Source organism: Malus sylvestris, chromosome 6 (assembly GCF_916048215.2).
Source record: "Malus sylvestris chromosome 6, drMalSylv7.2, whole genome shotgun sequence".
Taxonomy (NCBI): Eukaryota; Viridiplantae; Streptophyta; class Magnoliopsida; order Rosales; family Rosaceae; genus Malus; species Malus sylvestris.
The window spans coordinates 27335118-27402112 of NC_062265.1; the positions used below are offsets into that span (position 1 = coordinate 27335118).

The 66995-nt window shown below is 38.7% G+C and overlaps 7 protein-coding genes, 1 long non-coding RNA gene and 2 other non-coding genes across 17 annotated transcripts; 5 read left to right on the forward strand and 5 right to left on the reverse strand.

The window, feature by feature from the left end:
• The first annotated feature begins 797 nt into the window (after window positions 1-797).
• On the forward strand, window positions 798-17569 carry LOC126625866 (F-box/LRR-repeat protein At5g63520-like). Of its 3 annotated transcripts, XM_050294977.1 has the most exons (11): window positions 799-1160; window positions 1258-1318; window positions 13570-13616; window positions 13732-13824; window positions 13923-14066; window positions 14263-14364; window positions 14481-14520; window positions 14701-14856; window positions 15551-15732; window positions 15933-16051; window positions 16870-17569. In XM_050294977.1, exons 1-11 carry the CDS (start codon window positions 921-923, stop codon window positions 17303-17305), a joined length of 1620 nt encoding a protein of 539 aa, XP_050150934.1. In that variant the 5' UTR covers window positions 799-920; the 3' UTR covers window positions 17306-17569. The 3 variants fall into 3 exon arrangements, with proteins under 3 accessions (XP_050150936.1, XP_050150934.1, XP_050150935.1); XM_050294979.1 differs by lacking the exon at window positions 15933-16051 and having other exon boundaries at window positions 798-1160; window positions 16870-17012; XM_050294978.1 differs by lacking the exon at window positions 13570-13616 and having other exon boundaries at window positions 1258-1284.
• LOC126625871 (uncharacterized) lies at window positions 5158-6402 on the forward strand. Of its 2 annotated transcripts, XR_007624491.1 has the most exons (3): window positions 5158-5642; window positions 5726-5823; window positions 5907-5940. It is a non-coding gene; the product is annotated as an uncharacterized LOC126625871 (long non-coding RNA). The 2 variants fall into 2 exon arrangements; XR_007624490.1 differs by lacking the exon at window positions 5907-5940 and adding an exon at window positions 5999-6402 and having other exon boundaries at window positions 5158-5823.
• A 3299-nt stretch (window positions 17570-20868) lies between the features above and the next one.
• Window positions 20869-24283, reverse strand: LOC126625868 (gamma carbonic anhydrase-like 2, mitochondrial). The gene is made up of 2 exons (XM_050294980.1): window positions 23823-24283; window positions 20869-21529 (listed from the first exon to the last, which is right to left on the reverse strand). The coding sequence occupies exons 1-2, from the start codon at window positions 24193-24195 to the stop codon at window positions 21153-21155; spliced, it is 750 nt and encodes a 249-aa protein (XP_050150937.1). The 5' UTR covers window positions 24196-24283; the 3' UTR covers window positions 20869-21152.
• Window positions 24284-25089: 806 nt separating this feature from the next.
• Window positions 25090-27495, reverse strand: LOC126625869 (MADS-box transcription factor 23-like). 4 transcript variants are annotated; one of them, XM_050294982.1, is made up of 8 exons: window positions 27269-27495; window positions 27090-27177; window positions 26247-26308; window positions 26024-26123; window positions 25848-25889; window positions 25686-25727; window positions 25456-25547; window positions 25090-25329 (listed from the first exon to the last, which is right to left on the reverse strand). In XM_050294982.1, exons 1-8 carry the CDS (start codon window positions 27478-27480, stop codon window positions 25278-25280), a joined length of 690 nt encoding a protein of 229 aa, XP_050150939.1. In that variant the 5' UTR covers window positions 27481-27495; the 3' UTR covers window positions 25090-25277. The 4 variants fall into 4 exon arrangements, with proteins under 4 accessions (XP_050150939.1, XP_050150940.1, XP_050150942.1 ...); XM_050294983.1 differs by having other exon boundaries at window positions 25456-25541; window positions 27269-27491; XM_050294985.1 differs by having other exon boundaries at window positions 25090-25345; window positions 25456-25541; window positions 27269-27491.
• Window positions 27496-37309: 9814 nt separating this feature from the next.
• Window positions 37310-38030, reverse strand: LOC126625870 (uncharacterized). Its single transcript, XM_050294986.1, has one exon. It carries the CDS (start codon window positions 37879-37881, stop codon window positions 37672-37674), a length of 210 nt encoding a protein of 69 aa, XP_050150943.1. The 5' UTR covers window positions 37882-38030; the 3' UTR covers window positions 37310-37671.
• A 2290-nt stretch (window positions 38031-40320) lies between these two features.
• LOC126627549 (U6 spliceosomal RNA) lies at window positions 40321-40422 on the reverse strand. The gene has a single exon (XR_007625045.1). It is a non-coding gene; the product is annotated as a U6 spliceosomal RNA (small nuclear RNA).
• A 5847-nt stretch (window positions 40423-46269) lies between these two features.
• LOC126627009 (CBS domain-containing protein CBSCBSPB1-like) lies at window positions 46270-51214 on the forward strand. 2 transcript variants are annotated; one of them, XM_050296424.1, is made up of 15 exons: window positions 46270-46642; window positions 46871-47053; window positions 47417-47585; window positions 47730-47862; window positions 47952-48122; window positions 48285-48369; window positions 48457-48570; window positions 48874-48940; window positions 49140-49245; window positions 49338-49396; window positions 49553-49662; window positions 49761-49894; window positions 50213-50298; window positions 50405-50494; window positions 50686-51214. In XM_050296424.1, the coding sequence occupies exons 2-15, from the start codon at window positions 46917-46919 to the stop codon at window positions 50869-50871; spliced, it is 1647 nt and encodes a 548-aa protein (XP_050152381.1). In that variant the 5' UTR covers window positions 46270-46642; window positions 46871-46916; the 3' UTR covers window positions 50872-51214. The 2 variants fall into 2 exon arrangements, with proteins under 2 accessions (XP_050152381.1, XP_050152383.1); XM_050296426.1 differs by having other exon boundaries at window positions 48291-48369.
• Window positions 51215-55519: 4305 nt separating this feature from the next.
• LOC126626450 (non-specific phospholipase C6) lies at window positions 55520-58327 on the forward strand. The gene is made up of 3 exons (XM_050295776.1): window positions 55520-56896; window positions 57445-57621; window positions 57842-58327. Exons 1-3 carry the CDS (start codon window positions 55786-55788, stop codon window positions 58141-58143), a joined length of 1590 nt encoding a protein of 529 aa, XP_050151733.1. The 5' UTR covers window positions 55520-55785; the 3' UTR covers window positions 58144-58327.
• Window positions 58328-58619: 292 nt separating this feature from the next.
• TRNAS-UGA (transfer RNA serine (anticodon UGA)) lies at window positions 58620-58701 on the reverse strand. Its single transcript has one exon. It is a non-coding gene; the product is annotated as a tRNA-Ser (tRNA).
• A 1410-nt stretch (window positions 58702-60111) lies between these two features.
• On the forward strand, window positions 60112-61818 carry LOC126625213 (thylakoid lumenal 17.9 kDa protein, chloroplastic). Its single transcript, XM_050294300.1, has 4 exons — window positions 60112-60449; window positions 60899-61013; window positions 61293-61362; window positions 61446-61818. Exons 1-4 carry the CDS (start codon window positions 60157-60159, stop codon window positions 61664-61666), a joined length of 699 nt encoding a protein of 232 aa, XP_050150257.1. The 5' UTR covers window positions 60112-60156; the 3' UTR covers window positions 61667-61818.
• Window positions 61819-66995: the final 5177 nt, after the last annotated feature.

Here is a 66995-nt window from a genome sequence, read left to right on the forward strand (position 1 = left end):
GTCTAGGGCAAGCATTTCACTATGGCTTCTGTATTCAAATAAGAAGTGCTTCTTGTGTTGATAATTAGTAGTGTTATGTTTATGATGTTCGTTACAAATTTAAGAAAAAGTGGTACAATTACTTGATGTGTATTTTTTGCTTAATTTTATGGCTAACAGTTTGTAACACATAGGCTTTTATAATTCGTCTTGTGTAAATTAGCTTTGAAATATCCGACAATTTCTGTAGGAAAAAATTATCAGCTTTATTTGGCTTGTGATATTAGTTATATATAGGGAGGGATGTGTTATTCATACATCCTATTTTATTTTTCACACACCTTTTTAATTTTCGGCCGTCGGATCGGATGAATTGAAGAAGATCAACAGACATAAATTGTCAAGAGATATATAAGAAGTAAAATAAGGTATGTGAATAACACATTCCTGTATATAAAGTTGATTTTGACCAACCCGTCTGAGAGTCAGATTCTCTCTCTTACATTAATGTAAAAGAATATGAATTCTTTTCGGATCCTCTTTTGTGAGAATTTTGAAGATTTTTAAATTATGTCTGTTTATCATATATCGTGCGTCATAAATTATTTTAAATACTTTTATTTAAAATTAAGCATGAATTTTATCTGACGAAAACTGACTGCACGGTATACGATGAACATACACGATTTGAGAATCTTCGAATCCTTAGGAAGAAGATCGTCAATCAATGTAAAATATCAACGGTGTTAAAATAATAAAATAAATAAAGTGAGAAAATTGCCGCTATGTTCGATTTTTCCAACCAAACAAAGGATGTGTTCGATTTTTCCAACCAAACAAAATGGAAGAAAACATGCAGACACCAAAGCTTCAGACTTTTACAATTACTTGAGACTTGAGACTCTGAAAGTCGGCATCTTTACGAAACAAGCAGCTGTCCGATGGACGGGGCATCGTCGTCGGCGGCGGCGATAAAAACCGACACAAAACGGCCCCAAACGGCGGCGGCAGGGTTGTTTTCGCCGATAAACGACGACCTTCTCCACAACATCCTCTCGCACCTACCCGCCTTATCCTTCGCATCAGCGGCGTGCGTTAGCAAATCCTGGAACCAAATCTGCAGCCGAATCCTCACTCGCCCGAAGCTCGCCTCCGCCCTCTCTCTCCACCCCTCGCCTAAGGTTTGGTTTAGAGTCTAGACCCCTGTTTGGTCTCCGAGAAAATAACAAGCTCAAATTTTGTCGCACATTTTCTCAATTTTTGTGTTGCAATTGATAGGTTGCAGTGAAGGAGGTTATCGAGAAGGTTCTAGCTGAGCCCATACGGCCTCATTTTGTTGTAGCTTGTTGATGCACAAAATCAGCGAAGACTTTGGTACAACAGAAAGTGTCAGGTTTTGTGACCTTCGCTTGGTTGCTTGGTTGCTTCAGTCACTAGTGAGGATAAGTACGTAAATGAATAGAGACAGAGAAGCAAACACAGGATGTACGTGGTTCACCCAGATTGGCTACGTCCACGGAGTAGAGGAGTTCTTATTAGTAGTGAAGGGCTTACACAAGTACAAAGGATCAAGCTCTCAATTTAGTGAGTTCTTGTGAATGATTTAACACAAAATGGCATTAGGCAATATTGTGGGGGAATGACCCCTATTTATAGAAAAACTTGTAGCTTTGTCACATTGACATGTGTCATGTTATGATTGGTTCTTGATGTCGACACGTGCTGCGCTCTGATTGGCTTCTAATCTTGACACGTGTCGAGTAGTGATTGGCCTCCTGGTTTGAGGGGAACTCTTCTGGGTCCTTGACAGTATAGCGTTGGCCGGTGCTCGGTAGTTTCGGGATTGGTCAAGTATGATACAAACAGTGCTCCCCTAAGTTCCCGAGTGAGGGAAACTCCTCGGTTGGGGACTTGCAAGATCCAATCCCTTGAGTAATCACGAAACTTCTAAGTACCGAAGTGTGGTCTGATCTTCATCTGCCCTTCTCTAGAAGTACCTTTCCTCCATCCGGGAATGGTGTATTTAGCTGATGTTGACGCACAAGGTAATGTATCAATTTCACTTGAAGCTTCGTTGTAGTTTCGGGCTTAGTCAAGTGTGATACAAACCCTATAGTAGGAGTCCCCCAAGTCGCCGAGCTAGGAGATCTGCCGAAAGAGGTGACAGACAAGGTAAGCAGTCAAACTTCCAAGTAAGCAACCCAGGATCAGAGGTTTGACTTCGGCTTCCGGTGGATTGTTCTCCTTCTCCTTGTCTCTCATTCAACTGCCAGGATAAGGAGAAGCAAATGGATAAGAGATGATATGAGATACTTTTGCTTTTGAAGAAGTAACTTTCCACAGGCTTATTCTTGAACTGTGCTGGAGGGTTTTCTGGTGCCCTTCAGAGTATAAGGCCGATTCAAAAATTTGAGGGTCAAAACAAGTCCATCAAATCTAGAGTACGTTCGACCTTGATGATATGGGATACTTTTGCTGTTGACGGAATAATGAATGTGGTATGGAAAGGTGTCGTGCTGTAGTGATCTGTTTTAGCTCACCGTTGAACCTTCTGCTTCAATCTTTTGCATGGCAGAAGTGGTGTGCAACCTTTGCATTTAAATGGTCCTTCAGAACATTCCTTCATAGTGACTCATCCACGCTTGGCAGCTTCAGTGTAAAGAGCCAATATTTTGATCAACTGTCATGAGGTATTTGCCGGTGGAATTCGTGACCTTGACAGCAGTTGAGGATGAGTACTCGAGAGCAATGCTAAGTAAGCAACCAGGCAAAGGCTCCAGGCAGTCAGTTCCAAATTGGAGGTTTGATTTCAGGTTCCGACTGACTGCTCTCTTTCTCCTTGTCCTGCAGGTGTGGACAAGGACAAAGACAAAGACAGGGAGAAAGCATGATATGGGATACTCTTGCTTTCGATCCTGATGATATGAGATACTCTTGTTCTTGGTGTGGCTTATTTGCTGAGGTATTATCGGGGGGAAATAAAGCTGAGTATTTCGAGAGGTTATGTTGAGGGTGCCTTTTCGAATGCGAGAAAGGGTTGAGCATTTTTGCAGGTTTGCCTGTCCGTTGAGGAGGGAGGTCAATGTATATAGGGATTTCCCAATAACAAGTAGTAATGCTATTCCTTTACCCTTCTTGGTCACAGCAATGTAGTGGAAGCTGCCAGCTTCACGTGTTTTAATTTTGTCAGAGCACTTTGAAAAAGTGGTATGTGGTATCTGGAAAGCTGATGTTACGTGTGAAGATTACAGACAAGCTTTATCTAAGGAAATCTGGCTCTCGAAGTTCTGAGAGTTGTGCCTCTTCGGTTTTCGAACAAGCAATCCCGTCGAGGATCTGACTCTCGAGATTCGGAAAGCGGTGCTACTCCGGTTTTTTAGAAAGTAATTATGTTGGGAGTCTTTTCTCGAATGTGAGTAAAGGTTGGACGTTCTTGCCAACCTGTCTTGCCGCAAAACCCGGAGGTCGACACACATAGGGACTTTCCAGTTGTCAAGCAGTGGTGCTGTTCCTTTACCCTTATGGGTAATAGTAGGGTAGCTGGAACTTCGAAATTCTCGTGCCTAAACTTTGTCAGAGATCTTTGACAAAGTTATATGTGGTACCCGAGGAGTTGATGGTGCATATGGAGAGCGGTGATTGAACAGTAAGATTCACGTGCTTTCTACTTCACCAGAAATCTTCGACAGATTGCCCGTAATTTCCGCAAAGCTGAGTGTGCATGTGACAGGTGCTGACGAGGCTGAAAAAGCAGGTGCTTCTTCGATTTCTGAGATCGGCCCTCGTGGTCTCTGAGCAGCCCAGCTTTTGAGAAAGCAAACGCCTCTTCGATTTCTGAGATCGGCCCTCGTGGTCTCTGAGCAGCCCAGCTTTTGAGAAAGCAAACGCCTCTTCGATTTCTGAGATCGGCCCTCGTGGTCTCTGAGCAGCCCAGCTTTTGAGAAAGCAAACGCCTCTTCGATTTCTGAAGCTCCGTCGAGTGCAGATTTTTATAGAGGCTGGCATTAAGTTCCACAGCACACTTGAATCTCTACCAGTAGAAGCTCATTTCTTGCACTTCTAAGATCTTGATTTGTCTGACCTCTTCCTTCTTCAACACATTTGAAAATGTCTGGACCCTCCGACCGTCGTTTTGACTTGAACCTTGGAGAAGAGACAGCCACGCCTTCTCCAGACAACATATGGCGCCCATCCTTCATATCCACTACTGGTCCTCTTACCGTTGGGGATTCTGTGATGAAGAATGATATGACCGCTGCAGTGGTGGCCAGGAACCTTCTCACTCCCAAAGATAATAGACTACTTTCCAAACGGTCTGATGAGTTGGCTGTTAAGGACTCTCTGGCTCTTAGTGTTCAGTGTGCAGGTTCTGTGTCTAATATGGCCCAACGCCTATTTGCTAGAACCCGCCAAGTTGAATCATTGGCTGCTGAAGTGATGAGTCTCAAACAGGAGATTAGAGGGCTCAAGCATGAGAATAAGCAGTTGCACCGGCTCGCCCATGACTATGCTACAAACATGAAGAGGAAGCTTGACCAGATGAAGGAATCTGATGGTAAGGTTTTACTTGATCATCAGCGGTTTGTGGGTTTGTTCCAAAGGCATTTATTGCCTTCGTCCTCTAGGGTTGTACCTGGTAATGAAGCTTCAAATGATGAACCTCCAATGCCTCATCCTTCCTGGGTTTTGTCAAGTACTGAGGCTCCGGATAACCACCATCCGGTGCTTTCTCTTTCTGGGGCTCTACTGACTGCTGAGACTTCCCCTAAGCAACCTTTGTGAAGGCTCCCTTTTGTTTGTTTATTTTGACTCATGTATATGTACATATTTGTGGCTTATCGAAAATATTAATAAATAAGCTTTGCTTCATTTCAACATATTGTGTTAAATACACCAAAGCCTTCTTCATAAAGTTCTTTGAATTTTTGCTTTTGTTGAAACCTGTATTGTTGAAGCTTTGTGAGTGAAGCATGTAGTTTGAGGTAGTGTTCCCTTAATTTCCCGAGTGAGGAAAACTTCTCGGTTGGAGACTTGAAAAATCCAAGTCACTGAGTGGTTGTGAGACTGCCGAGTATCAAGGTGCAGTAGCATATGGTGGGAGTCCCCCAAGTCTTCAGGCGAAGAGAGTTGCCGAATGAGGTGTCTCGCGTGTTACTAATTTGTCAAAGTAACGAATTCTTGTTTCGATGTCACACATTCCTATATGCTTTATCTAAAAATATTTCCAACTTTTGTGTGTTTGATGCTGCATGCTATTGACTAGACAAGATCAAGTGCAATTAGTAGCTTTTCTCTCCTTTTCATCTTTTCTTTGGTGGAATTGCTTTTCGTTTCCACTAATCAGCCTGAGTGGATGCAAGATAACACCTTTCTCTATAGCTCAGATTGCAAAGTCGTCTTCATGAAAGTTTTTCCTTATCTTGTGAACTACAACATATCCAAATTTGAGATCCATCGGAGTAGTACAACTTCAGAAATTCAAGTATGATGAGTAACTGTTCATCAATGTTCTGTTAATCCGTCAGACTTGTTGTGAGCTTCGAAACTCCATTTTCTCTTGTTCAGATCAACATACTTTCTTCATAGAAGTTGTTCCCTAACTTGTGAACTACAACATATCCAAATTTGAGGTCCCTCGGAGCAGTATAACTCCAGAAATCCAGGTATGATGAGTGACTGTTTATCATTTGTCTGTCAACCCGTCAGATTTGTTGTGAGCTTTGAAACTCTATTTTCTCTTGCTCAGATCAGCATGCTTTCTTCATTGAAGTTGTTCCTCAGCTTGTGAACTACAACATATCCAAATTTGAGATCCCTCGGAGCAGTATGACTCCAGAAATCCAGGTATGATGAATGACTGGTTATTATTTTTCTGTCAACCCGTCAGATTTGTTGTGAGCTTCGAAACTCCATTTTCTCTTGTTCAGATCGGTATGCTTTCTTCATTGAAGTTGTTCCTCATCGACTCTGTCATAACATATCAAAAATTCAGGATGAACTAACGGTTAAATATTTCCAGATCTTCGAAACATCACAACAGCTTCGAAATCTGCAAGAAGCCGACTATCATGTTTGGAGCTTCAACACTTTAATTTCCGTCGCTCAAACAGAAATGGTTCCTTCTTGAAAGTTGTTCATATGCTCAAGAACTATAGGGTGTCCAAAATTCAGCTCCATTGGAGAAGAGCAGAGGTTGCAGAAATTTGATAGATGAAAGGAGGCGGAAGAGGGAGAGAGAGAAAAAGTCTCTTGGGTTGGATTTCTATTTTGGGGCAGATTCCAATTTTTGTAGCACCTTCATTATTGATGAATTGCTTGTACGTTTGTCCATTATGAAACTTGGGACTTTGGCTTGTTGTTGGATCTATTATAATATGTTTGGGAACATATATAAGTGAATAAATAAGAAGGAAAATTTTGGGCCCTTGTGGGTGTAAAACAAAAAATGTTTATGTTTACCCAAGTGTTTTTGTACAAGTTCAAGGGCATCTTGGGTTTTGTGAACAAAATTTGTTTATTTGGAGCAAGGTTTTGTGTTGAAGCTTTCTAGGTGAAGCTTTGTAGATGAAGCTTTGTAGATGAAGCTTTCTAGGTGAAGCTTTGATGGTGAAGCTTTGTAGATGAAGCTTTCTAGGTGAAGCTTTTTTAAGTGAAGCTTTTCGGGTGAAGTTTTTTTTTTTGGGTGAAGCTTTTTAGGTGAAGCTTTTTGGATGAAGCTTTTTTTTTTTTTTTTTTTTTTTTGGCGCTTGACACGGTCTTCATTTGCTTGTTTTGTAGTGACTGTGGAAGACGGATTGCTTTCTGATTGAGAAGGGTTCTGGCATCGCTTGCTATGAATGTAAAAGAGTGAGGGCTGAGTTGGCTAAATTACCTCTGTATTGAATTCATTGCCAAATGGCCTTCATTACATAGGATGCCGAACGGCTATAGCTCAACACTTGTACATCGTGAGTCTATTTGTAGTAGTACTTCAAGTGATCAGCGTTCCATGGATGGCCAAGGGTCTTGCCATCAGAGCTTCTAAGTGTGTAAGAGCCAGGGCGACTGATGCCAATGACTTCATACGGTCCATCCCAGTTTGGACTAAGTGTGCCTTCACTCGGGACTCTGTCGCAGAGTAATCTTTTCTTTAAGACCCAGTCTCCTATTTTGAAAGAACGAGGCTTGACCCTAGAGTCATAATAGTTGGAGATGCGCTGCTTGTAGGCGACATTCCTCAAGTGAGCTTGGTTTCTGTGTTCCTCGACTAAATCCAAGTTGAGGGTGAGTTGTTTGTCATTTTCACTTTGAATGTAGTTCTGGACTCGGAATGTTGCTTGCTCGAGCTCAACAGGGACAACCGCCTCTGTGCCAAAGGCAAGTGAGAATGGAGTTTCTCCTGTTGAAGTCCGATATGAAGTGCGATATGACCAAAGAACTTGGGGTACAAATTCTGGCCAACAGCCTTTAGCTTTGTCCAAGCTGGTTTTCAAAGTGCGCTTGATTATTTTGTTGATGGCCTCAACTTGTCCATTAGACTGGGGATGAGCTGGAGAGGCAAAGCATAAGTTGATGTTGAACTTAGAGCAGAACAACCTGAACTTCTTGTTGTCGAACTGTCGCCCATTGTCAGTGACTATCGCATTGGGAATGCCGAATCTACAAAGGATGTTCTTCCACACGAAGTCTTCTATCTTTGCCTCAGTAATGGTTGCCAAGGGTTCTACTTCGGCCCACTTTGTGAAGTAGTCCACTGCAACGACTGCGTAACAGACTTTGCCCTTCCCTGCCGGCATTGGGCCGATCAAATCAAGTCCCCACTGGGCGAAGGGCCAAGGGTTGATCATAGGAGTAAGAGGCTCTGGAGGGGAATGAGGAATAGTCGCATATCGTTGACATTTGTCACATGAGCGGGATACTTTGATGGCATCCTGGTGGAGTGTTGGCCAGTAATATCCTTGGCGAAAAGTCTTGTGTGCTAGGGACCGAGATCCAGCATGATCTCCACAGACTCCCTCATGTATTTCCCGAAGGACGATTTCCGCCTCGGCAGGCGTAAGACACCTTAAGTATGGCAGGCTAAAACCTCGCTTATAGAGTTGATCATTGAGGATCAGGTAGCGGGTAGACTTGTATCGAATTTGCTTAGCCTGGACTTTATCATTTGGGAGGGTGCCATGAGCAAGGAAATTATAGATCGGGGTGATCCAACTATCCCCCTGTTGTAAGTTGCATACTTCTGCGGCCATGGTGCTTGGTGTTGCCAACAGTTCGACATGAATTTTTCTTCCAATCTTGTCTTCCACAGCTGAGGCGAGGCGAGCCAGGGCGTCTGCATGACTGTTTGCCGCTCGAGGAACTTGGGTGATCTGGTAGTGGAAGTGCTTGAGCAAAAGTTGTGTTTGCGCAAGATATGCTGCCATGGAGCTGTCCTTAGCATCAAAGTTGTTGGTAACCTGGTTGACCACTAATTGGGAGTCACTGAAAATATCAATTTGTTTAACCCCGAGGTGTTTGGCCAAACGTAATCCTGCTAGAAGGGCTTCATACTCGGCCTCATTGTTTGATGCCTTGAATTTGAAACGAAGAGCATACTCCATTGCTACTTTGTCGGGCGTAGTCAAGACTAGTCCCGCTCCACAGCCCTGTTGGTTGGATGAGCCATCAACATACAGACTCCATGCTGGGGTTGTTGGTTCTATCTTCTGAGCTTCCGGGGGTAATGAAGCCACTGCTTCAGGTGTAGAAGCAATGTCAACCGGATATGTGAAGTCGGCAATGAAGTCTGCCACTGCTTGGCCCTTCTCAGCTGGCTTTGGTTGGTAGGAGATGTCAAACTCACCCAACGCTATTGCCCATTTGATCATTCGCCCTGAAGTGTCAGGACTTTGGAGTATCTGTCGAAGAGGATAATTGGTAAGCACGATGATAGAGTGCGCTTGAAAGTAAGGACGGAGTTTTCGAGCAGACATGACCAATGCTAGAGCTAATTTCTCAATGTTGGAGTATCGTGTCTCCGCATCTTGTAGGGCCTTGCTAGCGTAGTAGACGGGCCGTTCGACACCACTGTCCATTCGAATAAGAACAGAACTGACTGCTGAAGCCGAAACCGATAGATAGATGATGAAAGTGTCACCAACTTCTGGTTTGGAGAGCAGAGGGGCTTTACTCATGTACTCTTTGAGGTTCCTGAATGCCTTGGCACATTCCTCCGTCCATGTAATGTACTTCTTATTTCCCTTGAGTGCTTTGAAGAAAGGAGCACATCTGTCTGTGGCCTTAGAGATGAACCTGGTTAAGGCTGCCACCTTGCCAGTAAGGCTCTGGATGTCCTTTGAAGTTACCGGTTCCTTCATGTCGAGGATTGCTTTGATCTTCTCGGGATTAGCTTTAATGCCTCGTTGGCTAATCATGAAACCTAAGAATTTGCCAGAGCCTACGCCGAAGGCACATTTGTTGGGGTTTAACCTCATTCGATACCTCTTCAAAATAGTGAAAGTTTCAAATAGGTTGGTGATGTGTTGGTCAGCATGTTTGCTCTTGACTAACATATCATCAACGTAAACTTCCATGCTCTTCCCAATCTGCTCGGCGAACATTGAGTTGACTAGTCTCTGATAAGTCGCTCCTGCATTCTTTAGGCCGAAAGGCATGACTTTATAGCAGTATAGTCCTCTGTCGGTAGTGAAGGTTGTGTGTTCTTGATCCGAAGGGTTCATGAGGATTTGGTTGTATCCTGAGTAAGCATCCATGAAGCTCAGGAGTTCACACTCGGCCGTAGAGTCTATAAGCCTGTCAATAAGAGGAAGAGGGAAACTATCTTTCGGACACCCTTTGTTTAGGTCGGTGTAGTCAACACACATCCTCCACAAGACCTTTTGAAGCGAAAGACTTTCTTTGGTCGGATTTTTCCTAACAAGGACCACATTTGCTACCCATGTCGGGTAATTGACTTCGCGGACAAAGCCTATGCCTTTGAGTTTTTCAACTTCTGCTTTCATTGCCTCGTATCGTTCAGCGTCATAAGATCTTCGCTTCTGTCTCACCGGCTTGATCTTGGGGTCAATACTCAAACGATGACAGATGACATTGGGAGAGATGCCTGTCATGTCCTCGTATGACCAGGCGAAGACTTCAGTGTTCTCTTTCAAAAAAGATATTAATGCTAACCGAAGGGGTGGTGACAATGTGGTGCCAATATTCACCATGCGGTCTGGATGATCTCTTGAGATAGGTACCTTCTCCAACTCTTCAGCAGGTTGGGCTTGCTGGGTGAAAGAGTCATCTCGAGGATCATCGGGTTGATTGTTGCTATCAGGAAGATCCAAGCTCGCTTCATCTAGGCTGGTCTTTGTGACTTGGTCATGTACAGACAGGGTTTCCTTGGGTCCGGGCAAGTGTTGTTGCTTAACTGAAGTGTTGTAACATGATCGTGCACTAAGCTGATCTCCTCTGATGTAGCTGTTGCCATGAGGGGTTGGAAATTTCATCAACAGCATATGCGTGGATACCATAGCCTTGAGATCATTGATGCCTGTGCGCCCAAAGATGACATTGTATGCCGTTGGGCAGTCAACCACTAGGAAGTTAGTGGTAATGGTAGCCGTGTAAGGGCCTGTACCAATAGTAAAGGGTAAATGTATGCTCCCTAAGGGTTGCACGATATCACCGGAGAAGCTTATCAGAGGAGAAATCGAGCGATCGAGCAAGTGTTCAGCTACACTGAGTGCCCTGAAAGCTTCGGCAAACATGATATTGACCGAAGCCCCTGTGTCTACGAGGATTCGTCGAACATCAAAGTTGGCTATGTGAGCCTCCACGATCAATGGGTCGTTATGAGGGTAGATGATGCCTCTTTCTTCCTCAGGGTAGAAACATATCGGATCCCAGTTAGGCTTTTGATACTTCCCTCCCCTGATGTCTTCCACGTGAAACACTTGGTGACCAGGCCTCAGAATTCGTTCACTGTTTTTCATGGCCCTATTGGAAGATTCAGATATGGGTGTGTCGCCGCTTATGGAATATATGACATTCACCTGGCGTTGGTTACGGTTATCCCTTTGAGGGTGAAGGAGGAATTGATCAATTTTTCCTTCTCGTGCCAAAGCTTCAATACGATCACGGAGGATGATACATTTCTCGCTATCATGGCCGTTATGCTCATGGTAACAACAAAACATGCCCGCGTTATTCGGGGGCGTGTAATCTGGGTGCCTCGGCTTTGGCTTTGGTATCAGGTGAGCTATGCTGGGGTAAATGGCCGCGCATGTGGCATTCAAGGGCGTGTATGTCTCATACCTTGGGGTAGGGGGTATCTTGACGCGGGTTTGACCCACTGCATTGACTGCCTGGGGGCGAGCGTTATTGTGGCGATACCCTTGGTTATCGGGATAGTGTCCCTTACTCTTTTTACTGAAAGGAGAGTGGTGAGGATGGAAATCCTTCCTCTTGCCTTGAAATTGATATGTCTGTTGATTCGGTGAAGCATTATGCAAGGCATGGGGAGGTGCCACTGCTGTTTGGAAAGTCGAGGTCTTCTCATTTATGTGAGTCTGGCTTCCACCTCCCACTTGTTGATAAAGGATGGTTGTAGGGGGTTTCTCCTGATATGTCTTTACCTCGGCGGAGGCATGGTTATAAGCCTGCGCCATCACCTCAGAGTAAGTCTTCCAAGTATTGGCATTGATCATGTATTTAAAGAAACAATCACGTAGGCCTGCCGTGAAGGCTTTGAGGGCAGTCTTGTCGTCTGCCTCGGCACACCGGGAGTATTCATGGCTGAAGCGGCCAGCATACATACGTAATGACTCGTCTGGCTTCTGGCGGATAGTGTACAAGTCATCTGCAGAGTGCAAGCGATCGGTTTGGAAAATGTGTTGGGAAACAAATAGTTTCCTCAATTCCTCAAATGAGTCTATCGTCTCAGGTGTAAGACGACAATACCAATTTAGAGCTCCACTAGAGAGGGTGGAGGGGAAGAGAAGACATCGCTCTTCGTCGGTGTGCATCCAGTATGCCATGGTGGACTCAAAGAGGTTAAGGTGCTCAATCGGGTCCTCTTTTCCAGTATAAAGTTGCAAGCCAAGCTTTTGCTTTGTCTTTGCTTGAAGGGGGGTGTTGAGGATCCTCCTTGTAAGAGGGCCAGGCCTGGGTTGGTTCCAGTCAGGTATTTCAGCCTGACGTTCAGCCTTCAACTTGTTTACTTCCTCAAGAAGTTGTAGGACAAGGGGGTCCTGAGCGGAGTTATGTGTCACTGGAGCTTTCTTTCGTAAATCTCCATCTCCTATTGGAATTAGGAAGGTTTGATCAAGGGCATGTGATTTTTCCCTGGACTCGCTGTACTGGCTTCCAGGGTATGTCTGTCGGAACACCTCTGAGTCCCCTGTACCCTCATGTCTCTCTAGGACTTGTTGCCCCTTCCCCAAATTGGTGGCCGGCTTGGGCCGTGGCAGGGGACCGAGTCTCTCAGAAATCCTTGGGTCATTAATCTTTGAGCTTATATGGATGGAATTCTCTCGACGCTGCTTCAGGAAATCCCGACAATCGCGAAAGACGGCTTTCGATCCTTCTGCCCCTTCAGCAAAGAGGTGTCTCCCTCCACTTCTCATGGTTCGGGTCGAAGCAACTGGGTTAAGAGAAGCCTCATGTTGATTATCAAGTCGAGGGGTAATCTGTTCCCTATCAGGGATATCTATGTCGAATGCATGTGACCCTCCATGTTGGAGGGCACCCAGTTGATGGTTGACTTCCACGGGGGCAACAAGCTCGCGTGTCTGAGCTTGCCTAGCTTCGTGGAGTGTCTCGAAGAGCTTCTCATATTGCTCCTGGAGGACCTCATTCCTCATTGCTATCTTGTTGTTCTGAGCTTCCAACTCATCGACTTTAGCTTGAAGAAGAACTCGTTTTCCTTCCTTCTTTCGTTGTTTCGCACTATGTGCAAGGGGGGTGTCATTCTGTGTGCTGTGGCTTCCTTCGCTTCCCATGTTGGAGAGGGATGCCTGGTCAAAAGAAAGTGTACGAATGATAGAAACCAGCTTGACACAGCTGAAGAGAGTAGGAATAAGTGTCGTTTCCCACAGACGGCGCCAAATGTTGATGCACAAAATCAGCGAAGACTTTGGTACAACAGAAAGTGTCAGGTTTTGTGACCTTCGCTTGGTTGCTTGGTTGCTTCAGTCACTAGTGAGGATAAGTACGTAAATGAATAGAGACAGAGAAGCAAACACAGGATGTACGTGGTTCACCCAGATTGGCTACGTCCACGGAGTAGAGGAGTTCTTATTAGTAGTGAAGGGCTTACACAAGTACAAAGGATCAAGCTCTCAATTTAGTGAGTTCTTGTGAATGATTTAACACAAAATGGCATTAGGCAATATTGTGGGGGAATGACCCCTATTTATAGAAAAACTTGTAGCTTTGTCACATTGACATGTGTCATGTTATGATTGGTTCTTGATGTCGACACGTGCTGCGCTCTGATTGGCTTCTAATCTTGACACGTGTCGAGTAGTGATTGGCCTCCTGGTTTGAGGGGAACTCTTCTGGGTCCTTGACAGTATAGCGTTGGCCGGTGCTCGGTAGTTTCGGGATTGGTCAAGTATGGTACAAACATAGCTAATATTGGAAGTGGGTTTGGATTGTATGACATTTCCAAGCTTGTATGTGTTCCTGCTCTTATAAACCCCTTAATCCTAATTAGTATATGATTGGATACATTTGAATTAAGAGAAGCAAATTATGGATTTTTATTTTGTTCTATGTTTGAAATTGCAGATATCGAAAAAATTGGGGTCCAGTATTCCATTCATCATTTCTACTTCAAGTGGAATATTTGGAAGAGATGCTCTTACCCATGAATTCAAAGAGGTTTCGTGGTTGCGTTTTTCGGGTTTGCCGGGTTTTTGTTCGTTAGTTTGCAGCAAGATTAAGTCTTTACTGATTTCAGATGAAATGTGATTGTTTAGGTTAAGTGGGGAGAGGTTTGTGGTGATGGACGTGATGAAGATTGCTCTATACCAGCAAAGGATGCGAACTACGGCATCCTTTTGACTGTTGGCTTTGTGCCAGGATTGAAAGTTGATGCCATCCCGCTGTTACGAACAATAAAGGTGCCAAATTTTACAGTATAACTACAAATCTGATTTCTTTAAGAATTCCACAGCGGTGAATTTCAAATGAGGGAAACTTAGGGCACAGTGTTTGGTTTTTATTGTCGTTTTTGGGAATTTGTAGAATCTTTCAAGCTCTTTCTGCAGTTTGAATAATGGATTTTCTTGACACATAAATAGTTTCTAATGATATCAGGATCCTCGAGAAGTCTTGCTTGATAAATTCATCATGGATATTAAGGATTACACAGCCTCTGTTTCAGATTGCACGTCCCCGGTTGGAATTATGATGTTTGGAGTGAGTGGCTGTCCTCATACTTTATTGCCTCTTTATTTCACTCCTTCTTTCTTTCTTTCAATCAGATGTAGCTTCCCTTTGCCGCATTGCTAACATGTAAATGATTAATGGTACAGGATGGGCTCCGTGACATGAAACCGATTGTTGATGCATTGGGTGAGTAGTGAGTCCTGAGGACATAATAAATAAAAACAAGAATCATTTATTTACCGCTCGAAACATTAGGGAGATAAGCTGCTGCTTTCAGATTATGTGTTGTGATAAACTTTTATGTTGCATGCTCATGCTGGGACTCAATTTTTGTTGATTATATCTCAATGTCTCAATTTGTTGCAGATTATGCTATGCCTACGGAAACTGTCATTGTGGGTGATGAGAGATGTCGCTTTTTATATAGAAGTGAGAACGAGTCTAGAAATGTCTGTGGGAATGCAAAATACTTTACCGATGCTGTTGGTCTTATATTTGCCAAGGATAAAGACAAACCACATGGTAAGTATTTGGTTTATTCATTTATACAGCATCGTTTTTCCCTTGTTTCCAGCATAGGTTTCTGTTCAAATAGCTACTTGCATGCCTTCAGAAGTGTCAGATACAAAGTAAAGAAAGAAATAAAAGGCACATATCACTTCTCAATAGGGCCTTCCAATATCAGAGCCACTTCAGATGCAGTCTACTTTGCAATCTCCCTAGAAGATTTGAAACACATCAAGATGTATTCATTTGTGAACTAGTCCTTTTCGTGTTTAATGTTTTTTTCCTAGGTAAACATGTTTAATGCTTTCATGCTTTCTAAAATTTCTTTCGGTTTCAAACTTTCAATTACAGTATATCTCCAAATTTTGGAACCATGTTTTATCAAAATTGAATAACTTTTAAGGGTTCTCATATTTGAGAGATGCATGCTGATCTTTAATTTTCACAAGTGAAGATTTTTCATCGCTCTTTCATGCATAGCTTTTTCCAAATTTTTTCTTATTTTATGAGTGCACTTTCAGATATATCGTATGCCTCATTAGGCACTCGTAAGGATACACATTTGCTTCTGTTTTTTCCTTGTAACTTATTTGCTTCCTTCTTACTCTAACAACATATCTATGGTGGCTTTCTTGTTCTGTAAAGTTATCATGTCAAACTACCCAATGTGTTTTGTTAGGCACTTATTCGGTTTTGTATAAATGAAAAGGTATTGGAGACATTCAATTCCAAATTGCATTATCAAATGGAGTGTCCACAGTCGGTTCCCGGCACAAGGCTGTTTCTGTCAAAGTGAATAACTGTGAGCGTTCTACTTGGCTTACTGCTAGAAAAGAGGGACACCCAGAAATTCTGGACGGTCAACAAATTCTCGATGATATCAACAATGAGGTAAAACTTACAGTTAAATTTTCCATGTGGTGCATTTCAAAAGTCTGCTGAAAGTGCCAGTTGACTTGAAGCGTTGTTTTACGTTAGTCTAGTGAATTAGATATATTACAAGTGAGTTATGTTTAAGAAATCTGATTATTTTGGAACTATCATGCTTCTTACAAGTGCTTGTGTTTGTTTTTCAAATGAATATTTGACAGTTAGCAAATCACGTAGATTCTTCGGATCTGTACATTGGGGTTACGAAACATAGAAAAATCTCTATTGGGTCAGAGAAGCCAAGGTGGATCACGTCCTTGGAATACCATGGAGTTGTAGGGTAATACTCAGGACTACTTTTTTAATTGGCTAGTATTGTCTAATTGTTGCTGCATATGTTCCTGTAATGAAGAAATATGAAATTCTTTAAAACAAGAACATCCTTCTCTGCGTCCTACACTTCGATTTGTGGTTCGTCTGCTCATCCCTGTCAAACTCCTCGCTCCATCTGCCACTTCACTGTTGTTACTGTTTGTTTTCCACTTATCAAATTGTGGTTAGTACAGGATCATAGCTGGAAAACCAATTTAAGAATGTAAAGTAAAAGACCTTAATTTGGAGGCGGTACTACGATCTTATTCTTCATATATTATATATCCCATGTGCATCTGCCTTTGCTGAGAACTTGCTGAGACCAATCTGTGTTCTCGTGTGGTCTCGGGTCACTGGCAATAACATGTATAATGCCACAACTATTTTCAGTAATGACCATCGTTTAATGGGCTTCAGAATTGTTCTTATATATATGTACACACACACACACATGCTTTTTTCTTATTATGCTCCATCTGAACCATTCAGAAATGGAGCCTCTACGTCTAACCTAAACGTAGAAATACTATTGTGGGCAATGACTATAAATTCCTGGTGGTGGTAAAGTGATTGATTTCTAGGAAACTAGTAATAGATCTCAATGGATGAAATGAACTAATTGATCGGAAATATACTTCTTTATATCCTTTTATAACCTTTTTTCATCTTGGGATGAAAATGTATTTCCTGCACATTTCCGCATGGATAGTTGATTGAAGTATGTTTGATGATTTGATAAATCATTTATGATTTTGATTTAACTATTAACATGATGCTATTCTGCAGAGGAGATGATCAGTACCTTTATGTCAGTGGCGTTGGCATAAAAACTGGTGATTACTTCAACTTCTATCGTTCAGACCCCGAAACTGCATTAGCGTCATGTAACAACATCTCTTCAAGCCTGAAAAAATTGAAGGTCAATGAAACTAAAAAACATCGAAGTCACATGAGCGAAGTATTTGGGGGTTTTCTGTTCGCTTGTTGTGGCCGTGGTGAGCCATTCTTTGGACGCGCCAATGTTGATGGCTCTCCTTTTGTGGAGAACTTCTCCAGGGTTCCGTTGGCAGGAATATTTTGCGGGGGAGAAATTGCACGTGGCTCTTTGAGGTTGACCGGGGAAGCTCAGAAAGATAGTGATGCTCGTTGCACTCTGCATGTCTACTGCACCATTTATCTTGTGCTGTCATATACTCCAGCACCAGCACCATTGGAGCATTAGATGTTGCCTGCTGCTCTTCCCTTGAATCTCTTTTGTTTTAGTACAGTAACTGTTTATACATTTCGGTTTTACAGTCGGTGATCGATGATCGGCCTGTATGGCCGTAATTTAATTGCAGTTGGGTGGTTTCTTTTCTGCATAGCACGCTTTCATGCGATATGCAAAAGGATTTATAAACGGTTGATGATCCTGGCATTTATATTCTGTGCGAGATTATTTTTCAAGAAAATACAGAAAAGTATGAATGGGAAGGTGCGTTGATCATGTTTGGTGTATTTCTGATATAAAACAAGATTTCTCTCAGTTATGATTATATATACGTATATGTTGTACTATGTATGAGTGTATGTGTGTTTGTATACTAATTAGAAACAAGGAAAGCTGCAAAAACAGAATCGGTTATAAACTTTTAATCAAAAATATTTCTCAAATGACACTAAACATCCAATAAACCCGACACTAAACATACAATAGAAGGGCATCAACTTGTGTGTGTACGACAACAACAAAAAACAATAAAGCCTTATCCCACTAAGTAGGGTGAGTTGTATGAATCTTAGAACGTCACTGCGCTTAGTTTTGCACCAAGTCTTCCATTAGCTCTAAATACTCCATATTTTTTCTTAAAGTCTCTTTCCAAGTCTTTGTACGCCTTTCATGTACTCCATAGTACAGCTTCTAATTCTACTTTGTTTTGTTTATAACTGGTTCTATTCTATTTGTATATATTTGCTTACTTTAAAAAAAATGCGATAAAGTTAAAATGCAGTTGTGATATTGGCACGGCTCAATCAAATTAAAAGACCCAATCCTTTGGGAGATTTTATTTGATTGAGCCATTCCAACATCCCACATTTTCCAGCAAAACAAGAACACAAAACCCCAAAGGCACGAGTCTTCACTTCCACCTCCATGGATCATATCACTCTCTCAAATACTTCCTTCTTTATTTGGTTTTCGACGTGACCCATATCGATCGCCTTGGTCTCCGCCGTGACACATCCACCGCGAGGTAGTCGATGATGCAGAGCGAAAGAGAGGTGATGGATGTGGAGAAGCCATTGAAGTTGCAAATGTGATGAGGGAAAGAATGGAATTTATAGAGATGGGTTGCAAACAAATAGAAATATAAAACTGTTGAGTGCACCTTTAGATATATATACTTTACGTACATGTAAAATAAAATCGTAAATGGTGGGCCTCCCGAACGAAGAGTCCTGTGTAGTAGCGTCACTTGCACACCCTCAAAGCCGGCTCTGTTTAAAACTCTAATGAACGAATTCAAATTATAGTATTATCAACGAAAAACAGTGAGGTTGAACAGGCAAACCATGAAATTAAACAGCCAACAATATTGTATGAAATTCATTGCCGTCCGAGTTAGATGTGTTCTAGTGAAGGTCTCATTTGTGGTTGGTGCTTTGAAAAGTTCTTAGATTCTCATAACTACGACTTTAAAATGTATACATTAAATAGGTTTATAAATGGAAGATAATTGAACTCTTCACCTAACCAATCATGTTTTTTAGGGGTGCAACTGCAAATTGTAACGCTTGAAGAATTTAGAGGGAATGCTTTCATTTGGTTTATTTAATCTTTTCGGCTATCCTTCTCAATCTGCATGTTGCACCGATGGTTCAAACTGTCTATTTTCTATGTCATCCCTTCAAAATCATTATTACAATAAATTAACTATATCCAATAAATAGGCGAATCATGTTTCTTACTTGAATGCTAAAATTTTGACAACATTAATCAAATGGTTTCTAGTTTGGTTGATTTTTTCTTCAGAATTGATCTTTAAATGTAACCTAAACTTTTCGTTCATCAAGCAACATTGTATGATGTAGAAAAAACTAAGAAATTAAATGTCTGAATGAAAAGGTTGCTAGCATCCGCCAAATCAAATACAAGTCGAAATCCACACAACTTAAATATAGGCTTAAAATCCAAGTTGGAATTAATTATGTTTAGTAGACTTTTTAAGTGCAGAGGCCGTCTGATGATGCATGACAATGGCGTGTTCATTATCTCACAAAAGACACAAAAACTACGTTTGCATATTCGCCAACCCATTAAGCCAAAACAGTCAATGACTTGACCTAATTTCTTGTCCCATTTTCTTCATGATTTAGTGCATGTCTTTGAAGAAAAAATGAATATATCTATAAATAACAACGCAACTGAAAACGAAACTAGATTTGACCTCAGGATTACTTAGAGCCACCCTACAGAAGAAAGTAGTTGCAGCATTGTTGTTTGTCCCGTAATGTTACACGATAATCTAAACCGACTATTGCTCCTATGTCTACTCACAATAGAGAGCGAGAGAGAGATTTTATAAGAGCTTTCTTTATTTAACCTTAGACACTGCTCTTGGAATAGAATCCTACTTTAGCTTTTGTTACCATAAAAAAGAATTAAACGCTTAACTTAGTCGAAAAATCTCTGTATTTTCTTTTGATACAAATGGACGGAATTCAATACAGTCTCTCTCTTTTTCTTGCAAAAATATAAAATTGCGTGTCCCCACACTAATCGAATATTGCAATAGTCTACATTGCAGGTATAACAGTGATTTAAGAAGAATCGGAAATAGCCATTGTCCATTAATCAAATCAAAAACATAAAAACAAGTTATAGCCGGCATCTGACCAATAAGGAAAATGGAAATTAATAAACAGTCGGCAGCCGACAAACAAACAAACAAACATACAAAAACAGTCAGATTAACGTCCAATATCATTTTAGGAAGCTCGTACTTCTTGTCATCGGTTACTAGTTATGATATAGCTAGGGTTTCGTGGCTCCCTGTTGTCAATCCAAAAAAATAAAAATAAAAGTTATCCATCTTTTAAGTTTCACACTTGGGCCACAAAAAATTGAAGAGGGGAAATAAAAAGATTTAGGGATGATTTGGTATTGCTATGCTTTGAAAAAAAACTGCTTATGATGTGTTGTGAGAATAAGCTCATTTTTTGCTGCTTCACGTTTTCAGCTTTTTTTTTTTCACCCAAAACTGTGAAAATAAGCTGTTTTTAAGTGTTTACCAAACACCTTTTTGAGCTCAGCTTTTTTTTATACCCACTTCTTATAAAATCACCTCAATACCAAATTAGTACTTAAACCCTCCAAGATTCAGTATCCAAGTGTATTTTTGGATCAGTCATTGTCTGCATTGTGGGATGAGTATCTCGGATGCATTGTGGATATGATCAAGTAATTTAAGTCTTTTGTATCATTTGCGGAAGGGAGAGTCGAATAATCTCAGACGCATAAGTGAATGTTCGAGTAAATTATTGCTTTAAGTGGTGAAACAAATGATATCTCCATGAAAAATAGATAAAAATTTTAGTTGGTGTTCTGGATTGCTACACCAACCAAAAGGGGAAAGGAGGAGGAAGTGGTCAGCTGGATGGAATGTTTTCCACCAAACCTAAGAGTCTATAATCCCAGACCATACAAACGAATAGTGAGAATTTCATGGACGATAATTGTTGAATTAAATACGACTCTCTAAACTTTTTAGATGCCATCGCGATATGCTGATACGGATATATAACTTTAGAAGAACAGCAATGGTGAATCTTTTATATATGACATCAAGTCAGCTACAACCACACATTGGGCTTAAACAAATGGGGAAACAAGTGATCAGAATTTTCGGACAAGTGCTGGCCGGAAACTACTATTAGACATCCGATTGTCGGTTGATATTTCAGAACAATCCGATCGAAATACAAGGTAGACACCCGAAAAAGATAGCTCTGCTGTCTCGGAGCTGCTTATTTCCTTACAAGGAAAGCCTCCAACTAAACGATACAAGGAAACACGACGATGAAACTGATCAAATGGAAATCCCCAAAGACTTCTTGAACTTTTCAACCTCCAAATATACCGTGGAGTAAGGGAGGAATTCTTGGAAATATTCTTTGCTTAAATCATTTACCGCCACCGCGAGTTTGGGGATCTCCAAGGTCTCTTCATGTGTCAGAGTTCGGACAAACCTTGCCGGGTTTCCAGCCCAAAGTTCACCAGTTGGAATTCTCCTCCCCGGGGGAACTACAGATCCAGCTTCAAGAATAGCGTGGGTCTCCACCAAGGAACCTTCCATTAGGATTGAATGTTGCCCGATAATGCATTCTGGCTCAATCGTGCAGGACCGCAACAGACTGTATGCGCCAATAGTCACGAACCTCTCAATGGATGTCTCTGCTGGAAGTCCTGAGATAACGAAAGTGGTTGCGTACTATAAACTCAGAAAATCCCAGCAGATCAAATAGCAATAGATTCCTTGCATATTTAAACATATCCTAACAGAACATGACATGCATGTCAAGAAACATCGACTAACAACAATGGCATAAAAACGAATCATTATTGCTTTCACAGGATGGACAAACAACCGAAGTATTTTCAAAACAAATTTGATAATATTAACATCTGCTCTTTATACAACGACAATGAAGATCATAGATGAGATCATTATGCAATTAAGGTTGGTCTCTGGGTAGGACCAGGAACAATGTCGAGATCTGTGGAAACTTGGCCAAAAACGAATTTAGATATACGGTGCTCTAGGGCTATATGCTAAATGTTGGAACTTAAGGAAATTCCAACTCAGTATTTACGCCTGACGTTTAAGTCTTTAAAGTTCAATAAGTTTCAAGCAAGGAGATGTAGCATGGATATAAGTTCAGAAATGGCCAGATTCCCATAAACACTCACCTGTTTAAAAACATTAAATACAAATGCCAACTAATTGACATTACAACTTTCTCATTTATCACTTGAAATAAAAAACTGTGCACAAATGCTACTGATCTTATCCATCAACAATTATTGGAACCAGCTGTTCCTCACAAAGAAGAGAGTTTCTACATTGTATAATGATAGACACCCATGCCTAGCATATCTGTCTACCCACGAATCCAGAAAATGGAGAATGGACTAAGGATAATCTAATAGGCCCCATATCTGAACAGAAACTCCCAATGACAGGCGCAATTTCACTCTGCTTCTGAAAGAACACTACCTCCTGCCCACATTTGTTTTTAAAAAAAACCCTTTTATTTATTTATGTGCATACCACGTAGATGATAGCCATCACACTACTTCCACAAGACAGTCGATTTCTTCCCACCAACAAAAGCACAATGAATCTCAAAGAACAAAGAAATGCATGAAGCTGGTACCACCCACAACAACTTTATTTTCCTTATCAACTTGTGCCATACATTCGAAGCAATATTGCAATCAAGAAAAAATGGTCAATATTCTTGCCAACCTTTTCGTACATAATGCACCAACAGGGTGACATAAAATATTAGGTCCTTTCCTCTGAATGATATCCCAATTCCTACTATGAGCAGTAATGCAAGCACAAATTTTTTACCTTCAAAAGTACTCCTTCCGAATTATGGCATAAGGATTAAAACTAGGAAAGGAAATCTTAAGAGTCACTACTCAACCGTGGTTGCATGAAAATAGACAGACAGAATCAATTTCCCAAAATCTTTTATTAGTAAGGAGAAATTTATATCCATGAAGGTAAAGAAGAAAGCTGCCTAACTTCCAAATCATTCACATTCTACAAAAACTAAAGCTTCAACCGCACAGCACAGAAGAGACAGCATACACATTGGCAAATTAGGAAATAATTAGCTAATTCGCACAAAGAAGAGTTTCCGATCTACATATCCTTCCCGTCTAATTTTATTCAAATCCCCACAAGTTGAAGAGTGGGAAAGGAGGAAATAATGAATAACAACCTTTCGAAGTGTCTTTACAAGGACATTGACTCAAGCCTCTAACCACTATATAGCAACCCCGTTATTGACATACAATCTTTATTTTCTTGAGATGACACTATGGCAAAGGGAATTACCCCTTTTTTTCTTCTAAAAAGAAATCGCAACCACCATATCATAAATGAGTAAAATTTATGACCCTTCCACGAATCATGATCCATCTTACATGAACAACACAATTTCCCACCCTACACACGATGCCTTTTTTCCTTCTCCAAAGCCCTCCCACAAAAAATCTCCCGCTAGTTTCTAATTTTCCATCCGTTAAATCACTCTGCTCGAAATTCAAATGAAGAGATGAAAATAGAACCAAAAAGCCACTCAAAATTCACTGAATTAGTGTAAATTCACCTCCTTTAAATATGTACACCTCTTTCCATCTTCCTATTCTCCACCTTCTCAAACCGAACCCGAAAAACTAATAGCTCGCAAGTTACATTACACCTAGTGAAAGGCCCAAATGTACTACGAAATTCCAGTATTTGCTTACAAATTTCAATTTTTTCTTCGAATTCTCCGCTAATTAACCTCAACAGCTTAACAAATACACAGCAATTATAGGCAGTGCAGCAATCCAAAACTAAAATTCAGCTACCAACACACTTTTAATCGAAAAATTGACAGAATCTCAAACAAAAATAATAGAAAAAACAAAAAATAATCAAATGGGATAGAGAATCGAAAAGCTAGAAAATTGAAGAACCTACCTGTGGGTGAAGACCAAGCGGCGTGGAGGACACATCGTTCCTGAACATTGGAGCAGAATCCAACGGTGATCTTATTGAGATCCCCGCGGAGGACCGACCCGGGCCAAACGGATGCTCCGTCGCAGACCGTGACCTGACCCGCCAATACCACGTTGGGTGCCACGTATGCGTCGACGGCGATCTTCGGGAGCCACTGGCCGAGTGGAATTATCCGTCTCTGGCCTCTGTAGTCCCACTTGACCCGATCCGGCGAGGGTGTTATTGCCGCGGCTTTTGCTGCTTCGGCGGAGAAGGTGCGGTGGAAGGCGGATGGCTGGGCTGAGCTGGAGAAGGAGGTTAAGGCTCTCCTGGAGACGCGAGCTATTGCTGCCATTGGAGAGGAGCAGAGAGAGAGAGAGAGAGAGAGAGAGAGGTGGCTTGGGAGTGGGAGCTGGAAATGGAGGAGAGAGCGAGGTGGGCGAGTCGGGTGGGGGTTTCATTTGGATGTGGGCTGGAGATTATGATGTATGTATTATGGGCGGAAGCCCGGGAATTTTTATGCCAAAAGCCCAATTATTATGGTCCAATCAATGTAAGCCCCAACCAAGTGGAATTAGAATACTCTTGGATACGACAACGAGAAATTTTCCGTCACGTAATGTTACCATACCCACTCATGTATTAACATATGAATCAATGACAAACGCTATTATGTCATGGATACATAGTATAATGTTGATAGGCAGATATACGGATTATAACATAAGTAAATTAATAATATCACGTGGCGGTGTGACAGTCACACTGAAAAATTTCTCATGAATCAAGCTTAAACTCTAGTATTAAAAGTGAATATATTACTTCGATACTCGAAAAAGTGTTCATTTGTCTTCGGGAGGGCAATCCGAATTTGAATATTTCAACATTTGGAAGCACAATTTGATAAATTAAGAGTTAGTTGATAAAAAGTGTTCGTGTTGAATACATATATTCTTATGTTCTACAGAATTTTGTTTGCAACTTTACCTCGTTAATTCGTGCTTCTTTAATGTTATGGCATGCTTGAGCCAGTAGCCAATATGTTGAGAATCATTACTTCTTCAAGAGTTTTGTGCAGAAGTACTTCTCCGTTAATGGATTGTGGAAGTTCTTGGGTGATTTAATAAGAACTTTTTCTGTTTTTCTCTGTGGGTTTTAGTTTAGTTGATCTTAATCAGTCTAATTTGTATGAGTTCTTTCTGTAGTTCTTGTTTCTTTGAAATAAGAAGATAAAAATTATGTGCGTACGTAGGCAAAGAAATATTCCTTTTTATCATCGTTTATATGGATAGAAACTTATGCATAACGTCGATCCACAACATCATACAATGTACATTAATTTCCACGAACTTCATATAGTTCGTACACAAGAAATTAGAAACACACAACAGCAAAAGCTATGATCGCAGTCCCTCACAACAGCAAAAGCTGGAGCCACTAATTATATATAAGCAGCTTTTTCAAATTAATTGGGCAGCAGCTGGTGTTGCTGCGAGAACATAACCCTGAATTTCAAATTAGTTCACTCACACAATAAGAATATAATTGATTAACAGCAAGCTTAAGTAGTGATCAACATAATTAACATAATACTTAGTTTAGCAAATATATATACCTTGGAAATGCACTCATGCATGCATTTGCTCCCAAAGTAGTTGTCGAGGTCGACGAGGTGACATCAGCAAAATGAAACTCCTGCAACTTAACCTCAATTCACAAGACAAAGTAGCATGTGTTAACCAAAGGAAAATGTCCAATTAACTATGCATTACTATATGCTTGATTGCAATTTGCAAAGCACTTAGAAACTAATTAATAGAGGAAATTAGGGCAATGTTTACTCACTCTTTTTTGCAGACGCTTGTTTTCTTCTCGCAATTCTTTATGCTGTAGCAGCATTTTATACAACTTAATTACACGAACTACTATTTCCGCACGTCCAAAGTAACAATTCATTTGAATTAATCGAAACAACGTAATTAAGTAGGAAATTACGAGGGTTGTTACCTTTCTTTTCAGCAAGTTGACGTTCTCCGAAATGATCTGTCTCTGAGTTAGTTTAATCACATATCAGTTAAGCATAAATCTGTAGGTGTTCACTTTGGTACTACAAACTAAACCTAAAATATAGTACTAGTTGTGACTGATTAGTTATGTATTACTATTTTTCTATGAGTATATACCGATTTAGAGCGGATGCGTTCAACCCCAGTTTTTAACTGTCTTTCCAATTGCTTTAATTCTTGCATACCAAGCGTTGATAGCTCCTCTCCAGCCAAGTGCCTACATATAGATGTTCATAATACCATGTTAATTATTTAAAAATATGTTTAGAACAACCATATATATACATAACCTCCGATACGATGAACGGAATAAAATTGTTGTAGTTGCTAGAAGACCTACTTCAGCCGCATTTCGAGGTTTTGTATTGATCTTCTTAACTCTTCGGTTTCATTCCTCCAATACTGCAAAATAAACACAGCAGATCAAAGTAATTTATTTACCATTTGTTGCAGAGACAAGAGATGTGATAGAATAATGACAGCAAATTTAACTCTGAAAAAGTTTTTTTGGTTCACTACTCTTTTAGAAGTGATTAATAACTAGATAATTAGAGGTGTTTTTCTTCCCTCTAGGGACCAATTGGGAATAACTCTCATATATTTGTTTAGCTTAGACAAAAGATCAGAGTGGTTATCTTGGTTGAACAGAATTAGGATCTACACTAAGGACTCATTTGAATTGAAAGAATAAAATATTTTACCATGGACGAGGAAGTACCAAAGAGTTTCAGACTGAATTGTTAAAAATTAATGTAATGCATGCAGGAAACTAAACAAAGAACAAAGTACCAGTTAAACCACCACGTGAAAGGTGTCATTTGAAAGCTCTCTCACATGATGCTTCTAGTCATTTTTAGGTCCCTCTACATAATTTTTTGCAGTGCAATATATCCTAACAAAATTAGCCTAACTTTCATGAAACTTTGGAGTCCTCGTCTAAACGTACCAGTTAAGAATCTAGATCATTTTTCTTGACCTATTATATTCTTCTTTTTATTTACTATTACTCCATAGTACACATGATCTTGTTAGTGGTCACACTGATAGGACACAAAATACCCAAATATTAATCGTATTCTTCAGAACTTCATGACATGTGAATTATTATTGTCATGTTTAGGTGTTGCGTACAATCATGCCATAAATTTTTAACCAAAAAGAGCAATATATAAATGTATTATACCTCCATGGTTCTGGCCCTTCTGAAGGTTGAGTTGTTTGGTTCAGGCAACCCTACTTCACTTCTATACATGGCAATGGTCCTATTTATGCTGCATCACAAGTTAACATAACAAATTATTAATTAATATGATCATCATTAAACCTACCTAGCTAGTTTAATTACTTGTTAATTAAACGTACTCGTGGCTTGCAAATTCGTAGGCCTTGCCAGAGTGAGAGAAGACGATGACGGCAACTTCAGCATCGCAGAGGATAGAGAGCTCAAAAGCCTTCTTCAGCAGTCCATTTCTTCGTTTGGAGAAGGTCACATGTCTGCTTGTTGGGTTATCTATTCTCTTCAGCTCCACTTTCCCCCTCCCCATTTTTATTAATACCTTATTATATTTGTCCATTGCAACTTACTCACCGTTCCATGTACTATATATAGAAGAATATTCATGTTAATTTGTAATTAATTAGGAGATTGATTCGTGATTAGCGCAGATGAAGGTGCTGGTTAATAATTTTTTTTTTTTTTTTGACACGACGTCACTACCAAATTCGCCTTTTGCAATCATCCTACTCTCTTTCATTATTATTAGTACTATATATACAAATCACAAACCCTAATCTGTTGCTGTTACGAACCCTAATCATTCAGTTATGTGAAGCTTCGGCCTCTTTCTCAAACGTAACTTCCTCAGTCCTCTCCTCACAAACCTCTTTAATATTAGGCCATCTCCAACCGAAGGAGGGCCAGAAGGCTCGTTTTAGGCCTCTGGCCTTCCAAAAAATTAATATTTTAATGAACAGTGCATGCCATATTTCTTAGGTCATCTTCACCCGAAGGCTAGCCAAAGGCTTGTTTTAGCCCTTTGGCCCTCCAAAATATTAATTTTTTAATGAACAGTACATGACCATATTTGCCTCAATCTCCAATCGAGGGCTAAAAGGCCATAGAATTTGTTTTAGCCCTGTTACAAAAAACCTTCTGCAACCGAGGGCCAAAGGATCATATGACCAAACGTAATTTATTATTTAAATTTAAAAACTACAATAACTTAAATTTATAGGAAAAACTGAGAATTTTTTAATATTTTTTTAAAAAAAATTTGGCCGAAAAAATTTAATTCAAATACAACGGTAACTGGCGTCGGCTATCCGTTGGATTTGAATATTTTTGGGCTATATATAGTGTGAATATTGGGTTATAATTCACACACCTTTGAATTCAATTTTTTTTTCAATTCAAACTCGTTCAATTCAAGTTTGCAATGAATTCCAACTTTGGATCCTCTTCGAATTCCAACTGGGGGTCCGAATCCAATTCCGAATTGGAAGAAAAATGGGCACAAATGAGACAAAAAGATGAGGAGTCTTATGAAGAAAATGAAGCATGGCGCAATACACAATATGTGGCAACCATGGCTACGTCCATGGTGTGTCAGCCAACTGAGGAACAACCTCAATGAGGCGGCTCTGTTGCTGGTCGCTTTTACAAACCACGAAACAGAGCAATGACACATGACAACTCGGTGTACACAGAAGAGGATTTCAGACGTCGTTTCCGAATAAAGCGTCATGTGTTCGAGCGTTTACTTCATGATGTCCAGTAGGTCAATCCATACTTTCGACAGAAGCTGGATAGAGCAGGCCCTCCTGATTTGTCACCTCATCAGAAGGTTATTATTGCACTCCGAATGATGGCTTATGCCTCCCCAACTTATGCGATGGATGATATGTACGGTATATCTGAGTCTACATGCCTTGATACTCTTGCTGAATTTTGTGACACAATTGTTCATCTTTACAAAGAGGAGTACCTCTGTGAGCCAAATCAAGAAGATCTGGATCGGCTCCTTCGCAAAGCTGAAGACCATAGCTTTTCGGGCATGATAGGGTCATTAGACTGCATGCATTGGAATTGGAAGAAATGTCCCACCGGATGGCGATGAGGCTTTAGCGGAAGGTCAAGAAAGCCAACTATTGTGTTAGATGCAGTTACCTCGTATGACACATGGATCTGGCATGCTTTCTTTGGAGTCACTGGATTCCAAATTGACATTCCAGTTCTTGGGCGTTCACCCCTCTTCAATAACCTGACGGAAGGTAAATCACCTCAACTTGACTACTACATCAACGTCCGTTAGTACAATATGGGGTATTACTTGACAGATGACATCTACCCAAAGTTGGCGACACTTGTCCAAGCAATTCCAAACCCTGCGAATGACGCCAAAAAGTGTTTTATCTTACACCAAGAGGCATACCTAAAATATGTTGAGAGAGCTTTCGGTATTCTACAAGCACGGTGGAAGATCATCAAGGAACCAGCAAGAGGGTGGAGTCGAGAAAATTTGGACTCCATCATGATGTCTTGCATCATATTACACAACATGATTGTGGAGGATAAGCGAGATGGATATATTGATGGAGAGTTTGATGACGACCAAGAGGATCCAAATAGGTCAAAAATGGCTCGTGCAAAAATATATGATGGGCCTAATTTGCCTTTCAATCCAAGAACTGGTAGTATCTCTTTAAATTAGTACATGAAGCGCTATAGAATGATACGTTCCCTTGCCACAAACAAGTACCTACAATAGGATCTTGTTGCACATCTTTGGGCCAAAAGAAGCATGGAGTAGACGTTTAAGTTTTATGTTGTTTAAGTTTCATGTTGTTAAATGTTTTTTCCTATGTTGTTTTATGTTATTTAATGTTGTTTAATATTGTTTAATGTTATTTCATGTTGCTTAATGTTATTTAATGTTGTTTAATGGCTTAAGAAGTTATAGGGAAAAAAAATTGTAAAAATTAAAAAAAATAAATTAAAAAATAACGACTAGCTAACGTCAACAGTTACCGTTGTAATTCAAATTTTGGCCTGGCCCGAGGCCGGTTGGCCCTTTGGCCTTTTTTGTTCAGTGAGGCCCATGAGCCATTTGGCCTGTCCCTTGGTTAGAGACGGCTTTTAGGCTATTTTCGGCCATTCGGTTAGGGATGGCCTTATAATTTGGCTTGCGGAGTGTGTGTCTGTCCTAAAACTACAGTACTACAGTAACTCAACGATGGTGTGGAAAAGGAGACATTTTCTTATATCACAAATTCAGCTTGTATTAATCGTTTATAGATAGTTATTGCACTTTTTCAACAAGCAGCAAATATTTATTGGATGGTGATGTCATTGAAAATAAATCTTGACTAGATAAGAAACTATCTCCGTCGAAAGGCATCGGATCCTTGAGTTGTGCTATTCCCCAGCTACGTGCCCATGTTTATGAACCCTCAAACCAATTAACAAGCTTATGTATGTAAAATTATATTATTCTAGATAGGGTTACAACTAAGCATCATTTCTCTTATAAAGATAGAACGATAATGAACCTCGTATATATGTTTCTTATTAAATAAATGAGAAATTCGAACTTAATTTCTCTTTCAACTTTAACTCAATAGATTATGAATCACATTTGAACAAGTTTTGTAGACCATATTGTTAATAAATATTAGCTGACCACATGAAGTGTTACTTACTAAACATCACTAATTTTGAATAATTACCGTATCAGGTAAGCTAATTACTAGCTAGTGTGATTTAACAATGCAACCCCTCTAAAGAAAATGTGATGAACAATGTAGTTAGTAATTATTAATTAAACGCATAAGAACAATTTCTCCACTAATCTATATATAAAGCGAGAGGCAGTGAACAGTGGGATTTGGTGTTACCGGCTTCGACAAAATAACTGGACCAAAATGCCCCACAGCCCAAAAAATTCAAAACCAACCCAAAATAATATATCAAATCATGCAAAGGTAATTTGGTAATTTGATCATCATAAAATATAATATCAATATAAGTGGGAAGAGAGAAAAGAATAAACAAATGACAAAGTTGATGGTGCCCACGTGATGGGGAAGAAAAATATAATAAAAAATAAGAAAAATTATGAATTTTGTGTTCAAAACATCTTAAGAGTTGTATAGTGCTGTTTATAAAAAAAGAAAATAACGAAATAAAAAAATATAGAAGCAATTCACACATATAAATACATTTAAAATGTATAAATCGCGTATAGCGCGCTGTGATTCAAAAAATGCATTTTGCACACAGTTGTTTATTAAATATTATTTCTCAATTTTTAAACACTTAAGAGGTGTGTAGTGCCGGTTATAAAAAAAGTCTCTCGCACGCGCATAATAATGTGATTCAATTAGTTGTCAAATGATCATTTTTTTTAACAAACAATGTTGTTTACACGAAGGAGATGGAGCGGCTTTAGCCTCACAATTGGCTAATAATCAGTTGTTTATTAAATATTATTTTTCTAATCTTAATGTAAATTCAATAAAATGTAGATGGAAATTTAAAAATTGTTTTTATTCATATGGATTTAGTTGTTTTGATTAATTAAAAGACCGATTTTATTAAATGTATTTATTATTCATTTCCATCTATATTAATAAATACATTTAAAACATGTAAATCGCGTATAGCACGTTGTAATTCAAAAAATGCCTTATTCACTCGTCTGAGCTCGTGCATGGAGGCTAGTATATATAAATTGCATTCGAGATTATATCAATCAGTTGTTGGCATGTAAAACTTATAACTCAAAAAGTTCATGAAACCAAACATTACCTTTTGAATAAAATACGCAAATAAAATGAGAGGTAAAGAACTTTTGTTGGGAAGAGGTTCGTTCCGGATCCTCTTTCTCGGGATTTTCATATTTTATTCTTTTGCGATCAATTTTTATTAGATATTATTTGTATTTAATTTTAAATTAAAATAATTTTTAACTACATGATGTACGAAGAACGAATAAAATATAAGGATTATCACAAAAAGCCACAAAGAGGATTCTAATGAGATCCAATTCCCTTTTGTTGGGTTTACATGAAAAATGTGGTGACAAGCGTCACCGTCAAACTATGGCTTATCCTAGGGGAGATGAATGGAGACATGTTAAGTCATGATTGGAGCTGTGCCTCAATGGTAGTCCACCTCAATATGATGGCCATGGACATAAACCTAGGACACCACAACATTAAAACTTTTTATTGATAGGACATTACAAAAAAGAAAAGTGGGAATCTTCCAGTGGAGATGTATCAAGTTTTGTCTCAAAGAACATAGATATCTCCTCTTATAATTAAAGTTCTAAAAGATGTATGACAAAAAATAAATTTAAGCGGGTCTAAACAAATATAAATAAATTTATTATGTATTATATAAATAAATACATATTTATACTCCAAAAATTATACTTGTATTAGAAATTAAGCTCATAAGCATCTAATATATTAAGAGTATCTCCAACAATAATAGCTAAATTTTTGCCATTATAGTTAGCCAAATGGCTTAGACATTAATTTAGCTATTCACATCTTCTAGCACTACTAGCTATTTTAACTTAAAGTTAAAATATTTTACCATTACTTTTCCTAAACCTACCCAACTCCTTTTTCAGTTGAGGTTGGCACCCACCTTCTTCCTTTCCCTTCTCTTTTCTTCATTATCTTTTTCTCATCTTTTGTATTATCTCTCTCCCGAAACCCCAACCTCACTCATCCTCTCAGTCCACCACCATAGATATATCACCCCGCAACACAATACACATCGCCAACAGATGCACCACCGCCGCAACACCAGACCCATCGCCAGCAGATCCACCACCGTCGCAACACCATACTCATAAACACTGACCACCAAATCCACCTCCTCCACAAGGCACCATACTTACCACAAATGTAGTATCAGAAGCAGCATCACAGCAGACGCCCTGTAGCATCAATGCAACTTGTAGTAGACAAACCGCCTAGACTGCCTAGACCGCCTAGACCGCCTAGGCATCCACCTAAATCCTCTCCAATTAGTGAACATTTTGACCTAAGTCCACGGTCTAGATGCCACCTGGACCTATTTTTAGAACAGTGCTTATAGTTTTATGACAGTATTAACTCTTTTACACTTAAAACACACACACAAAAGAGAAGGGATTTTAGGAGATATCCTTCCCATTTTTATGAAAAAAAACACAACAAAACCAGTCATATGAGTTTCACACCTCCTGAAAATTTTTCTTCATATTTGTCAACTCAACTTCAAGGTCAATTATATATAGCATAACACCTATACACGTGAGAGTACCAATGATAGTTAGACCTAGTACGTGAATAGCAATATGTCATCGACATGTTTACGAGGATTTGCACTCTTAAACGTATTTAGACTCCAACTCCAGCTCGCAACTCATAGACTTAAACTGAAATCCAAACAATAAAATTCTCATGTGACCATATCTCTTTTATCAACCACTTTGTTATTTGAATTGCTCATCTGCTCATAACATGTGATTTAAGAGAAAAATGTCGACATGTCTCCCACATTTTCCTTTCCATGGCTCTTCCCTCAGCTAACAAATCATCAAATAAAAAACTTTATTATTTTATGATTCCAGCAATAATCGAACGTGGGTTAACATCTTTTCAAGTACCATCGAAAAAAAAAACATCTTTTCAAGTTGCCCTAGAGGTCAAGCATGTTGATTGGTGTAGCTAAGCTGAAGTGGAAACATGTTTAAAGTGTTGGATTGTGCTGCATCAAAAAGAGATGGAATCCAAATGTGTTGACGGGTCATACCTCTATTAGATAAATTGTATTAATGATAATACAAATAAATGGTAAATGGAGCCCTACTCTTTAATCAAGGATTTACTAACGTTTTGAGAGATCAACTTTTTGCTCTTCATTTTTTATATTTTCCGAAAAAAAAATACTAGTTACCTTCGCCATCTTCCTTTTCCTTTGTTCCTCTCCTACTCCACTTACTAAATCTAATAATGTGAAAAGACATTATTTTCTTTCCTCTTTACCCTTATAATAAATCTAAAAGTTGAAAATCAAATAAAATATGGGCACACACACCTCTCTCCCTACCATCTCGTCTTCCCTCACCCTACCCCAACCCCAGCCCCATCATTCAACTATCAGAATTTGTTGCCTGGGACTTATCATCAACGACCAATGATCAAAGCTGATAAACCTGTTTAATATATTCATTCGAATCTAAATTTGTAATAGTCGGTGACTGTGTGTTGTTCAAATTTTGATCAGGGCCCTTGAATTACAAATTTTACAAGAAGGCAAATTTGGAACAAGCAAGCAAGGTCAGTGACTTTCTTACGAGTTAATAGTTTAGGGTTTTGATTGATTCATTTTGTGATTGAAAATTGGATGTGATTGAAAATTGAAAATTGGATGTGTGCTATTTTGAAATGGAGATGTGCTATATTGATATATGTTGAACTGATGGTTGTGATATATTATTGTGCATTGTTAGGATGGATAGGACTAGTAGCCAATTTAGTACACCTACGGTCTTAGGTAAACGAAAATAAATGAGCCAATCTAGTGCACCTACACCCCTCAAGTAGAAACTCCCTCAAATGAAGAATATCTTCACGATGATCCTAATTTGAATGGTGATATACAATTAGAAGAAGTAGTGGAAGAAGAAAGTTTGGGGAGGGTTGCAGAGGGAAGTATGGAGAGGTCGGCCGTGGGAAGTAATCGGAAAAAAGGTAATAGGAGAAAGGGCCCAAGTCTGGCGTGGCAAAATGCCACTAAGATACTATTCGCCTGTGAAAGTGGGGTGACAAGGGTGATGGTGGGATGCAACCTTTGCAAATTGCAAGTACAGACAGATTCCTCCAAACATGGAACAACGAGAATTTTGAAGCACTTGAGGAAATGCCCCCGGTTGCAGTCTCTTCGACGGTCCCAATTAAACCAACCATTGTTTTCACATGGGCGGTTCAATTGTCACTCATACTTTCAATAAAAAAAAGACTTGATATGACATGTGTGAAATGAATTATAAAGGCCGAGATGTCTTTTAGGGTGGTTGACCAAGAGGACTTCAGAGATTAAATCCATGACTTGAACATTAAGTGAAATGGGTCAACCATCAACAAAGGAAAGGGGCTGAAAGGGGAAATTCTTCATGAACTTGAACTTTCAAGTTCAAACAAACAATTTAAAATTCATTTGAAACTTTGGTTTGTAACTTTAATTTGTTGCTTTTTGGTTTGCAACTTAATATATTCCATTTTGGATTGTAACTTAATTTGTTGCTTTTGGGTTTTGGTTGCATATAGTTTTAATTTAAGGAAAAACTAATGAAAATAGTTTGAAAACTTTGAGTTTTAACGATAAAGACAAAATAAATAGTAAAGTGAATAGTACCAGGATTGACTTTTTAGGGTTAAAATGTGGTTTTTTGTTAAAGTAAACAGTACTGTAAACTTTTCGTTAAAGTTCCCTTTTATTTAAGTAGTTTGCTACTTGCTAGTATAGAGATAGTAATGAACATTAAATTTAAGTAGTTAGCCTAAACTAGATTTTGTAAGGAATTGTGTATGTGACAAAGGCCCAAAACTAAGGTTGTAAGAATAATTAAGAACTGGCCTATCAAAAATTACATACTTCAGAAGCCCAGAACAATTGGGTTGATTAAATTAGAGCCCAAAAACGAGTTCAAATCAGAAAGCCCAACAAATTGGGCCTAAAGGCCCTTTCCCGACTCCAAACCAAAAAACCCAAATTGTTTCGGTGTTACAGAGTTTCTGGAAAACCGAAATTTCAGTTTGGTTTCGGTATTCAGTCCCGTCCCGAAACATTTTGATTCGATTTTCAATCTTCAAGTCTTGCAATTTCACACCAATTCTTGCTTGCAAGGGCCCAAAAAGGACCAACGCCGTCTGGAACAACTGAAGTGCAAGTGACCCAAATTCTTGTACACCATGAATTTCCGGCCCGCAAAAAGCTCAAAATCATGGCCAAGATTCAGAGAATATACATAAGCTTTTTTCTTGTTTATTTTGTGCACTAGACAACATGTACATTGGGTTAACCCAACTGCTATTTTACACCCGATCCGTCACGCGATTGTCAATTTACCTGCCAATACACGATAGTTCAGAGGTAAAACTGCAATTTGCCCTTGAGATATTGTTTTAACCCCCAAGGGGGCGTTTGTTTGCCCTTCTTAGCCTTCACTGGATTGTATTGGATTAAGCATTAATGTAATCTTGTGTTTGGTGGCTTGCAAGACTAACATTAATGGCACTAGGTGAGACTCGCTTTCACAAACGGCTTCACTAGTCGGTCTTAGCGAGAGACCCCAAAACCCACGGGACTAGCTAAGACCTTCCATTGTCCTCTCTTGCCTTTGTCCACTCTCATTGCATCCTTTATCACCTTCGTCTGCTTCGCTGCCTTGGGTTCATCGACCTCGATTTTCAACGGCATGGGCTTCAATGAAAGCTGGAACTTGGAAAATAGCAAATTTTCGACGACTGGGTTCATCCATCTCTATCTCCAATTTTTGACCGCATCAATCTCGATTTCGTTTTTTGACGTCTGGGTTCATCCATCTCTGTCTCTAATTTTCGACGGCATCAACCTTGACCTTGATTTTCGACGGTTGGGTTCATCCATCTCTATCTCCAATTTTAAATTTCTTAAATCTAATTTGCAATTTATCCCAAATTTTCATTAGAAAAATAGAAAATTTGGATCTGCATTTCATGTCAAGTTTTAGAATTTTCTGGTCAAGCATCAAGAGTTAACTCGAATTTGGGGATTAGATTAGGGAGAAAATTGTGATTTTCTCACAATTGAAGAAGCAGATTATGTAGGAAATTTGTTTGGGATTGTGGGAAGAAAATTGCAATTGGCTGTTGCTGCTTGTAATTTCCAACGAAGAAGAAGAAGAAAGAGTCCTGCTTGTAATTTCCAGTGAAGAAGAAGAAAGAGTCCTTGTTTGGACCCAATTTAAGTCGTTTGTGCTAATTTGGTGTTAGATTTGTGAATTGCATGTTGAAAATTTTTTATCCTACTTATTAGCCCGACACTGCACCCAACGTTTCACTAAATTAATTTAGCTTAATCTAATCTAAGTCAGTCCAGTTTAACCCTCAAAATTAGTTTAATCCAAGATAGTCTAGTGCAACAAACGCACCCAAGTGTCCAACCAATTAAACCCCAACAATGCTTACTATTATTTTGATCGACATTCGAACTCGAAGCCCCTTTCTAAACGCTTCTTTTGGGTAAACCCTCATTCAAATGTTTTAAAATAAAAATACCGCTAAACTAGGAGCCAGTTGGTCTAAAATGCGTAAGAAAAGTACAAAGCTTCATGATCAGATTCAAAGATAAAGAAACAAGACTAAACCAAATTAACATAGATTATAATAAACAAACTAATTAAACAATACAAGATTAAGAACTCATTTAGAAGTATTTTAAAATGGCTGAAAGAATTTTTAATAAAAATAATTTTTGAACCAAATTCTTAGCATAAATGCAAGTAAATCTTGAAATAAGGACTTCAAGTGCTTCGTGATGAAAGCAAATAACTGGTGCAGACAGCACTTTTAAAGCATAAAAACAGTTTTTTCTAAAAGCGCTTTCAGATATTTTAAAAGTTATTTTCAAACGAGACCTAAAATGTTGATCGAGTTCACACACTCTAAAAATCTAATCACTCAACTCACATAAGTAAATAGTACATAAATAAGAATAAAACAGCTTAACCAGCATAGATGTGAACTCCAATGGCAATAAGGAAGATGGTGAGGAGGCCAAAGTAGATGATGGCGTGCACCACGATAGAAGCGCCGCTGGTCTGCATGTTCCCGAACTCCACCAACCTCCCACGTCCGGGTATCTGAAACAAAAGCCCGGGTGTCAATAGCACAAACAGCACCACCGCAATCACCACCGGACCCCAGTCTGCCATTTTTGTTCTCTGCAAAACCAGAACAACGACGAGGAGAAGGAGGAGAAGGAGGAGAAAGTTACAGATGGGTTTGGAAGATCTGAGGGGAAAGTACGGTTTTGGAAGTTTATGAGATTGGAGATTGGGAACACAAATTGTGGGACAAGTGCCTAGGTTCCATGCGTTTCTCTCGTGACAATGGACGAGTGCATTCGTGCCAATGCTCTGACGTGTCAGGATCTTGACTGTTGGAGTTTGACGGCTGTGATCTTCTTGGGAGGATGAGGATGGATTTGAATTGGAAAATTTTATTTGAACCTATGTAACATCTTTCTACAACTAACTTACTTTCTACACTCATATTATTTTTAATTAAAAAATTAATCTCTCTTTAAATCCAAATTTATTACCTAGAATACCCTCTCATACCCAATTCAAAATGTTAATTTCTCTTTACACTCATTTATAAAACAAAATTTCAAACTAAGTAGTTTTGTTTTCAAAGAAATTCGAAAGTTGAAAATATTTATGGGTCCTATGTACCTACTCGCAGATGCAATTGCAGTAGCTGAGGCAAGAAAGAGGAGGAAAAAATTCACGAAGCTATAGAACGTTCATGGCCGGCAATGTTGGACACAGTGCTAAACTTCGATTCGTGTTGACTATAAATTCTCTCCTAGTTTTCATGCAAGTCCTTTTTATTTTGAGGGGACTCCTTGAAGATTTGAGTACAGAGCACATCACCTAACCATGATTATAGAAGGTTGTTGAGTCATTGACGTAAAAGATGTGGCCTGTAACTTGGGTACATCTTCAAGGCTTTTGCTTGTACTTTATATGTTGTTTATTTAATTCGAATGGTTTGAGAGTGAGATGTTGGTTCATCCAGCTCCTCCATCCTTGCTGGAAATAGGGTTTTAGCCATCAATAAAAAAAACTTGTTTTTCTCTATAAGAGCTATTAGAGTTTTAGTCGGAATGAAATATGTGGATTTATTGATAAATTGTAGTTTTATTGTTAATTTCATCTTGTACTTGTTGGTAATTATGCAAGATGATAAAACAGACAATTAACATTTAAAATTTAAGTTGGGTGTAGAAAGATGTTACATGGGTTTAAATAAAAATTTTCCATTTGAATTTAAGCTCTTTTGGACTAAATATTTTTATGTTTAAATTTTAAAAGGAAACTGCTTTTTTTAAGAATTTGATGTCTCACTGCATATATTGGTTTACACATTTTTGGACATAAGAAATTTACAGTGTCAACCAGTTTTAGGAGTTGGCACTGCCAAATTTATGAGGTTTAGATCATGGAAAGTGGTTTTTATCTAAAAATTGTAAAATTCATGAGCAAAAAACATGAGAAATTTTTTTTTTTTTTAAAACAGAATTGCCCAATCCAAAACATGTTAATTAAAATTAAAAGAATCACCAGTTTAAAATCTTTCATTTTTACCTATGCTCTTGTGGTTCTCAGTTCGATTCACCCTTTTTCTTTGTTAGAAAATTTTTTTATTACTTTTTTGTTATTTTTGCTTTTGGAATTGGGTTTTTAGGCCTGCCTTTAAAGGTTGAGATTTCTGTGTTTTTTTTTTTAAATTGTTTTTGATGTGCTTTAAGAATAATCAGATGTAAAAATAGCAATTTAGTTTTTGATAAACTGTATTTTTTTAAAGTGTTATGAATATGAAAAGCAATGTAAAAGCATTTGGTAAATTTTGCTGTAAAGGTGATATGATCGTATATAATAACAAAAATGAACATAGTAGTGGGGTGGTGACAATGACAGTGGTGGTGATGGCAACAACAATGGTGGGGTTGTGATGGTAGTGCCAATAATAGGGTGTGGTAGTTGTTGAAGTATAGAGGTAGCAGTGTTGGCAGCAAAGGTGAAAACTACGGCGGTGGTAACGGAGGCAGTGGTGTAAGGCTGGTGGTTGCAATCGTAGGTAGTGGCGACAATGCTGGTTGTAATGGTGGTGGCAATAGCAATGGCATTTGCGGTGGGGCTATCGGTGGTGATGGTAATGGCGGCAACAATATAAGGGTATAGACTTACAGTGGTGATGCGAATAGTGAGGCGTAATGGTTAAGGTGCAGAGGTTACAATGGTGGAAGAAGCAATGGCAACGGTAGTGAGGATTGTGGTTGTAGTGGTGGTATTGGGCCTCAGCGGCATGGTGGGTGATAGCACCTTTTATCAATCCGGTGGCTCAGTTTGGATTTCTTATGTGGCATAATCTTGCATTTTGAATCAACTTGTAAATGTTTGAATGACTAGATGAATGAAGCAGAGAGAATCTGGGTCCTTTTTCAATTTCTCGATCTAAATATATAGTTGTATACCAAAAATAATTTTTATATCTATGTGTATATATTTTAACTTTGTTTTCTTCCTCATTTTCTTACCTATCAAGGTTTGACGGGTTATGCAATTTGAAACAAATGATCTGAATTGCTCAAATGTTAAAGTTTCTTAATGAGTAATGCTCCCTCTGAGCAAGGGTCATGCTAATCTTCTCTGTATTGTTTCAATTTTATCGGATGTTCCCGAATGAACTCTTAATGAGTAAGGCTAGGTAAACTAATTTTTTAGACTAAATTTGTAAAATATATGATGTTTCCCTAATAGAAAATAAGCACTTTAATCAATACTTAAGTAATAATCTAATCATATCAATAATCATGTCATATGGTTTACAAAGTTTGTCCTAATTAGGTGTTATCCCTAACATTACCCTTAATTAATTTCACAACACTCATCTATTTCACCCTTCTCTTAAACTAAAGTATTCGGAATGAGCTCATTTCTACACTTTATAATCGAAATCGCTCAATCTCTTGATTTCTATTTGAAGATCATTCATATAAAAAATTATTTGAATCGTAGACCATTTGTCATTCAAATATATCAAAATAAATTACCGGTGTAGGTAACAAATAGCATATTCATGAAGAACCATTGATTTGTTTGATACATTCGAATGACTAAATGATATCTGATTTGAATGATTTTTTGTAAAGATGATCTTCAAATAAATATTTAAATATTTAACAATTCCGATTATAGAACTTTTACGATGAAGATATGTTAGTTGCAAGCAATATCCTAAAATGTATAGTAAAAGAAGGGAAACAAAGACTGAACAGTTCAACTCCAATTAAGTCATGAACAAGAAATTACAAATCAAGGGAAATTTAATATGAAATATCAATCTCTTTACAACTTGTTGATTTTGCGATAAAACTCAACGTCTCCTGAGTTCGACTAGCACATGGATCAGCCGGTGTGGATGTGGATTCCCACTGCCAAAATGAGGATGGTGAAGATGCCAAAGAAAATAAGAGTGTGGACAATAATTGCTCTGCCATTTGTGGTGAAGCTTCCAAACTCAACATGCTTGACATTTCCTGGTATCTGAAACAAGAGGCCAGGGGAGAGCAGTATGAACAGTAACAACCCAATTAAAATTGGTGCCCAATCCACCATTTTTCTTCTGTGTTTGTTGTAACAATTGATGGCAAGAAATTGAACACTCTGATCCAACAGGAACATGAGTTTTATACAACACTTGTTAAAGAAAAAAGTGGATTCCTACTGAACTATTTAAACTCAAATCAAGCTAGCTTTAACACTTTAATTCTCTTTTATTTTTTTAGCCAATTTGTTTTGTATTTTAGTTTTTGAGATTTTCTTTCATAATTGCGAGGTGTTATTAACACTTTAAAATTGTCATTTTATAGATATATAAAAATACAAAGAAAAAATTCTATAAAATTCAGTGCAGAATAACATTTTTCAAGTGCCGATAACATCATCCATGTGAATTTAGCTATTTGGTTTGGTAATGTTCCATTGGATTTCAAGTTCCGTATGATAAATTCAAGACCACTACTTTTTGTAGAGAAGTTATATACAGATTCCTGAATATAAGGGCAAAATTCGCACGCAATGGGCCTTTTCTTTTCTCTAAAGAAATGCATCATTGATGCTTTGCGCAAACCTTATTAGAAGTTAGAATCTGATTATCATATCATAATTTACTAATTCATACATTAATTTTTATCTTCTACACACACCTTTCAATTTTTGACAATTAGATAGAATAAATTGAACAAAATTAAATAACATAAATCAAAAGAATGTGTGTGAGGTAAAACGATATGTATGAATAGTGCCACATGTTGCTAAAAGTCCTAACTTGTTTTTAATCAATACAAAGTTGCCTTCATAATCTAGTCACAAAGGGTCGATACAACTTGGGAGAACTAGGATGAGATACATCTTGTTGATGCACAAAATCAGTGGGGACTTTGGTACAACAGAAAGTGTTAAGTTTGTGACCTTCGCTAGATTGCTTCGGTCACTTGTGTGGATAAGAATGTAAATGGATAAGGACAGGGAAGCAAACACAAGATGTACGTGGTTCACCCAGATTGGCTACGTCCACGGAGTAGAGGAGTTCTCATTAATTGTGAAGGGTTTACACAAGTACATAGGTTCAAGCTCTCTTTTAGTGAGTACTAGTGAATGATTTAGTACAAATGACATTAGGAAATATTGTGAGAGAATGATCTCTATTTATAGAAGAGAGTTTCTAGTTTCATTCTGACATTGACACGTGTCGTGTTGTGATTGGCTTCTGATGTTGACACGTGTCGCGCTATAATTAGCTTCTAATGTCGACACGTGTCGTGCTGTGGCCTCTTGGTTGGAGGGAAACTCTTCTGGGTTCTTGACGGTATAACGTTGACCGGTGCTCAGTAGTTTCGAGATTGGTCAAGTATGATATAAACACATCTAACATGTAAAAAATAATGTCTTCACCTAACTACGATCACAAATAGCCAATCCAAATATTTTTGCATAAAATCTAGGTTTAGTTAAACTTTACAATAATTTATGTATGATAGCTTAGAAAAGTGTAAGGTCATCTCCAACTGACCAGCCCAAAGGGCCATAAGCCAAAAAATAGCCGGTTTTGAAATGAAAACCATCTCCAATCGAGGGCTAGGCCAAAGGGCTTGTGGGTCCCACCCGGCTATACTGTGACAACCCGTCTCTAATTTTACGCTTTTATTTAATTTTACAAGTGTGAATTGACAAAAATGCCCTTAGATGCAAGATTGTTGACTTTTGTTGACCAGCGTATAACGAGACGTACGAAACATTCTTTTAGCGTACCCTTGTAGAACTTATCGCTACGAACGCGTGTGTGCAAGTAGAATCGAAATTGGAACTACGATGAAGATTTTAAGGGCATTTTGGTAAATTTGCTATTCTAGATATTCAACCTTATTATTTTATTATTTCGTATGGGATATCTGTGTGCTTGGGACCCACCCACCTGGGTCACTTATCCCTTTTGTCCCTGTGTCTCTCACTCTCTCGAAATCTCTCATTCACTATCCATTTTCACTCTCATTCTTTCTCATCTCCATCCATCTTAAACTCTCTCTCTATTCTCTGCATATGCAGACAGGCCGAAGGCCATACACCCTCACCATCCACTCCCTCCCTCAAACTCTTTCCCTGGTCTCGAAGCACCACAATCGCCACCACCCACCTTTCCGACGTTCCCTACATGAACACCAAGTCACCACCTTTCTCCCATCCATCCTCTCTGGAATCATTTCACCATCATCGAACTCCTTCTTTGGTGGGCGTCGTCATCTCAGTTGCGAGTATATTAAGCCATATTGAATTCTTATGATATTGCAGACTATGATAAGTATTTTCTTACTATACGTAGTATGTATATTTTGGAAACTATACTTATTTTACGGCGATGGGTTATTATGTTTTCGAAAAGGTTTTTACAAAACTTTATTTTTAGGCCCACTCACCCTTATTTTTCACCCCTCTAGGTTTAGTAGTTGTGCTTTCGTGTCGACGAGGATTCTTGGCAAATCTTAATATAGGTGGCTACCTTTGAGGGTATAATCCTTATCCTATCTTACTATACTTTACTTTACTTATGATCTGACATCACGTGTGAAATAGGTTCATTCATGCTCACCAGAGCACTCTTACATTTAGGCAATTTTAGGTTTAAATTTACGCACATTTTCCACATCACTACACACTATGGCTTCGTCACCTTCCAGGTATCGGCCAATACAACTCGATTTGGAGTCCAGGTGGACATTTCGGTTCGGGGTGTGTCATATACCCCATCCACAAAGACAGCGGGCTGGCCATAATCAATCAGCCAACCAGCTTGATTCCCCCAACCCAAACACATGTTACCTGACGTCAGGTTACTGTTGGATTTATTTATTTTTTATTTTTATAGACAAAATTTAAAAAAAAAATTCATAATTTTTTCCCCTATAAATACCTAAGCCATTTCTACACCATTCCATACTATCTTACATCATTTTATTTCAATTGTTCACATAATTTTTCATTTATAAAGATAACAAAATTCAGAGGCTTATTCATTTAGCGACAAGTGGCACTCAAAATATGTCCGAAAACCTTATTTTAATATGGTAGTTTAATTTAATTAACCATATTAATTCAATTAAAATAATAAATTATTGAAGGGACTAAAAGATAGCCCTCTTCGGTTGGAGATGAGTTTTTTGTAAACGGGATATGTTTTGGCCCATGGGCCTTTGACACCCTCGGTTGGAGATGGTATAAAATATGATCTGATACTGTTCATTAAAAAATAATTTCTTGTAAGGCTATAGGGCTAAACATGACTCTTTGACCCCTTTTCGTTGGAGATGGCCTAATCATCCCCCGGAATATTGGACGCTAACTTCACCACGGACTCTAAGGAGAGACTACAAACTCGCCCATCACACTTGAGTTAAGTTGCTACAACTTATTCTGCGAGAAATCCCAACTTGTGGTACACAACAATTACCATTTTGCATAAATACATTATCGAGTTTAACATATCCTATAAGATTATTAAGTATAACATGGCATTAGTAAAAATGTAGGATTGATGTCATAGTTATTCGACACGATTAATCATAACCAAGCATAAGTACATAGGGGCATGTTTACTTAACTTTTTTAGGTATGAGAATGATACTTAGTTGTTCACATATGGGATAAACAATCTCCTTTTATTGATACTTGGTTAAAATTGAGTATGACATAATTAATCTCATTGTGAGAACTACTTACGTTTTCGTTCCTTATGCATTACTAAACACGTAATACGTCAAGGCTGAAATAATACATATCCTTGACAAGCGTAGGTTTTTGAATAAAGTATAAGTGTTTTTAAGGCATTTTGACCAAAATAATCTTTGAGATTGGCATAGCTTTTTAGTTTGGTTCATGAGATTTGAAATCGATAAAAGTGGTTCTTAAGTTTGGTCACCGTCAATCATTTTGGTAATTCTGTGAAAAATCTCTACTAAATAAGAATCAAAATGACGAAAATATCCTCAATTTAATAAACAACATGCCAAAATAATTTGACAGAAATTGAGGGTATTTTTGTCATTTTACTCCATATCTAACATATATTTTTCATGGAATGACCAAAGTGATTAACAGTGTATAAACTCAGGAACCACTTCTATCAATTTTAAGTCTCAGGAACTAAATTGAGGAGTTATGTCAATCTCATGAATAATTTTGACTAAAAAAACCTTTTATTACTAAGGATACTACTATTCTATGCTACAAGATGGCATAACGTTTAAACTCGAGATGCAATGGATTGAAAAAGAACACTTATCCGTCATGACAATCCATTACTTACATCAGTACAAAATGTTTATTAAAAAACATATTTCGTGTATTTAAATTGTAAGAGGTTGACAGATAACAACAACCTATTTTTCTTTTTCTTTTAATATAAAAGAGTTATACTAAGCAAGCAACTAACCACAGTCTGGAATTTTTAGTATTACTAGTACCTTAAAACAAATACTATTTATGGGTTGACCTAAGATTTTCTCTCTTATTACAAGTAAGACCAACATTATTATTTAAGCTAGTGATTGTAGACGAATTCCAGACTTGTATTTCACACGGTACGTTCTGGGTTCGATTCATACTGCTGGTGAATCACACGATAGTGATCAAATGAAGTTGAAATGTCTCTACGAGTCTTTCTGACTTTTGAAAAAAATAAACTGCCGTGACAAAACTTTTTAAAGAAAAAATAAATTATTATTTGAGGACGAGTTGACGTTTTTTTCGTAGATTCGAAATACGACAACAAAGAAATACACATTTTGTCACATTTTGCACAAACCCCTTCATGAAATGACCAGGAAACCCTCCCGTTACAGCTGCGATAAGGATAAGGCACATACGGTTCCTCAAATTCCAAGGCTAAATCCGTAAATTACAGCAAACGAATTTTGGAGGGCCTGAAAAAACGCGCCAGCAAAATTGGAGGTAATTGAAAACTTCTGTTAGAATCGTCGACGTGGGAGGTTTCGATTGGCGGGCATCCCATCTTTTTAGGTTTATTGAAACTTTCTCTCTCCCTCTCTCTCCCTCTCTCTGGGTCTCATTCACTCTCGCCGGTCGGTGTATTTTCCCGGAAAATTCCCGATTTTCTGACCAGATTCCCCGACCGCGAGCGTTTCATTTTCCAGGGAAAATTCTCGAAGCACCGCCTCCAATCCCGTTCAATTCGAATCGAGTCGCTCGGTAGTTTCGAATTCCTGGGCTGCGGACCTGGGATAAGATGCGATTCAATCGGATTGTGAATTTTCGTTGAAGTTCGGATTCTGGTTCTGAAACAGTCTTAAACTTCGGAGTATAGAAGAGGAGGAAGAAATTTTTTCTGGGTCCGGTGAGTTTCTGTTTCTGTTTGGTTGCCGAGAAAATCGAAGAAAATTCAATAAAAACGCGTTGAAATCCGAAATTTTTCTCATTTCTTTGTTTGGAGATGTAAAAAACCAGCCTCGGAATCAAAGATTGAGGAACTTTCCATATTGGGGAGGAATAAAATTTGGAAATTAAATTCGTGAATTGCTTTGAATTTTGAACAATAATTTTTGGATAATTAATTTTGCTGCAGGGATTTGAAGAGGGAGAATATAAAAGGTGTTTGATTGAAGGCGACGATGGCTAGTCAAGGCGGTTCTTCGAGAAGAAGTCTGTCATTGACGAATGCATCGTTGCATGACAAGAAGAAACCCTCTGATGCTAGTAACGGAGGCCCTGATTCTGCTCGAAAATCTTTCACGGCTTCTCGTTCCACGTGTGTATCCGATTTTTTATATATGTATATATATATATATATATATATATATATATATTTATGTATGTGTATGTATATGTATAAGTGCATATTCAATGAATGTTGTTATTTTTTTGAAAGAATTGAGCTTTTACATGAATGTGAGTTGCCTGAAAAACCCCATGATTGTGTAATTGTAAAACAGTAAAATTTTTATGGTGGTTGATTACGATGTTCTGATTAGAAGTTGGGAACTGGTAGTTATTGAGATTGAATAAGTTTTTTATGTAGAGGACAGATAATTAATGGGCATGTTCTGTTTGAAGTTTTGTGCATTGGAATGAAAGTGACAATAGTCTCTTCTATGTTTGCATTTTGGGCCAGGGGGCTAACTGGAGAGCGGACTGTGAAACGATTGCGGTTATCAAAGGCTCTGACAGTACCTGAAAATACTAGTGTTCAAGAAGCTTGTCGTCGGATGGCTGCTCGTAGGGTTGATGCTTTGTTGTTAACTGATTCTAATGCGTTGCTCTGTGGAATTCTTACGGACAAGGTATGACCTTGAACTCAGTGTCGCATTTTGCAAGAAAATACCGTTCACAGAAAAACAAAAAACCAGACTTGCTTGTTTATTTTCAAGGATTCTATTAGCACCCATAATGTTTCCTTATGCATGTATTCCTTTATTTGGTTGAAGGATATAGCGACAAGGGTTATTTCTCGTGAGCTTAATCTTGAGGAAACCCTTGTTTCTAAAGTTATGACAAAGAACCCGATATTTGTTCTTTCAGACACTCTTGCTGTTGAGGCCCTTCAGAAAATGGTGCAAGGTTAGTATTAAATGAGAGGCAAATTTACTTCTTGGCATACGTTCTTATTGTGGCTTGCTCTTTCTACATGATGATTTCTGCATTTACAGGGAAATTCAGGCATTTGCCTGTTGTGGAGAATGGAGAGGTCATTGCTTTACTTGATATAGCAAAGTGTTTATATGATGCCATTGCTCGAATGGAAAGAGCAGCTGAAAAGGGAAAGGCTATTGCTGCTGCTGTGGAAGGTGTTGAAAAACATTGGGGAACATCTAGTTCTGGTTGGTAGAGAGTTTAGTGTTTTCTGTTAGAAGTTTATGTCAGAGTCTTTAGATATTTTTGCAGGAATATCTATGTGTTTTATTGGTAGACCTGCGTGATGACGAGTACACAGTTTTCTGAAAAAACAATATTAACTTTATGCTATTTTTTCTTTTCTGGAGATGCAGGTTCCAATACATTTGTTGAGACACTTCGAGAGCGTTTGTTTAGGCCATCTTTGTCGACAATCATTCCAGATAGTACAAAGTAGGTAATATTTTTATGTCTGATGATATATGTGGCCACACACTGATAAAATTTACCAGTTTTGATTTAACAGATGTTTGTCTTCAGGGTCTTAACAGTTTCACCAACAGATACGGTTTTGATGACAACAAAGAAGATGCAGGAAATGCGAGTAAGCTCGGCAATTGTGACGGTTGATAACAAGCCACGAGGAATTCTTACGTGAGTTTATTGCCTTAAGTTTTTTATAGTAAAAAAGTTGCAGTTTACCTTTTTCACAGTAATTCTATCCTTTTTTTTTGGGGTGTGCTATCCACACACCCCTTTTTACTTCTCCCACACCCCTTGTTAATTTCTGTCATTTGATCTTCTTTAATTCATCCGATCCGACAGCAGAAAATTAAAAGGGTGTGAGAGAAGTAAAAAGGGGTGTGTGGATATCACACCCTTTTTTTTTGTCACTGTGATAATCTTATTGTTTTATAGATAAGTGGGATTCTAATCTGTGCTTTTGGTTCTTGTCAGCTCAAAAGATATCTTAATGCGTGTAATATCACAAAACCTTCCTCCGAAGACCACTCTTGTAGAGAAGGTACACGTCTCCATCAGTTTTGAAATATTGTTCTTTGGGCTATCCTAATGAAAACCGCAAATGAATCCCTATGTCATTGTTCTATCAGGCCAGAAGTTGTAACCTCTGCTGATTCCAAGTAGCGCCTCATTTTATGCTTCTATAACTGAGGAATACATATAGTCCAACTATCTTAGCATTCTCTTGATTTGATTAATAGGTCATGACTCCAAACCCAGAATGTGCTACAGTGGATACACCAATTGTTGATGCATTGCATACCATGCATGATGGAAAGTTTTTGCACCTTCCTGTTGTAGACAGAGGTACAATACTGAGAATAAGAGTAATGTTGTTTTGCTTTGTCATGTAACAGAAGACTTTTAGTTTATGATAATTAATGATGACTGGGATGCAGATGGAGCTGTTGTTGCTGTTGTTGATGTAATTCATATCACTCATGCTGCTGTGGCCACTGTAAGTCTAGTCCTTACGTACTGTTAATTATTACAATCTATTTCAATCTTTCTATATATGTATAGGATAACAGGAATATATATATATCTACTGCTGACTCATGCTTTCAGCACTACTTATGAATCTAGTCCTTACATAATATTTGTTGCTAACCAGGTTGGAAATACTGCTGGAGTGAGCAATGAGGCTGCAACCACTATGATGCAAAAGTTTTGGGATTCTGCCATGGCCTTGGGTCCCAATGATGATGATGAGGAGTCTCGGAGGTTATACATCTATATATGCATAAGATGGATAATAAACATGAAAGTTTGAACTCTTTTTGCCGTTTGTATGTACTTATGCATTATAATTGTCATCTCAGTGAAAATTCGTTGAAACTGGCTTCTGAGAGCGCAGAGACAGGGAGATCGCTACCCTTTCCACCATCCAATTTTCCAAATACCTTTGCTTTCAAACTTCAAGATAAGAGGGGTCGAATGCATAGATTCACTTGCAGTATGCTCCTTGTTCCAATTACTCGTCAATTAAGTCACTTAATGGGTGCATGCGTGTGTGTGTGTGCGCGCGCGCGCGCTACTTCTATTCTGCATCTGGAACATTTGCAGGACATGGTTGGCTTATACTGCCAGTCCATTGTTGCGTCCAGTTTACACAAAAGGACTGACCATTTTTAGCTCTAGGTTTTGCCCTCAAATTTCTCCCGAAGCGCCAATCGAGCTTTAATTTAGAAGCATGTAATATTATTGTCAACACTGTTCCTTGGGATAAATTTAGCTCTTAATTGAGTTTTCTCTGTACTTGCTTCCTCTTCAGATATTCAGAGTTTGACAGAACTTATAGCCTCCATCATTCAGAGAATGGGAGATGACATTGACCGCAACAACCTTCCTCAAATTTTGGTATTTCTTAGATTGACTTCATAAAATTTTTTAATCTGTTTTTCAATCCGGCGCTAGAGTTCCCTCATCCTAATCTTATTATTTTAATTGGTGTCGCATTCTATAGTATGAAGATGAAGACCGTGATAAAGTTATATTGGCATCAGATAGTGATCTTATAGCAGCTGTGGATCATGCAAAGCAAGTTGGTTGGAAGGTATGATTTATCTGTCTACAGTTGCTAGATGCTTATAGAGAAGAGAAATATATCGAAGTTTCCAACAGAATTCGGTCTTATTTTTCGGTTATAGATTTTCCTGCACTCTACTTATCCCAACCCGGGACAATAATATACGTTTGTGATTAGGTATTGAGCTCGGTCTGACATTGAAAAGATCAACTCTGCAGGGTTTGAGACTGCATTTGGATTATTCAGGAACACACACTCGCCGCCGAAGGGGTTCAACTACAGGAAATGTGGATTATGCATATGCAGATTCTGCATGGGCATCAGCATACAATGCTGTTGCAGCTGGGGCTGCAGTTGCTGTCGGCTTAGGCGTTTTAGCGTACTTGAAGAGATCCGGTAACTGAGTGATTTAATTTTTTCTGTTTTGAAGCCTAAAGAGATTTTCCTAGAGCAGCAGAAACTCATTGGAATTGGCTGGGAGGGCAAAATTCGTGCTTCGTACGTGCTTTTTATAGAAACTACACGACATATACAAGTGAAATTCACTTCTTTGCTGATCATTGATCGATAACATGCGTGGCGTTGTTATTCCTCCGATGCGTACTCTTGCAGCTTCATGAACTTGTGTAAAGAAAGAACTAAACACTGCCACATGAAATGTACATGTTCTTGGATTTTGGGGGAATCTGGATTCTTGATTTCCTCTTGTCAAAACAGTTCAAAGTGCTATGTTATTGTTGTTGTTAAGAGTGTCGTTTTAGGAACTTTATTTGGATCTATGATTGACCAGTTGATACGTGATGCGAGTTGTGATTGGCGTGTTGATAATAATTTTATGTGATATTTGAGAAGACATTACGTACATAAACTCGTAATCGTACTATGTTTTCCTCATTACTTGTGATATTTGAGAAGACATTACAACGAAAGGTGAATAGGTTCTGCGTTCGACTAACATCTGATTGGATCAGCGTATCATAATCACAAACATGCAAAGCTCCAGTAGAAGGACCATGTCAAAGTGGAAATCAACAGAAACTGTGGTGACCCCTAAGACCATCTCCAACCCTGGGCTAAAAGCCAAATTACCCCCCAAATTACCCCCCCAAACACTCTCCAACCCATGCTAAAATTTTAGGCTAAATGCCAAATGCTATTTCTGGGCCAAATACCCCCCAGCTTTCCCCCCGGGCTAAATGCAAAATGTTTATCGGAATTTAAATTTTTTTAGATTAAAATGTTCATAAAATTAATTTACAATAATCTACATATTTATTTTTTTTTTAAACAATTGATTTAAGAAAAAAATTTAGGCTAATTTTATTCTTTAATAATTCCGGGCTAAAATTTTAGGGTAGAAGGGTTGGAGCAGAAAAGATGTTTCTGGACTAAAAGCTAAATTTTCCGGGCTAAAAAATTTGGCTTTTAGCCCAAGGGTTGGAGATGGTCTAAAGGGAAATTACGGAGAGCCAAAATATCGTATACAATTACACGGAGTGTGGTTTCTTCTCCTTGATGTCGTTTTTCTTCCATCGAGGTGGACGACAACCACAACATCCACTTCGGTTGGTGTCTGTCTGGGCCGTCTGGGGAGGAGGTGGAGCTGTGTATTCTTAATTATCTATGTCGGTTTGTGGGCCCTCCTGGCCCAAGACCTTCTATCCCTTTTTGTAATTTTATTTTTTGTGGTTGCAAAATTTGACTTTAAGTTGCTGTCAAATTGTCAGTGTCCTGGTTCCTTACAGTATAGGCATATCTTTAAGTTGACAAGTACATTTATTTTATTTTTAAATACAAGATATATTATCTTGATAATGATCTTTTAATATTATTTATGCAATAGTTAACGCTCTTAACCATTTTAGCTACAAGTTTATTATTATTTTTTAAAGTTTTTTTTTTGACAAATGATAGAATATGTGCATACTTGTTCAATGGAGATCCGGTGCAGCTAGACTAACTGATCATATGATTTTGTATTTTCTATAAAAACGATACTATACTTTGAACTAATATGGATTGTAAAGTGAGGATTTTGAACTCAATTGCATAAAGAAGAGACATTTGTTTTAGCTCATATAACTACACCCAACTAATGTTTGAAATTTCTTCGATATTGTCGCTATTTCCACAAAAATTTCGGCTAAAATGATAGATTTCGTCAATTTGTCAATTTTCAACATATCGATTAAATATCGAAGAAACTCTTATATTTTGTTTAAACTAATGTTTGACATCCCTTAAAGTTTTATTTTAAATTTCCACGTTTTTGAGCAAATTTCTATAATTTCCATAAAAAACAACCGATATCGATATTTCCACCGATACTAATATTTTTAACACTATTGCAACAACCCATATGCCTTCGAGTTTAATTATATTGCTTTGTAAAAAAGTTCAATTATTATTTTTAGTTCTACATGAACCACAACTTGATTACCTTAAATCATGGCCATCAAAATGATTGAATCCCGTGAGTAGGTCAACTTTAAAAAGCATAAACATGTCACTTAGAGTCACACATTCACATTAAAATGTTACATACTTTATATGCTATTGGATTTAGCCCCACCCACCCACCAAAATGAAAAAGAAAAAGAAAAAAAAAAAAAGAGAGAGAATAAAAAGAACCCCATTGTCCTTTGATACCAAATCTCACATCACATGTAGCATGCTTTCACATGCTTAGCATTATCTTTGGGCAATTTAGCGGCACCCACCAGCTTTTGTCCACTAGGAACGATGGTATCTGACGGACAAGGATCCTCTCCTAAGCAATTCCCTAGGGATCCCGCAATCATGTCCGTTCATCGTATATCGTACGGTCAGAAATCATTTAAAATTTAAATTTTAAAATTCAAATATGAATAGTACCTAACGAAAACTGACAGCACGATATAAAATGAACGGATAAGATTGCGGGATCCCTAGGATCCCTAAGGAATTGCTCAGGAGAGGATCCTGGTCCGTATCTGACGCCCCCACAGAACCGTGCCCCAAATACTGCTCACAGAATTTGCACAATATAAAATAGAGAAATGCTATCGATATTTTTTTAAAGTTTAACCTTTTATAGATTTTTCGCCATTTTATATTTTTTACATAATATTTTATAATGTTAGAATGAAAATTGTGTAGAAAATATGAGGTAGTGAATAGTTTATAGAAAATCCTACTTTTAAAAAAGTCTTCTTAGCATTTTTTTTTATATTAAGGAGTTAGAAATTCGAGTCATACAATGATTAGTTATAGGAGAAGAATACCTATGCATTGTAATTACTTTGATATTTTATTACACTTACAACATATCCAGCCAACGTTTACAAGGTATTTTAAGTCTGAATTTGTGCAAAACCCGTCATCAGTCAAGGGCCAAAAGGAATATGTTAAAAACGATCAAGGCTATATTTAGCCAACGAGTGATTGCATATAGCAAGTCCTCAAGCCTTTTGCATAGGCTCCAAAATGTGCGTCCCAGATCAAGATAGAAAAATATAGTCATGCATGCATGGCTGAAGATGAAATTTTTTTGCCTACAATATTTTTAAAAATACTAATTGTTAAAATACCATATTTAACATAATCAAAAGCTACGTTTAACTTGCTATAACTGAAAATGGTCTTACGAATAAAATTATTCTGATTACTGACAATTCGTAATCCAATAGAGTGCATTTTTACTCACCACTATTTAATGTGGTGTATGCTCACCATCTTATTTATCACCATTAGATGAGTTTGAATTTTGAAATTTGTACATATCTATTACATGAATCTCGAAATTCAAACTCATCTAACAGTGACAAATATAGTGATGAGTATATACCACACTAAATGATGGTGAGCAAAAATACTCCCTATATAAAAAACCATGAACTAGACTAAATGGGATTTAATCAATCTTTAAACTTAAGAATTAGACGGCGTTCACCATATCTAGTGAAACAGTAGAAAAATCATTTACCTCCGAAACGGATGAGAAATGAAGAGTGTGTTGAATTCTAAGCAGTAACTTACAACAATTCAATGACATTAGTTTATTTCTCACGGGTTTATTGGGTTGCTGTCGGCAGTTATGAACTCAATGACATGTCACACTTGTCTTCCTCAAGGAAATAACGTCAGTCCTTTAATGCCTCCACACCATGATTCCTCTGTTTTTCTCAAGAGTAATTTGTATGAAACACTCACATGGTGACAGTATGATTTAATAATATTATGATATAATAATATTACGATTTAATATAGTAACTTAAACGTAGCTTTTGATTATGTTAAACATGGTCTTTTAAAAATTAGTATTTTAAAAAATATTGTAGGCAAAATTTTTGCATCTTCAACTATGCAGGACTAAATTTTTCTGTACATACACCTTGGTTTATTCTGTGCATTTGAATGATTAAATGATCTCGTGTTAAAATAATTTTTTGTAGAAGTAATCTACAAACGAAGATTAAGAAGTTGAACGATTTTGATTATGAATGTTGTTAGATCAAGATACATTATTTGCAAGGTTCTAAAAAGACGTTAGTGCTAATCAGGCGGTAGGCAAGGGCCTAGTGCTTAGGCGATTTTTAAATGAGAGTTACCACCTAGGCGATGCTAGGCAAATGTCTCGACAGATCTAGACATCATTTCTTAATTTTTAAACATTTAAAAATTAATTAAGACTGCGACTAGACACTTAGCTTTTAAACTATATACAGAGATTTTTAGAACAATGATTTAAAAAAAATTAGAGTTGTGTATCCCTTCATGGGATGCAATGCAAGTATTATCTTAAAAAAAAGAAACTGAAAAGAAAAGCATCACAGGATATGTACGCGTATTTCAGTCAAAGATTTGACATTCTCTCCCCATGCAAAACTAAAATTTGCGAAATAGATGGGACCACGAACAATCTTTATTACCATGTTTATCATAAATAACAGTAAAATAAAATTATAAACAAATTTAATTAATTTTGCAAAACTCAAGTGATTTACGCATCCCCTTTTAACTTTTCCTTTTTCAAAAGAAACAAAGAAAGCACCAATCAAAACGAATGGGACTTTACCACTACAAAACCAGAAGCTTCTCCTCTGCTGTTTTATACTCTCTGCCCAAAAAAATCCATTTGCTTCCTGGATCACTCTCTCTCACTCTGTTTTTTTCCAGAAATAAATCAAAAAAATTTTAAAAAAAATCCAACCATAGATGCAGTAATTGGTTCCTCCACACACAGTCATTGCTTCCTCCTTCTTCTTAATCGCCCAGAAGAAAGCAACCCATTTAGCTGAAGAACTCTCTCTCTCTCTCTCTCTCTCTCTCTCTAAGCAATGGGAGCTTCCAAGACCAAAACTTTCCCACATTTTCCATCGTTTTCCTTCGTTTTCTCACTCTTTCTCACTCTCTCATCGACTTTCCGGCCAACCCATTTCTGCTCTGCCCAGCAGCAGCAACCCATCAAAACCATCGTCGTTTTGGTCATGGAGAACCGCTCCTTCGACCACATGCTGGGTTGGATGAAAAAATCCGTTAACCCAGCAATCAACGGCGTCACTGGCAAAGAATGCAACCCGGTTTCAACCAAACCCGCCGACCCGGAAAAATCCATCTGTTTCTCAGACGACGCCGAGTTCGTGGATCCGGATCCGGGTCACTCATTCGAAGCGGTCGAGCAGCAGGTATTCGGGTCGGGTTCCCTCCCTTCGATGACCGGGTTCGTCGAACAAGCATTGTCAATGTCCCCAAACCTCTCCGAAACCGTTATGAAAGGCTTCAGACCGGAATCCGTTCCGGCCTACGCGGCCCTGGTCAGCGAATTCGCGGTGTTCGACCGGTGGTTCTCTTCAATTCCCGGTCCGACTCAACCCAATCGGCTGTTCGTCTACTCCGCTACTTCCCACGGCTCGACCAGCCACGTCAAGAAACAATTAGCTTCCGGGTACCCACAAAAAACAATCTTCGATTCCGTCCATGAAAACGGGTTGGATTTCGGTGTCTACTTCCAGAACATCCCGACAACAATGTTCTACCGAAACATGCGGAAACTGAAGTACATTTTCAAGTTCCACCAGTACGATTTGAAGTTCAAGAAAGACGCTCGGAAGGGGAAGCTCCCGAGCTTGACGGTGATCGAACCGAGTTACTTCGACCTCAAGGGGATGCCGGCGAACGACGACCACCCGTCCCATGATGTCGCCAACGGTCAGAGGCTGGTTAAGGAAGTTTATGAGACGTTGAGGGCGAGTCCTCAGTGGAACGAGACGCTTTTGGTGATCACGTACGACGAGCATGGCGGGTTTTTCGATCATGTCAAGACTCCGTATGTTAATGTTCCGAACCCGGACGGGAATAGCGGTCCGGCTCCTTCTTTTTTTAAGTTCGATCGGCTCGGAGTTCGCGTGCCGACGATTATGGTGTCGCCGTGGATTAAGAAGGGGACTGGTAAGATTGCATTCACATTGTTTTTTAATGCGTTTGTGTTGAATGTTTGACGTGTTCAACTGTTTTTGGTAGCAATTTTAATTGGATATTAGTTTTTCTTGAATATTGGTTGTGTTATTGGTTCATTAGCTTGTTCTGTGTGATCGGTCATCTAGTATCATTTGGTTTTGATTCTGTTGTGGCCCGTTTAAGATTGCTTTTGTAGGAAGTACTTATGCTCTTGGCAGGTGCTTATCTAGAAAGTGTTTCTATAACCCAAACACACTTCCTAACATCTTCTGCCAAACGCAGTCAAAAACGCTTTTAGCCATTCCAAAAGTAGTCCCGAACAAGCACATAATTGCCTCCAAGTATAGAAAAAAAAAACTTTTCTCTCATTGAAAGTTTTCTTCAGCACATTGTTTATTGTGGATTGAGTAGAAGTAGAATTTAGGTTGTTGGGAAGTTATTGTATTGAGTTCAACCCATATTTGCTTAGTTTTCCTTGATTACATGGTGCTTCTGCGTTTGTTTGCTGTAATTTGCTAGTGGTTTGTTTGATTTTGCAGTGATGAGTGGTCCTCAGGGACCTACACCGAACTCCGAGTTTGAGCACTCTTCAATCCCCGCCACCATAAAGAAAATGTTCAACCTCAGCTCTAACTTCTTAACTCACAGAGACGCATGGGCGGGGACGTTTGAGCAAGTTGTTGGGCAATTATCTTCTCCCAGAACTGACTGCCCAGGTATCTATCTAGTTTATGCTTCCAATTATAATGAACTTGTGTGGAGATTCAAGAAAGTAACATAACTAGAAGCGTTTTTAGTTGTCAGAAAGTGCTTTTGAGCCTACCAGGAGCAATCAATCCTAAACAATCACGAAAGTACATTTGTAACCGTGTAATTTGAGGTTGACATTGTAAGAAAACTTATTAATGTGCATACTGCTCTGCTGAGTTCTTGCAGTGACCTTGCCGGACGTAGTGCCTCTGAGGAAAACGGAGGCCAAGGAAGACAGTAGTTTATCCGAGTTTCAGGGGGAGGTAGTGCAGTTAGCGGCCGTGCTCAACGGCGACCACTTCTTGAGCAGCTACCCGGACGAAATGAGCAAGAAGATGAGTGTGAGGGAAGCTCATGGGTACGTGAAAGGTGCAGTTTCAAGGTTCGTTAGAGCAAGCAAAGAGGCTATAAAACTGGGAGCAGAAGAGTCAGCAATTGTAGATATGAGATCTTCCCTCACAACTAGGTCCTCAAATATTAAAAATTAACTTGGATCCTCCTCCTCCTCCTCCTCCTCCTCTTAGGGTTTCTATACATACATAAGTTCTTGTGTTTGTGGTTGTAGAAATGCAATGACAGTAAAGGAAGTACCATTTGATCGAGTTATTTCGGTTTTCCTATCCAAGTCCATTGGCGTGTTTACGCAAATAGAATGAGAATTGAAATTATTCAGACGCACGACTTTAACCGTGGTAAGCAATACGTATATCAAAAACCCGGAATTAGAGACTTCATTGATTCTGCTTTCCGATTCATGACTTTCTTATTCTAAGCGAGTAAACATGTCATCCAATATAGCACTTCATCCATTGTGTTATGAGAAAATATTGGTTTTGGCTCAGAACAAATGATAAAGAGATAAAATTTGCGCCTCAATCAAAGATGAAAGAGAATGGTGAGAAATAAGCAAATTCAAGAAAAAAAGACATCAAATTTACCTTTTGAACGAAAAAAAAATGGAAATCGTCGACAGCAGGGTTCGAACCTGCGCGGGCGTAGCCCAACAGATTTCAAGTCTGTCTCCTTAACCACTCGGACATATCGACTCGTTGTTCGTACCGTTGTTTTACATATATTTATAACTAGAGAGGGTAACTAAACAAGGACACAGAGAGCATAAACTCTACGATGGTATATAAAGTCGTGCGTCACGTTTTAAGTCTCATCTTTAAATTAATTTAGTCTTTATCATGTTGCAAAAAGTAAATATGACTTTAAAAGTGTTCAACGATACATAAATGAAATTGAATTTATCTTGTTGCATAAAGTAATTAAGAGTTTACGTCTCATGTTGGATGATAAAAATAATAAAATATTTGAATTCAAACACGTATACATTCTCAATTTTGCTGATAGAGATAATATCGTAAAATCACACAAGCATATATTGTCACATCCCGGCCCGGGGCGGACCACTTCCTAGGGCCGCTCTATCACCGTAGCACGATATTGTCCGCTTTGGGCTTACCATTCCCTCACGGTTTTGTTTTTGGGAACTCACGAGCAACTTCCCAGTGGGTCACCCATCCTGGGAGTGCTCTGGTCTCCTTCTTGCTTAACTTCGGAGTTCTTACGGAACCCGAAGCCAGTGAGCTCCCAAAAGGCCTCGTGCTAGGTAGGGATGAGAATATACATTTAAGGATCACTCCCCTGGGCGATGTGGGATGTCACAATCCACCCCCCTAGGGGTCCGACGTCCTCGTCGGCACACCACGGCCAGGGTTAGGCTTTGATACCAAATTGTCACATCCCGGCCCGGGGCGGACCACTTCCCGGGCCCGCTCCACCACCGTAGCACGATATTGTCCGCTTTGGGCTTACCATTCCCTCACGGTTTTGTTTTTGGGAACTCACGAGCAACTTCCCAGTGGGTTACCCATCCTGGGAGTGACCTGGTATCCTTCTCGCTTAACTTCAGAGTTCCTATGGAACCCGAAGCCAGTGAGCTCCCAAAAGGCCTCGTGCTAGGTAGGGATGGGAATATACATTTAAGGATCACTCCCCTGAGCGATGTGAGATGTCACATATATGAATACAATAGGTAACAACAAAATTAATGCTAAATTTTGAACTCCCAACTCAATTTTTTTTTCTTCCATGAACTCCTAACTCAATTACCAGAGCAAGTTTAAAACTTATTCGTCACAAGATATCTAATGTTAAAAACAAATTATAATAATAATTTATTACCATACAATTTAACATATTATGTTGTCAAATTATTATGATTTTTTCATCAAAAGCCAAATGATCGATTTTAGCCACTCGTTCAATACAAGTTTACCCCTTCAATAATCCGACATATTATGTTATCAAACTAGATCTGTGGTTGTTTAGGTTGTTTTGTTGAGTCATTAGAAGAGCACAAACAAACGGCACATTTTGGACATGTGGTTGTCATTTGCATGATATAAAACGGCATTGTTTTGGAGACCAAAACACTACGTTTAATCAAATGGAACCAGAGAGAGCGCATGGCAGTAAAAGGTTGAGGATAAGCCATGACCAACATGAGCTTCAATTTGATGGGTCATCTTCTTCTTCCTCCAACTTCCAATCACTCAATCCCCACAACCTCTCATTGCCTCCAAAACCCGAAATCCAGTTTGCAGAACTTGACCCGAAAGCCGATAATCCTCCCTAGTCTCCTCTCTCTAGCTCTCACTGTCACACTTGGCTCACCTTTACCTGCTTTGGCAATCCCTTCTCTCAACTCTCAGTCCAATGTAGCCCCTCCTCCTCCGACCACTCCATTCTCTCAGGCCAAGAATTTGAAGACTGGCCTCGAATTCGGGTACACTTTAGTTTTTTTCAAGTTCAATTCATTGTTTCTTTAACTGGATTTTTGCTATTTTAATTTGCTAGATACGTACAAATAAGGGTTAATTACTGTCTCAGTAGATGACATTCTAGTCAAGTTGGTTAGAGCAATACACTCCCCTCTGCGCCTAAATTCGAATTCCGCTCCTGTAGTTAGATCACAGTTACATTAGAATATAATCCAACTACAGTCTCAAATGAGTGTTTTTCAAGGAGTTTGAGATAACTTATTTACTTGGGTTTGTTCTGAATCCAGTTCTCGTTGTTAGTTCTTTCCATTTTTGGTAATTGGGATATAATGTTGTGTGAAATAAAATGTATTCGTTGGAAAGCAAATAGAAGTTTGTGGTTTTTTTGCTCTGCCTTCCACAATGTGCTTTGCTGTTTTTTGCTAAATATGATTTGTGTGTCTTGAACTTGCAGGAAAATTAGACCTTGCCCATCGATAAATCCTGGCTGTGTGTCGACAAATCCAAGATCGTCATCGTTTGCATTTCCATTGGAGATTCCTGCAAATTCTTTAGACAATGCAATTCAGGTTCATAGAGAATTAATGCATACCCCCCTCTTATTAAAATTTGACTTAAACTTGTGCTTTTATCAAGCTATCATACTTGCTTTGTTCTGAATGTTTAGCGTTCACTTTCTTGCATCCTAAGTTAAGTAGCTTTAGGGTAGTGATTTTAACACTCATCGTTACATCGTATCCACTCCAAACTGAATATTTACATTTCTTTCGAGTTTAAAAAGGAGTGCGAAAATCATTAACCTAGTTTTAGTATTTTTTTTTAGTCACTTGTTTGATAAAATTATGCAGAGGTTGAAAGAAGCAATCTTGGAAACTCAAAAGAACCCAAAAATTCAGATCGTGGAAGATACTCCTGATGGTAAGTAGATTAAACACATGCATAACATTACTTAAGTTTAAACCAAATTTAAAGGGATAATTAACAGGAGAATATTTTCCCAGGGCAATATTTACAAGCTGAGTTCGATGGAGGCTTTGGCAGGGATGTGGTGGAGTTTCTGGTGAAAGGAGACTTGGCTTCGTACAGGTGCATGGCCACAAAAGTAACATATTTGTACCCTTTCACAACTGCTCTAGGAAATTCACAGGGACAAGAAGAGCGGATGAAGAAAATTACTGACCAGTTGGGTTGGTATGCTCCAAGTTTTGAAGCCATGGACTAATTAATAATTAATTTGGATTTTGTTTATAGTTAATGTGTTCATGGTTCTTGTTTTTTTTACTTTTCATTTTACCCTTATCTATATATATATATATATATATATATAATTTGTACGAGACACATGTTTGGAGCTAGTATTTGAGTTTCTATTTACATGCCCGGTTATAAAATTGTGGTACAAATACTGTGAACACTCGGATGGATTTCGAGTTTGCATAAATCAACATCTGTCAGTCATAGTTGCGCGTAGATGAATCTACAAAGTTACGTTATGTTTGGGCGAGGAACATCCAAATTGTAAGGCAATATGAAAAACAAATTGATCACAAAAAGTGGAATAAGAGGATTTAGAAAATCCATTACATGAGCATTACAACGGTACGTAAGAGGAATTTGTAAATGACTCATTCGAAGTAGACATTTTGCCAATTTCCCTCACATTAATGATCATGTGGTACATTTATAATCTCTCTGTCTAACTTGTCACAGCCCGTCCCGAAATATTTATTTTTGACGGCGTGAGATTACTTATTTACCCTTGGACGTTTTGTGTGGTCATGTGGGTGAAGTTTTATTTGGACCAATTCAAAGATTTTCCTAAGTTTTTGGAACACTTAGGACTTAGTTTTGTTGGTTGTGACCAACTAGGACCACACACAAGCACCCATATTTTTCTCTTTCCCGTTGATTCTCTCTTTTTCCCTTCCCTCTCGGATTTCCTTCCATTTCTGTACAAACCGTACGGTCAACCTCAAACTCCTTCAACCATTCACGGATCGACGTTAAAAAGGTGATGTTCTTGTTCCCTACAAGCTCCTGAGTCTATTCGTACAATTTTTAGGACTTGAAAGCTTGTAAAACCCAAGAAACCATAACCTCCGACTTGAGGTACTGTTCATGCACACGTAAATGTGTAGTTTTTTTAGAGTTTTGAAGTTATAAGGAGCTTTAGATCGTCTTCACGAGGCTCGGAGAAGAAAAATGAAGTGATTTGGACGTCGGAAAGCTCGGGAATAGGGAATTGCAGGTTTAGCCAGAATATCGAAGGATTTTCCGGCGAGTTTCGTCGATTTTAGGACTTTTGAAAGGTAAGGTTTTATTCTACTTGTCCTAAGCTTCATTTTGGTTCAAGTTTCGTGGAATTTGGTTGAGAATTGGACGAGATATGAAGGTTTTCGTGATTTTTCAGTTTCCGGTGAACGGCGACGGTGACTGGCGAGGCTAACCGGAGAATAAGATAGAATATTTCATCAGAGTTGACGAAATATTCTGACGCCGTCAGGTAGAATTAACGGTTTATGTTACTTTTTAACGGAATATTCCGCTGAATATTCCTAACGGGGTTAGGGGATTCCGTTAGGGTCCCTGCTCGTGGCCGCGCGTGGGACGTCGGAAATTTTTTCTAAAAATATGGGGATGTTCGTGAGGTTGTGTAGATCACGTTGGTATATCCAAACATCCCATTTGAGCAATGTATGAGAAGTTATTAGCTAGTATTGGTTATGTGATTTAAATTAACGTTTTTATAGTTTTTTCGCATATAAGGGAGACTTATCCCGAGGACGAGCGCAGTCAAGGGCGACTCGGGGGCTACGAATCTTCGACATACCAGTGAGTAGGCTTTTGGTTTTCAATATATACTTATATACTTGATATTTTCCCAGAAAATTGCATTTAAATAAGTTATGATTTAAATTGTCATGCCAATGTTTTACATTTAGAATATGCATATGATGTTTGCATATATATATAATTGTGGTGATGTGGACGCTCAGGTAAGCCTATGTGAGTTTATGAATTGTGAATGTGAATAACGGTTGTGATTAATTGAGAAGCATAGAACTCATAAACCTGCACCCCGGTGTTAGTGATTAGCCAGAGATATGAAACATGTATGTATATAATGTCACCTCCTGCACCCTATGCTCACATTGGATCCAATTTAGGTGCACAGTCTTGTCGTACAGACCATTATAGGTTGTTTCGACTCGTAAATGACTAGCGATTTATCGCACATCTATCATGAGAGCATAGTATTGAGCATAATTATATTACACCCAGTCTTGTCGTACAAACCCTTCCAGTGGTTCCGACTCGTGTGTAGTGTAGCGCCGTATAGGTTACATGCAGTGACTCCGGCTAGATTGACTAATGAGCTATGAATTCAGCCCAGACTTCTGTTGGGGTTCCGGCTAACGTGTTATTTTCCATGAATTTATTTTCACCTGAGTTACTTATCCTGTTTATATCTTGGCATGGCATACTTATGATTATGAATATGTGTAGCATGATTTGAATTGATATATATATATAGATATAGGTATATGTTTATATTCTATTTATGGGAAAAAGTATACATGTTTTACGGCGAGGGGTTAGAGCATTTGATAAATGAAATGATTTTGAAAAGCTTTGTTTTTGCCCACTCACATTTTCTGTTTTGCGCCCCTCTAGGTTTTAGGTAGACTTGCTGTTGGTGGCATTGAGGATCTCAACGGTTCTGACAGAATAAAATATTCGTAGGATATCTTTTGGTACTGTATAACTAGTACTTGTCCTATTGGACTACACCTAGACTTTTTATGCTCTGATTAGGAGTATTTGCTCTTATATCTCACTCATAGCACTTTTTGTTTATTAGTGCACATTAGTAGCTTTCGGTTTTTTATTTATTCGTATATTTCTTATCCTTATCGCTTCCGCACTGTGCACATGGCTACGTCACCCTCACGTGACAGCCATCATGCATCAATCTCGGTCAGGGTGTGTCAGTTTGGTATCAGAGCCTAGGTTTAGCAATCCTGTATATCTTGTGAATGATCTAATCATTGTGATGTCTTCTGTCAGAACTATGTCGCCTCGTAGAGAGCCACGTCACTCAGCTGAGCCTAGTTTCCCTGATATTGCTCAGTTAGAGGAAGCTATAGCTAATGTCATTCAGTCTTCACTCCGTCCTCCTCAAATAACATAACTTGAAACTGTGTATAATCTGAAGCTGAATCATTTCATGGGAAATGAAGGACATGAGGTAGCGGAGAAGTGGTTTAATCATGTCGAGAAGGCTTTACTTGTGATGCAGAGTCAGGGGAATCTTCCTTTTGATAGGTGGGTCGAGACGACTACCTGGTTTTAGGTCTGGATCTTGCATCCTGGTGGAGACAGAAGTCATATCAGATGCCACCAGAGGTTGTAGCAGATTGGGAAGTGTTTAAACAATTGTTTAGGAAAAGGTTTATTCCCCTTGAGTACATTGATAGCAAGAAATAAGAGTTTACGCATCTGAAACAAGGAAAGATGTCAGCAAATGAGTATTACAGGAGGTTCACTGATTTGTCTCGATATGATTTGGAAGTTGCTGCTAATCCGGTTGAGATGCTCCATCGTTTCAGGTTGGGTACTAAGAAGAAATGGCGTTCTATAGCAACATCGACTCCCTGTGCCACCTACTAGGAGTTTTATGAGGTGTTACTACGGATTGAGGACTCAAAGAACATGCCCAATGAAAGTGAAGATGAAGAAGAAAAGAACGGGAACCAGATGCGAGATGATAAAGGTAAATGTCAATCATCTCAGGAGCATCGTAAGACCTAGAGTTTTAAGAGAAGTGGTGTTAGTTCTAGCTCTTCTAGTGGAGGCTTGAGCTCTAATATGCAGATAAGAGGTGGTAGATTTTCTGGAGGCCCGAGATTTCAGAGGTAAAGGGACTTTGGTGTTTCAGATGCTCATTTATGCCGCATGTGTAATATTAGGCATTTTGGGAAGTGTAGGAGAGGCAACAATGCATGCTATACTTGTGGACAGATGGGGCATAGGGTTGCACATTGCCCTCAGAATCAGCAAAGGCCCCAACAGCCTTCCTTACCACCACCTGCGCCGACCCAACAAGCTTCAGGACCTAGTGGTTATGCTCAGACTGGTCGTGGAAGTGTTTATCATTATTAGGGCGACACCGCTCCTTATACATCAGGGCATTACCAGTACTCACAGGACCCTCATTATCAGGGTGGTTACCCTCGGTATCAGGCAAGTTCTATGCCATATCAGCCACATTTAGCAGGTGGATCCTAGTAGTACCAAGGGGGGACAGCCCTAGCAGGTAGAGATTGTTGCTAGCAGTGCAGAATCTTCGAGGTAATCTGGTCAGCCAAGGCAAGGACGAGGTATTCATACTAGTAGAGGTCGTGGTGGACGATAGCAAAATCAGGGACGTATCCATAACATGACACTGCAAGATGCTCAAAACAATCCTGATTTAATCATGGGTACGTTAAATATTCTTGGTCATTTTTCTAAAGTATTGATTGATTGTGGTGATACGCATTCTATTGTTTCTCATTCATTTGCTCAAATGACGCAACCTCATCCTACACCTCTAGGATACGATTTAGAGTTTTCTATGCCTAAATGAGAGAGGTGTTATGTTGATCGAGTATATCTAGGATGTCCAGTGATGGTGGAAGATGTTGTTATGCCAGCTAATCTTATTCTGTTAGACATTGTTGAATTTGATGTGATTTTGGGCATTGATTGGTTACATTATAATCGTGCCATGATAGATTGCCATGGAAAGGCAGTCATTTTTCATCGTCCTGGATTTCATGAAGTTACATTTGTAGGAGAGCCTAGCGGGGTGAGGCATGGTGTTATTTCTGCCATGAAAGCCAAAAGATTGTTGTCGAAAGGTTGTCAGGGATATTTGGCTCATGTGGTGTTGAATGATAATGCTCCTAATAGTGTGGAGGATGTGCGTGTGGTCAGGCATTTTTCGGATGTGTTCCCTGATGATTTACCTGGATAGCCACCAGACAGAGATATGGAGTTCGTTATTGATCTGCTTCCAGGTACGGATCCTATATCTTTGACTCCTTATAGAATGGCTTCTGCTGAGTTGAGGGAATTAAAAGTTCAATTGCAGGAATTGGTTGATAAGGGATTTATTCAACCTAGTACTTCACCTTGAGGAGCTCCAGTTTTATTTGTGAGGAAGAAAGACAGAACCTTGAGGCTATGCATTGAATATAGGCAATTGAATTGGGTAACAATTAAGAACCGTTATCCATTACCTCGTATAAATGATTTGTTTGATCAACTCCGAAGTGCCTGTGTGTTCTCTAAGATTGACTTGAGGCCTGGTTACTACCAGTGGAAGATTAGAAGTGAAGATGTCCTTAAAACAACTTTTAGGACTCGATATGGTCATTATGAGTTTCTTGTGATGCCATTCGGGTTAACTAATGCACCAGCAGCTTTCATGGATTTAATGAATCGAGTATTCTAGCCATATTTGGACATGTTTGTTATTGTCTTCATTGACGATATTTTGATATACT

Excerpts from the sequence above, each read along its gene's own strand:
- LOC126625866 (XM_050294977.1), top strand. The coding sequence starts at position 921 with ATGGACGGGGCATCGTCGTCGGCGGCGGCGATAAAAACCGACACAAAA. Across the intron at positions 1,161-1,257 it reads CTCTCCACCCCTCGCCTAAG|GTTGCAGTGAAGGAGGTTAT; the intron begins GTTTGGTTTAGA and ends TGCAATTGATAG. Across the intron at positions 16,052-16,869 it reads GAATACCATGGAGTTGTAGG|AGGAGATGATCAGTACCTTT; the intron begins GTAATACTCAGG and ends GCTATTCTGCAG.
- LOC126625868 (XM_050294980.1), bottom strand. The coding sequence starts at position 24,195 with ATGGCAGCAATAGCTCGCGTCTCCAGGAGAGCCTTAACCTCCTTCTCC. Across the intron at positions 21,530-23,822 it reads CGCTTGGTCTTCACCCACAG|GACTTCCAGCAGAGACATCC; the intron begins GTAGGTTCTTCA and ends TCGTTATCTCAG.
- LOC126625869 (XM_050294982.1), bottom strand. The coding sequence starts at position 27,480 with ATGGACAAATATAATAAGGTATTAATAAAAATGGGGAGGGGGAAAGTG. Across the intron at positions 27,178-27,268 it reads TACGAATTTGCAAGCCACGA|CATAAATAGGACCATTGCCA; the intron begins GTACGTTTAATT and ends CTTGTGATGCAG. Across the intron at positions 25,548-25,685 it reads ACAAGCGTCTGCAAAAAAGA|GTTAAGTTGCAGGAGTTTCA; the intron begins GTGAGTAAACAT and ends TTGTGAATTGAG.
- LOC126625870 (XM_050294986.1), bottom strand. The coding sequence starts at position 37,881 with ATGGCAGACTGGGGTCCGGTGGTGATTGCGGTGGTGCTGTTTGTGCTA.
- LOC126627009 (XM_050296424.1), top strand. The coding sequence starts at position 46,917 with ATGGCTAGTCAAGGCGGTTCTTCGAGAAGAAGTCTGTCATTGACGAAT. Across the intron at positions 47,586-47,729 it reads GTGGAATTCTTACGGACAAG|GATATAGCGACAAGGGTTAT; the intron begins GTATGACCTTGA and ends ATTTGGTTGAAG. Across the intron at positions 48,571-48,873 it reads AAGCCACGAGGAATTCTTAC|CTCAAAAGATATCTTAATGC; the intron begins GTGAGTTTATTG and ends GGTTCTTGTCAG.
- LOC126626450 (XM_050295776.1), top strand. The coding sequence starts at position 55,786 with ATGGGAGCTTCCAAGACCAAAACTTTCCCACATTTTCCATCGTTTTCC. Across the intron at positions 56,897-57,444 it reads GTGGATTAAGAAGGGGACTG|TGATGAGTGGTCCTCAGGGA; the intron begins GTAAGATTGCAT and ends TTGATTTTGCAG. Across the intron at positions 57,622-57,841 it reads TCCCAGAACTGACTGCCCAG|TGACCTTGCCGGACGTAGTG; the intron begins GTATCTATCTAG and ends GAGTTCTTGCAG.
- LOC126625213 (XM_050294300.1), top strand. The coding sequence starts at position 60,157 with ATGACCAACATGAGCTTCAATTTGATGGGTCATCTTCTTCTTCCTCCA. Across the intron at positions 60,450-60,898 it reads AAGACTGGCCTCGAATTCGG|GAAAATTAGACCTTGCCCAT; the intron begins GTACACTTTAGT and ends TTGAACTTGCAG. Across the intron at positions 61,014-61,292 it reads CTTTAGACAATGCAATTCAG|AGGTTGAAAGAAGCAATCTT; the intron begins GTTCATAGAGAA and ends AAAATTATGCAG.